At 36.8% G+C, this 60948-nt stretch overlaps 13 protein-coding genes across 13 annotated transcripts; 10 read left to right on the top strand and 3 right to left on the bottom strand.

Annotated features, from left to right (window-relative positions):
* Positions 1–5702: 5702 nt before the first annotated feature.
* LOC108862420 (prolyl 4-hydroxylase 2) lies at positions 5703–7962 on the bottom strand. Its single transcript, XM_018636541.2, has 7 exons — positions 7641–7962; positions 7482–7539; positions 7277–7381; positions 6754–6811; positions 6435–6610; positions 6258–6327; positions 5703–6178 (listed from the first exon to the last, which is right to left on the bottom strand). Exons 1-7 carry the CDS (start codon positions 7778–7780, stop codon positions 5883–5885), a joined length of 903 nt encoding a protein of 300 aa, XP_018492043.2. The 5' UTR covers positions 7781–7962; the 3' UTR covers positions 5703–5882.
* A 186-nt stretch (positions 7963–8148) lies between these two features.
* LOC108862417 (SAC3 family protein B) lies at positions 8149–15115 on the top strand. Its single transcript, XM_018636538.2, has 15 exons — positions 8149–8380; positions 8631–8795; positions 9072–9194; positions 9380–9583; positions 9930–10148; positions 10234–10454; positions 10624–10724; positions 10820–11035; positions 11122–11349; positions 11428–11519; positions 11595–11688; positions 11788–11880; positions 11982–12886; positions 12966–13083; positions 13177–15115. Exons 1-15 carry the CDS (start codon positions 8289–8291, stop codon positions 14779–14781), a joined length of 4476 nt encoding a protein of 1491 aa, XP_018492040.1. The 5' UTR covers positions 8149–8288; the 3' UTR covers positions 14782–15115.
* Positions 15116–16442: 1327 nt separating this feature from the next.
* Positions 16443–17704, top strand: LOC108862419 (probable galacturonosyltransferase-like 4). The gene has a single exon (XM_057010695.1). The coding sequence runs from the start codon at positions 16541–16543 to the stop codon at positions 17588–17590; it is 1050 nt and encodes a 349-aa protein (XP_056866675.1). The 5' UTR covers positions 16443–16540; the 3' UTR covers positions 17591–17704.
* Positions 17705–18476: 772 nt separating this feature from the next.
* On the bottom strand, positions 18477–21169 carry LOC108857918 (F-box/kelch-repeat protein At3g06240; the record flags this gene model as incomplete). The annotated part of the gene is given in 5 exon segments (XM_057010533.1): positions 18477–18507; positions 18509–18900; positions 18902–18989; positions 18991–19216; positions 20914–21169. Coding segments are annotated over 5 exon segments (993 nt in total), but the record flags the coding sequence as incomplete, so codon positions are not given.
* Positions 21170–22196: 1027 nt separating this feature from the next.
* LOC108833491 (uncharacterized) lies at positions 22197–24301 on the top strand. The gene is made up of 5 exons (XM_018606911.2): positions 22197–22442; positions 22643–22879; positions 23142–23253; positions 23361–23773; positions 23851–24301. Exons 1-5 carry the CDS (start codon positions 22268–22270, stop codon positions 24138–24140), a joined length of 1227 nt encoding a protein of 408 aa, XP_018462413.1. The 5' UTR covers positions 22197–22267; the 3' UTR covers positions 24141–24301.
* A 140-nt stretch (positions 24302–24441) lies between these two features.
* Positions 24442–26796, bottom strand: LOC108833494 (BTB/POZ and MATH domain-containing protein 2). The gene is made up of 4 exons (XM_018606914.2): positions 26098–26796; positions 25679–26027; positions 24976–25252; positions 24442–24881 (listed from the first exon to the last, which is right to left on the bottom strand). Exons 1-4 carry the CDS (start codon positions 26514–26516, stop codon positions 24697–24699), a joined length of 1230 nt encoding a protein of 409 aa, XP_018462416.1. The 5' UTR covers positions 26517–26796; the 3' UTR covers positions 24442–24696.
* A 108-nt stretch (positions 26797–26904) lies between these two features.
* On the top strand, positions 26905–28260 carry LOC108833495 (guanylate kinase 3, chloroplastic). Its single transcript, XM_018606915.2, has 2 exons — positions 26905–27895; positions 28000–28260. Exon 1 carries the CDS (start codon positions 27030–27032, stop codon positions 27873–27875), a length of 846 nt encoding a protein of 281 aa, XP_018462417.1. The 5' UTR covers positions 26905–27029; the 3' UTR covers positions 27876–27895; positions 28000–28260.
* Positions 28261–28916: 656 nt separating this feature from the next.
* LOC108833492 (F-box protein DOR-like) lies at positions 28917–29639 on the top strand. Its single transcript, XM_018606912.1, has 2 exons — positions 28917–29171; positions 29295–29639. Exons 1-2 carry the CDS (start codon positions 28917–28919, stop codon positions 29637–29639), a joined length of 600 nt encoding a protein of 199 aa, XP_018462414.1.
* Positions 29640–31226: 1587 nt separating this feature from the next.
* Positions 31227–37966, top strand: LOC108861668 (uncharacterized). Its single transcript, XM_057010227.1, has 5 exons — positions 31227–31380; positions 31934–32397; positions 35095–35712; positions 36155–37076; positions 37425–37966. Exons 1-5 carry the CDS (start codon positions 31333–31335, stop codon positions 37854–37856), a joined length of 2484 nt encoding a protein of 827 aa, XP_056866207.1. The 5' UTR covers positions 31227–31332; the 3' UTR covers positions 37857–37966.
* A 4342-nt stretch (positions 37967–42308) lies between these two features.
* LOC108861669 (uncharacterized) lies at positions 42309–44868 on the top strand. The gene is made up of 2 exons (XM_018635597.2): positions 42309–42603; positions 42831–44868. The coding sequence occupies exon 2, from the start codon at positions 42831–42833 to the stop codon at positions 44613–44615; it is 1785 nt and encodes a 594-aa protein (XP_018491099.2). The 5' UTR covers positions 42309–42603; the 3' UTR covers positions 44616–44868.
* Positions 44869–47234: 2366 nt separating this feature from the next.
* Positions 47235–47944, top strand: LOC108861674 (uncharacterized). Its single transcript, XM_018635600.2, has one exon. It carries the CDS (start codon positions 47281–47283, stop codon positions 47794–47796), a length of 516 nt encoding a protein of 171 aa, XP_018491102.1. The 5' UTR covers positions 47235–47280; the 3' UTR covers positions 47797–47944.
* A 2610-nt stretch (positions 47945–50554) lies between these two features.
* Positions 50555–52336, top strand: LOC108861673 (probable E3 ubiquitin-protein ligase LUL4). Its single transcript, XM_018635599.2, is given in 4 exon segments — positions 50555–51122; positions 51478–51860; positions 51863–51951; positions 52052–52336. Coding segments are annotated over 4 exon segments (1077 nt in total). The 5' UTR covers positions 50555–50646; the 3' UTR covers positions 52181–52336.
* Positions 52337–54184: 1848 nt separating this feature from the next.
* On the top strand, positions 54185–56673 carry LOC108861672 (heavy metal-associated isoprenylated plant protein 32). Its single transcript, XM_018635598.2, is given in 6 exon segments — positions 54185–54515; positions 54631–54783; positions 54872–54947; positions 55101–55936; positions 55938–56180; positions 56183–56673. Coding segments are annotated over 5 exon segments (1488 nt in total). The 5' UTR covers positions 54185–54515; positions 54631–54753; the 3' UTR covers positions 56486–56673.
* Positions 56674–60948: the final 4275 nt, after the last annotated feature.

Genomic DNA, 60948 nt, shown 5'->3' with positions numbered 1-60948 from the left:
TCAGATACACCCTCGAATTTAAAAGTTCTAGTTCTGCTTAATTTACTCTATAAATAAACCGAATAAATTCATCATATTACGACTCATAACCATAAAGAAAGACTTCTTGTTTTCACTAGAGGAAGAAACACAAGAATCCAATCCAATCAAAACACAAACGATTTGGCTCTTTTTCTTTAAGAAGAGATTCAACGTCTGAAGAGGAGAAATTAAGGATAAACCCAAAAAGGCAAACTCGATAACCATAAAGAAATTTACATTCGGATAAAGCCGAAAAATAAATTCAAAATAGAGTGGAACAATAACAAACTGAAATATCGGGTTCTCTCTCCTCTTTTAGAGAGAGGTTTTCTCTCTCGATTCTTCTGTATCTCTTACCAATCTTAAATTTTTCAGAGAGGGGAGATCGGTTGAGGATGAGAGAGTTCCTGGGTTTTGTACTCCGGCTAAGGTTTATCTGACCGGTAGCTGGTTCCGGCGTTCTCGTCTTCAATTCCGATGACGAACGACTGGCTTTTGTTTCTGGGTTGCGGCGGCTTCTTTACCGTCGCTTCGCCGGCTTCTGATTCCGTGTCATGCCTTCTCGGTTTTGATGGCGGTTTTGCGCCGGGTTTATCCCGGTTTTAGTGACTGACGTTTCGTTTCTTCCCCTTCGCAATTGACTCTCCTCCTTTGGTCTCGATTCTCGTTGTCTGAGGGATGATTGAAGATTGATTCTGCTGGAAACGTGGGTCTAGTGAGCGACGTGATTCCCGGATGAGATTCCGGTGAAAGTTTTGGTGATAAAGTGGGCGCAGTGATTTGTTGACGGCGTGCTCCGGCGAAACACTTGTCGTTTCGTTTTTCTCCGGCGAAGATCTCGGCTTTTGGTTGCTGATAGTGTAGATGGATGACACGTGGCTCGTGTGATCGGTGGTGGTTAGCACGTGGACGCGTGGGTGATGATATGTGGACGCGTGGCGTTTGGAAGACGTCGTGTGGTTTCGGGCTTCGGTGTTAGGCCCGTTTCAGATGCCCTTATGTCGGGTTTTCGGTTTCTTTGTAATTAGGCCGGTTTGGTCTTTTGTTTCGGTTTGGACTGGGCTCATTTCTGGGCCTTGTCCTATAATATAATAACAATAGACGGAAAAAAAAAATAACAAACTGAAATGGGATGGCGACCAACTACCAAAAAGCCACTGCATGTTTTTTTTTTGGTCACAAGCCACTGCATGTTATTGCTTCTAATTTCTAACTGCATCAGTATTTACCTTTTTTGTTTTTCTAACGATCTGCATCAGTATTTAGTATTTATACTTCTTTTGAAGACTATATTTAGTATTTACTACACTGTGAAAATAAATATAACCTAATTAATATCCAATTGCGAGTATTATCTATTAATGTTTTTAAAACAAAAACTATTATCCATTTGCTAAATATTTGTCTGTTGATATCCGTTTACTGAAAACTACTCATGTCTTATTCCATGCTTTGTGTCATGTATTTATAGCAACTGCAATAAAGTAAACCGAGGAAATGATCATGATTGCTTACTATATTATAACACATGGAATATGTTTTAAGGATTAACTAGATTTTGATCCGCGCTTTGAAAGCGCAGGTTTATTTTCTTTTATTTTTTTTTTAAATTGACAAATATTTAGTAAATATCATATTTTCATATATTTGTTTTTTTATAAAATACTTAAGCTTTTTATCTCTTTTTATCGTGTTTCATTTTAAATGAGTATAGATCTGAGCACAATATCCGGATCTGAAGAACCAACCCGAAACCGACCCAAAAATCACGGTCCCGAACCCGATCAGACCCATGATAAATATCTGAATGAGTTCTAAATTGCTATATCCAAAGAACAGGTCCCGAACCCGATCTAAAATTTTATAATACCTGAATGGGGTTTAATTTCAAAACCCGAAAAACTCGATACCCGAAAGAACCGATCCGTACCCGAAAGGGTACCCGAATGTCCAGGTCTAATGAGTATTTATGTTTAGAAAATTAAACTTTATTTTTAATGAATTAAGTTGGTATAACTCTAATAAATTCATTTTATTATGTGGTTAATTTTTTAAATAAAAAAATTATATACTTTTAGTAAAGATTTTTACTTTTCAACGAAAAAAATCAATTTTTTTTATGAATGCTTAAATTATATTAAAAACATAATAACTAAGTGATTATTTTTTTTACTACACAAAATATTAAGAATGGTTGAAAAGAAATTATTAGAACTTGGAGAAAAAAATAAGAATTGGATCTGATTTCTTAATCAGCCCAAATGGCCCAAGAGAGATTTGATGTGGACAGTGGGCTGGATCAAAAAAAATGACCCAATATGGATATGTTATTAATATTACTTGATTGCCCTTAATCAAATATGTAATGTTAGTAAAGAAGAGGATATTTTTAGTAAAAAATCCAATATGATCCTGCTTTAATAGTATAGACTAGATTTTGATCCGCGCTTTCAAAAGTGCGGGTTTATTTTCTTTTATTTTTTTTTAAATCGACAAATATTTTGTAAATATCATATTTTCATATATTTGTTTTTTTATAAAAGATTTAAGCTTTTTTTTTATCGTGTTTCATTTTAAATGAGTATAGACCTCAGCACAATATCCAGACCCGAAGAACCAACCCGAAAACCAGGGTTCCAAATCCGATCAGACTCGGGATAAATATTCGAAAGAGTTCTAAATTGCTATATCCGAAGAATCGGTCCTGAACCCGACCCGAACCGAGAACCGAATGAGTACCCAAAGATATCCGAAATGTGAATATATATCTAAAAATATATGTTATAATTATATTTATAATTATTTTAATATTTTAAATTAATATTATAAGTTAACTATAGTAGTTTTTTTCGATACTTTTAAGTATTTTTGGATAAAATATGATAGTTTGGATAAAAGTTTACCCAAAAAATTGTATAGAATGGATATTTCTGGTCACTTTTGGTTACTTTTGAGTAATTTGGATACAAAAATTTGAACCAAACAGGATACTTTGGTTACTTTGAGTACAAATAACCGAATCCGTTTTAGATACTTTGGTTATTTGGTTATTTTTCAGGTTTTCATGCATGAGAACCGAACCCACCCGATCCCGGAAAGACCCGACCCAAACCCGACCCAACATTTTATAATATTCGAATGGGGTTTAATTTCAAAACCCGAAAAACCCGATACTCGAAAGAACCGATCCGTACCCGAATGGGTACCCGAACATCCAGGTCTAATGAGTATTTATGTTTAGAAAATTAAACTTTATTTTAATGAATTAAGTTGGTATAACTCTATAAATTAATTTTATTATGTGGTTAATTTTTTAAATAAAAATTATATACTTTTAATAAAGATTTATACTTTTCAATGAAAAAATCAATTTTTTTATGAATGCTTAAATTATATTAAAAAAATATAATAATTAAGTGATTAATTTTTGTTCACTGCACAAAATATTAAGAATGGTTGAAAAGAAATTATTTGAACTTGGAGAAAAATTAAGAATTTGATCTGATTTCTTAATCGACCCAAATGATCCAAGAGAGATATGATGTGGACAGTGAGCTGGATAAAAGAAAGATCAAATATAGATGTGTTATTAATATTATTTGATTGTCTTTAATGAAATATGAAATGTTAGTTAGAAAATGGTATTTTTAGTAAAAAGCACAATAGAATTCTGCTTTAATAATATAGATATAGCAATCACTTGTCTTTTTTGACCATATAAAATAAACTATTCAAACACAATTATTTCCTATATAGTAAAGCACAAGTCACTTCAACAATTAAATTATAACACACGGTATATGTTTTGAAAAAATAATAATGTCAACAAATAATTTAGGATTCTATTGTTTTTCGACATCCGATAACTAAATCCTTAAAAAAAATCAGATTATCAACACCACGTTCAGAAAACCATCAACACCACGTTCAAGAATCAAGAGTAATGATCATGATTCAAAATTGTCGTATCTTCAATATTTCATCAGTTAATTTTATTCATTGTTTGATCTTCTTCTCTCTGCGTTTTCTCATAGCTTCATTTTTTTAAAGGCATTCATTCATGTATACAAAGATAAACGTCAAAAATACAGACTAAAAAGAAGAAGAGAACACATATACAGACACAGAAAGAGGGATGCTTGAAATAGAAAACCAGCCAAGGTAAAAGAGAAGATAGCAAGGTAATATGATATTCATCACATCGTATTCTTCGTTTTTTGGAATGAGATTTTTGATTCATGCAAAATAAAATTCCACACAAGTTTATGACCACTTTTAATTTTGATTCAGTTTCCTTCTATTCTTAATCAGTAATCTATTATTTTTTTTGTTTTTGCATATTCTAGATAAGAAATAGCCTCTGAGTGCTTTCATAACTTATTTCTTCAATAAAAGAATAGCAAATCAAAGTTTTGTCACTAGTGCAGATAACAAAATATATTTAAACTAAAATTATTTGATCCATATAGTGTATTGAGAAAAGAGAAGGAAGAATACAAATTTATGATTGGGTGGAACTTTTCGGCAAATGAAGGTTAGAAATCCAAGTTAGTAAAACTAATTTTTTTGAGGTTAGTGAAACTAAAAAGGGCCAAACTCTTCAATGCTCAAATATTCATCTTGTTAAATTTCTTTTTTAAAATAATTTTCTCTTCTAATAAACGTATTTCAAGTTTCTGCATAAACATGACGCTGAATTTTTTTTTTTTTTGACGAACATTTTTCAATTTAAAAGCAGGAGAATACAAAAAATACAGGCCATGGGCCTTAGTGTTTTGTTAGTTAGCCTACTAATTAGCCCCACATAATAGTTTAAACCCACATATTTGACAGAAGCCCAAATGCAATGGAGCCCAAAAAAGAGAGGCGAGACAAATCGAAACCGGTTAGTGAGGGGAGGAGAAGCGACATGCATAGTTTTCACCGATGAGCAGAGATGATCTTGGTAATCAGGGAGCAGTAGACAGCCAAGCTAGCATCATCTGAGAGCAGAGAGTAGGATTTGATTCACGAAGGGCCTGTAATCAGAGAGTAGGATTCTATGACGCTGAATTCTTTCTGTAGAATACCTTATATAGGCTGTTGTATTCTACATATAAGTCATATTTATGCTACCTTTCTGCTTCTACTTAAACACGGCATTGAATTCGTCACTGATCAGTATGTTGCTTGACTTGATGTATCTGTGAACTACTTTTGGCTCAATTGCTTCATGCAGATAAGCAAGACTACACAACAGTGATACACAGGATGAATAGTATGCATGGCCGAGCACAGCCCAATAAGATTACGGTTGTGTAAAGATAATTTCATTTTTCCAAATTACGTTTACCTACATCTTTAGATATTGAAAAACTTATATGGTCAAAAAAGAAATTGGTAATCTTTTAAAATTATTTATTTATTTATCTAAGATACAAATATCATTTACTTATTAAATGAAACATTTGGTCATTTTACTGTTTAAAAGCTATTTTGTGACTAAAAACTTGAAAATGGAAATTCTAAACATATTTCTCTACATTATATATATTTTAAAAATATATTCATAAAAAACAGCGTCCGTGAAACCAAGTCGTATTATATAATGGAAAATCCGATGATTAATGTAGTATTAGCTCTTTGAATAGCTTAACCAACACGCAAAAGACAGAAAACGATCACATTCACATTTGTAGACGTAACTGAAATAGAGAGTCCATTGATAAAGAAAATAGGTAACTGATTCAAGAACAAGAGGGGTCTCATCAAGGAACAAGTAGTTCACCAGAGACAAAAAAAAAAATTACAAAAAAAAGTTTGATCAATAAAGAAAACTTAAGGTTACAGTCATAAAGAGAGAGAACATAAATTTAAACTCTTTAACAAGCTTTACAGCTACGCCTGCAGTTTCCAGGGAGCTCTGGAGTTCCCACCATATACTCAGGGTTCTTTGCGCATTCTCCAAGCACTGCCCATCTTTCACAGCTCTCGTTTGCATCCGAACAGCTACCATCATGCGTCACAATCTTATCGAACGAGTCCACGTGAATCCACTTGGTCGCTGACCATTTCTCTCCTTCGATCACAGGACAGCCTCCGTGAAGGCTCAAGGTGTCTGGGGTTGCGTCTTGGTGGAGGTTGAAGAACAACAGTGCATCTCCTTTCTTTGGTTTCACTAAATAAGGTCACAAAAAAAAAATCAAAACATGTTTTTATAACAAGTTTACAGATGATAAGAAAGTTCCACCGCTCACCAGCAATTCCTTTCTTTGCACAATCAGAAAGGTCGTCTTTGTTTACAGAAAGCTTGAGGCGGGAAGACTCCTGAATACAAAGAATTTCATCAGACAGAACAGAGAAACAATACAGAGTGTCAATTGTATAGATGTAAGAAGTGGGGAAATGTGATGGGTTTAAGTATGAATACAAACCACTGCATCAGGGAAAACAGTTTCTCCACCCTTTGTGACATTGGAAAGATACATGAGAACGGTTGCTATACGGTGTCCACCGCGGGCGATGTTGACTTTGTCGTGGAAGTAGTCAAAGTGAGCGTCATATTTCTGACCGTGCTCATATCTCAGCACCTGAAGATCCTCCCCGTTTTCTGTCACCAGAGAATGTAAAAGACTCAGATAACAATTCTGTAAAGAAAGCGCTTTCAAGAAACTCGAGAAGAGTTGACACTTGATTTTCTGAAAAAGGAGATTGAATTCAATAATCAAACTATTCAGGAATGTCTCTGTTTACCTTTTGGGAGGAATGTCCATGTGGAGAGCTTGTCCTCTATACCAGAAACAATAGGATCCTGTGATAAAGCAAAGAAAGCTTCACATGAGCCATGAGGATAGTAATCCTTACCAATAAAAAACCACTTAAGTACCAGCCATAAGCCATGATTGATTATCATAGATACAACTTTGGTGACAAAAAACTAGCTCTAGTAGTAAGCACTAATTCAATACAGTTTTGGGTCAATCTACCAAGATCCAGGAGGCTTATTTAGAAAGATTCATAAAAACATGAACATTGTAACGCAAAATCAAATCCAATATGTGTCTGAACTCTTGGGTTGGATTAGAGATCTAATTCATCAGACTGTCTAATGTCTTCTGATTCAGAAGTGGTGAGGTTTTGAATTTTCAGATCCATTATTATCAGGATCAACATCAAAGCTTTAAAGTCGATTTTCATAAGAATATAAGAATCAAAAAGACCAATGCCCTATTGGAGAAAGACAAGTGAGATGAAAGAAAAAAGAACAAGTCAGCACCTTTCCTTTGGAGATAAACGTGCCGGAGCTGGTCCGAACGTCACTGACTTGACTCTCTCCATTGTCGTTATCAGCAACCGCAGATCTCTGTAGATTCTCTTTTGCCTTGTTTAAAAAAGAAAAAAAAAATCAAAATCAGAAACAACATTCAAAGGAGAAACTTTTCCAAAAATTGAGCTCAGATTTTGAATAGTGAGGCACTTACAAGGGAGATCAAATGATCACATTCCAGGTCCGTTAGAAAACCTTCATACACAAATGCCCTGAAGACAAAAAAACATCCAATGTTGTCCGAATTATATCAGAGAAGAAGACACAAAGTCAAAGTTTCCAAATTTGTTGAGGATTGAGGAAAAATCAAAACCTGGGTTTTGAAGAAACTTGTTTGACTTTAGAAGGGTTGATGATAGAGCTTGGAGAACTAATCAGAGCAGTTGATGACTGAATCAGGACAAGGAAGACTGCTACGAACATCAACAACAATCCGCGGCGAGACATCGTCATTAGCTCTTGGGTCCAAAAAGAAGCGTAGAGAGATCGAAAACTGGGAATGATTTCCTTTTTTTTTTTCAGGAAAATAATAAAGAAGGAAAATTTTAATTTTCTAGTCTCCAGAAAATGTCAACGGTCGTGAAGAGTTGATGGCTCTACTACCTAAAGAGATGGCGGCGACATGCGCACGTCGTTTTGCAATCATGTTCTTCAAAGGAACATTATTCATAAAAAAAAAGAAAAGAAAAATTCTTTTCTTGGCTGCTTTCCCGCGATAAAGCCCATTACAAATAAAAGAGTCAAGGCTTTTAATAGATTAAAGCCCATTTAATAAAAAGGCCAAATAGAAAATCTCGTTCGGTTAAATTCGAAACGTCTCGTATATGTAGAACGTAAATCATCATCGCCGGGAAGTCCCAACGGAGAAACAGAAACCTCGATTTGGTCTAGTTTTCGACTTTAGCCGGCGACGAATGTGAACGAAGCAGCTTCAAAATATCTCAAGGAAGTTTTTACAGAGATGTCATTTAGTCCTTTCGGAAAAGATGTAGGACCGGCGATGAGTTCCAAACCGTCGCCGTTCACAACGTTCGGAGCTTCTGATCCTCCCAGGTGGGTGTGTGTGTGTGTGTGTGTGTTCTTCGATTCCGTGTTGTTGATGTATGTACGTAGCTATGCCTCCTATCGTTGAGGTTTTAGATTTGTTGTTGGATCTAGTATGCTCGGTTCAATTAAAGTGGTTTAGGATCACGCGAAAAGTGACACGTATCTTTTTGAATTTTCTATTAAATTGTGCTCTAGTATCACTTAGGCAGCTCTAAACTTCGTGTTAGGGTTTTCAGAGTTTTTTTATTCCTCGCAGGCCTACTTTAAATCCTCAGTTTGGGCATGATGAATCAAGGAACTTCCTGAAGGACCATAGTGAACGTAGTCCAGCCACGTCTCCAGCTAGTACATCACACACTCTTTCCAGAAGTGGAACTGATGTTGTTGAGATCGGTCGATCACACGATTCAAAAAGGAAAAGGTTGTTTGTGCCATCTCCTTTAAGATGAAGATGGCTCTTTCTGCAATACATTCTGTCCGTTCTGTAGCACTATCATACCCTTGGCGTTCTTAAGATTTGTACGTTTGCGAGAGTTTGTTACACCTTTCTTTGTTGTGCGTTATGTATGGTTCTTTTCAGATTTTCAAAAGTTTTTGTGTGGTTATGGTGTTAGAAAACGATTTTTTTCATACGCATGGTTGTCATGATTTTTGATGTAACTAATTTCAATCTAACAATCCTCACTTTTAATTGCAGTCGTTCGGATCTTCTTCCTGATCGGAGTTTAGGGCTTTCTCGAAGAAACTATTCGCCAGGATCAGGTTTTGGGAATGGCAGCTTGGTAGATGATTTCCAGCAGCCATCTAGTCAAACTTGGATGTAAGCCTTTTATCCTCTTGTCAAGTGTCATAATTTTGGTCTATCCCTACCTTTTTGCTGTTGGAAAAAAAAAAGATAGTCATGTTATGTGTCTTTTCCTCCTTGATTTCTATACTGATTATAAGTTTGTCATCTCACTGACTTCTGGAAACTTGCGTTCTGGTACATTTTCTCATGTTTCGTAGACGCTCGCCATCTTCCGCGGACAGTAATCGGGTGAGGTCGAGGATCAGTCCCAAACGGTTGGAACAAAGCCCAAGCTCTCCATTTCCTTATGCACATGAAGCAGTTGAAATTCAGGAAGCTACAAAAAGAAACTCTTCGGCTCTAGCACATTCTCATAAACCTCTTCATGACAACCCTGTATTTCCTCAACATGATTCTCGAAGGTAGACAGCATGATAACTCACTATATGTTGTAAGCTTATTATTATTATTTTTACATCCTACGGGTACTTATGAATGGCAGGGGATTCACTATCACTATATAGAATAGAGTTGCAATCCTAATAAACTTTATATTTAGCAAGTTGGAGTATGAGCGTACTTACCTTAAGTTTAAAACTTTAAATGGTTGCCTGAAAAAAATTATACTGCTAGCCTGTGAAGTCATGCGTAATTGCTTACGTCTGTGGCAGCTTTATCTTTACTGCTCTTGCAATAAATCTGGTTTCCTCTTTCTGGCTGAATGTGCTTTAAACTTGCTCTTAGTTAAGCATGATGTTTGTATGATAGGTCACCAACAATTCCTCCTGCGTCAGGCACAAAGTCATTTATGCTTTCAAGAAGTTCAGATTCCCAATTTCCTGGGCAGCCATCCTCTGTTAATAATTCTAATAATGCGGTGAAGACAAGTGGTTCACCTGCAACGAAAAGGACGAGATCTCCACCTTTATATCCAGTGGAGGAGGATATCCAGGGAAACTCTTTTTCTTCTGTAAGCTGTACTGAAGGGTAAATTAAACCACACAGTACTGACTCTTTGTATTAATATATGAACCAGTTCCTAAGTTTTCTGAACTTTGTTCATTTTCTACAGAGAAGAGCAAGCCAGGGCAAAGAGACTGGCCCGCTTCAAGGGTGAACTGGACCCTGTTCCAGCCCGACCTGTAAATAGAACTGTGAAGCCTCTGGACAACAAACAAACATTCAATTCACATGAATCAAATAGGGATGATCTGAAGGAAGATGCTTTTTCTGATTATGAAACCTCGGAGCAGCCCTCTCTTATCGTTGGATTATGCCCTGACATGTGTCCTGGTAAGCATAAGCTTGAGACATGCTTATAAAACGACAACTCAGTGTATAGTATTTGGTTTCTTTAATCTGATTAAAAAAGAAATGAGTTACGAACAGTTGATGTCTAGTTCGAGTGAGTAATGTGATTGTAGAACAAATATAATGAGGAAATTTTTTTTCATCTTCCCAGAGTCAGAACGGGGGGAGCGTGAGAGGAAGGGTGACTTGGACCATTATGAGCGTGTAGATGGAGATAGGTATCAGACGAGCAAAGCCCTTGCTGTGAAGAAAGTAAGTTTACCTTATCCATTAAGTATCAGATTCTTTCTTAAGATTACATATGCTAGACCGCCCATTCACTGTTTTGTAAATCTGCCTTTGAGTAGTATACCAGGACGGCGGAGCGAGAAGCCATTTTGATACGACCCATGCCAATCCTGCAGAATACTATGGAATATTTGCTGAGTTTGCTAGACCGCCCTTACAATGAAAACTTTCTTGGCATGTATAATTTCTTATGGGATAGGATGAGAGCTATTCGAATGGATTTAAGAATGCAGCATATTTTCAACCGAGAAGCTATTACTTTACTGGAGCAAATGGTCTGCGTTTTCTGATCTTATGAATGATGATAAGCGATATTCTGCTTTTGAATGTGTGTTTCTTATTATTGATTTCCTTGTTACAGATAAGACTTCACATCATTGCAATGCATGAGTTATGTGAATTTACTAAAGGAGAGGGATTCTCTGAGGGGTTTGATGCACACCTGAATATTGAGCAGATGAACAAGACATCCGTTGAGTTGTTTCAAATGTATGATGATCACAGGAAGAGAGGAATCGCCATTCCCACAGAAAAAGAGTTCCGTGGCTATTATGCTCTTCTCAAACTCGACAAGCACCCTGGCTATAAGGTAAGTATTTCTTGGTGGAATTTGCGGTCAAAAAGTTTGTGCTAAGTTCTTATCCTGACTATAAATTCTTCTTGTTAGGTTGAACCGTCTGAGCTTTCTCTTGATCTTGCCAACATGACTCCAGAAATAAGGCAAACTTCAGAAGTTCTCTTTGCCCGCAGTGTAGCCAGGTACTTCCTTGAACTTTTTTGGGGTGTTAGTTTGTTAATGTGATCTACGTACTGAAACCATTTGTGCAATTACAGAGGTTGTAGAACTGGCAACTTCATTGCCTTCTTTCGCCTCGCACGGAAAGCAAGTTATCTTCAAGCATGTCTAATGCATGCTCACTTTTCGAAGGTCAGCCCTTATCTGTGGTGTCGGTTTAAAAGTTATCATTCTTACCGTGTTGGTGTGTGGTTAATTCCCCGAGATCTAAGCTTTATTATGTTTCATCAGCTAAGAACTCAGGCTCTTGCTTCCCTGCACGCGGGTATCCAAAATAATCAGGGTATTCCAGTTTCAGATGTGTCAAAGTGGATAGGGATGGAGGTAATTTTTCCATCGATTAGCTACTTGGTGTATCCCTGTCGTGGTCTATCACAGAGAAATTGCTAGAGGTCTTACATTTTTCTTCCGGTGATGGAATACAGGAAGAGGACATAGAAGCCCTGTTGGAGTACCATGGGTTTTCAATAAAAGAGTTTGAAGAGCCATACATGGTAAAGGAGGACCTGTTTCTCCATGCTGATATGGACTACAAAACAAAATGCTCAAAACTTGTTCACATGAAAAAGTCAAGAACCATTGTGGAAGATGTGTATGCTCTCTCGATGGAGGAAGATGTTTCTGCTCCCTCTCCGTTGTCATCCTTGCCGATAGAAGCAAATAAAGGATATCAACAGGAAAGGCCGCCTGCTCAAAGTCTTAAGAAACAAACATCAGTGCGTCTAGTTGATAAAGAAATGACCAATTCCAAGACTTCCCTCTTATTGGAGGAGGACCAGCCAGTGAGGATATCTGTTACAAATCCAGTGCGGCCGTCTGATGTAAAACCAGCAGTGGATCAACAGAAAGGAAACCACTCTACGCCGGCTGGTGAATTTCATTCTCCCCTGAATTTCTATTCTCCTGGATTTCCTCAAGCTAATTCCTCGAATTTGAAGAAACAACCTAACGACGGCCACACTAGTATATCTCCTGTGGAAATTAAATTTCCATGTGCAGAGCATATGCAAACGAATCTTGTGCCTGGACCTACTTTGCAACAAAGTCCATTTTCAGGGCATATGCAAACGAATCTTGTGCCTGGACCTACTTTGCAACAAAGTACAAAGTCCATGCCTATGGAGAGAGTGGCTGTAACTACCATTTCAGAGTCTCCAAGGAGTGTAGAAAACATATCTGCTTTGGAAGAAGCAGTACCTGAAGCTGCGATGACTGCTACCTTGGAAGAGAGCTTCCATGGCACTGAACAGGAAGACGAGGATGGACGTGAGGACATCACAAATCAGTATGATGAGGAAGTGGCGAAGGCCAAGCTCAAGTTGATCATAAGGTCTACCAGCTCATGCAAGTTGATAATTGGTTTAGGTTACTTTTTTTTTTTTTAACTTTTCTATTCTAAATCTTCACAGACTATGGAAGCGGTGGTCTTCACGTCAAAGTGAATTGCGGGAGCGTCAACAGTTAGCTGCAGCAGCTGCACTGAATTCTCTAACCCTGGGCACTCCTATCAGACTCAGCAAAACTCGTGTAAGTTTCAGTTTTCAAGGAAGCAATAAAAGTCTTTTAAGGCATTTACTATTGAGGTTGGTCGTCTAACTTCGGTTCTCGCTTCATACACAGCAATCGAAGACTTGTGGTGAGTTTGACATTGATCAAGCGATGAAGAGGAGATTTGAAGAACGTGAAAAATCATGGTCAAGGCTGAATATTTCAGATGTGGTAGCTGATATATTAGTCGAAAGGAATCCAGAATCCAAATGCATATGGTGGAAGGTCATCCTATGTACTCAATTAAAATCAGTTAAGGCATCAGGTCAGGATACACATGCAGAAGCCAGTCGATGGTTATCATCAAAGCTTATCCCTCACACAGAACATAGTATCTCGGATGATAATCTGGTGTTTTCAGCTCCGGGTGTGTCGGTATGGAATAAACGGGTTGCAAGTGGGTCTGATTCTGATTTTAGATGCTGTCTCTCAGTAGCTAGGGATGTGGAAGCTGATAATGATCTTCGTGAAAGCACACGTGGTGCAAGTGCAGTTATCTTCCTTGCATCTGAAGCCCTCCCTCTGAACCTCCAGAGAACACATCTTAACCAAATTCTTGGGTCAGTACCTAACGGTTCACTCCTTCCCCTTCTCGTTCTAATCAGCTCAAGCAATGGAGAAAGCTTGGACCCTGATACAAATCTCGTCTCTGAACTAGGCCTCCATGATATTGACAAATCAAAGATAGCAAGCTTCAACATCGTTTCTATTGCCAATAAGTCCCAGAAGGGACATGAAGTTCGTTTTTTCAGCGACTCACGGCTAAGGGACGGGCTTAAATGGCTTGCGGGCAATTCACCTCTGCAACCAAATCTTCATCACGTTAAACCGCGGGAACTTGTTCTGACGCATTTTAGTTTTTCACTGGAGGTTCTTAAGAAGATGCCAGATCATGAAGTTGATCCTAACATCTGCATATCAGCCTTCAACGACGCATTGGAAAGATTAAAAAGAAACATCACTTCTGCTGCTGAAGCTAATCCGATCGGTTGGCCTGGCCCTGAGACAATGTTGCTCGACGACGGTAATAGAAAAGAACATATAATGGTGAAGCGGTATCTACCCAACGTGGACTGGAGCAGTGCTGAGAGCATCGAACAACTCAACTCCGTGCTCGAGAACTGTAAGCTTCCATGTTTCGAAGATGATTTGACATGGTTAACACTAGGATGTGCTTCTGGTGCCGAGATAGAGGACTATACGGAACGGCTTGAGGGATGCTTAGTTGAGTATTTGACACAGACGAGCAGTCTCATGGGAGACTCATTAGCCAGCAAAGAAGCAAGAGTGATGCTACAAAGAAACACTAGACTCGAACTCCATAACTCAAGCTACTACCGTATCATCCCGAGATGGATCGGTGTCTTCCAGAGGATCATTAACTGGCGGATAATGGGTGTGCTAGATTCATCGTCTTCCTCAGCTTACGTACTGAACTCCGATCTCACCATGTCAGCTTCTTCAAGCTATTATGCTGATAAGTTCTCGTCTGAAGATGCATCATACCAATCCTCTCGTCCAAATCTTCCATTACTTCACGAAATGGTCCAAGTCAGTTGCACCCCCTCGAAGTCGTCTCCTCCTCCACGTAATCACAAATCCCAGAGAGATGTACAAGTAGAATCAGTTCAGATTGATGATAGAGACATAGATGAGTCGATGTTGGAGAAGAGCTGAGAAGCTTCGAGAAGGATTGATATGATGATTGCTGAGGGTGAGGAGTTAGCTGATGAAACAGAGAGCTCATGGAGGGGGAGTAAAGGAAAAGAAGTGACGGTGAAGGATAAGGAGAGTTATAGATTAAATGAATTGTTGGAGAAATGTAACTTGGTACAGAATAGCATAGCCGAGAAGCTCTGCATTTACTTTTGAACTTTTCTTTAGTTAGCTTTGCTATATATGATGAAATATGTGACAGAGAAAAAGTACAGAAGAAACAATCATCAATGTGATTATATCGTTTCCGTTAATAAACGGACTAATAGGCCTAATGCTCTATTGGGCCCTCCTTAACCGTAATTTTACTACTATCTAGATGATAATACACCTTTAATATACCCAAACGTAAGGAGGAATCGTTGGACCCAGTTAAAGAGAGTGGCCTCACATTGTGTCACACACTTCTTTGCGTGACAGCTACGTTTCTTTTGTTTCCATATACAGACAGTGTCATTGCTAAAAGAAACAAGTTGTCTTTCTTTTGCCGCCACTCGCCAGTAAGCACATGCACGCGCGAAATTCTTGCACTGCACTCAAAGACAAAGCGCATATTCTTTAGTCCTTTACTTTATGCTATTTTTCCCATCAACGAAATGCCATTTGGTTTTTTTTTTTATAACTCTGGTATCTGGGCAGCCACATTCCCAACTATCCCCCGAAGGGGGTCCAGCGCCCCAACGGAAGGGATGTTAAATCCGTTGTGGTCAAGGCTCGAACCCAGGTGGCGGGTAGTACAGCTGTACCTCCTTTACCACCAAGCTACGAGCACTCGGTTTGAAATGCCATTTGTTTACGTTATCTTTTTATATACATGTATTTTTTGAATAAAGCTAATCTTTTAGCATATTGATTCGTTCTCGATTCTCAGATTTTCTTCTTTGCAAATGTTTTTACTTGGTCAAAACCAAAGTTTGAACTTGAAAAATTTGCCACTAATAACTAGTCTTGTTGGTGTAAGCATGCATCTATGATCACGTTTTCGTTGCTGAAAAAACCAACAAGCTTTTAGTGTTTGAAACACTTCAGCAAATCCAGTTAAAGACTTTCAACAGATTTTTTTTCAATGAATAACAGCATGTTTATTTATATGTCTCGGTGGCATGCATGAAGATTGGAGTAACATACACATTTTTCTTAATACTTGAAATGTGGAGTGTGTATCACATACTTTCTTAACTAGTTCAGTTGGTATGATGATATTATCAAAATATGGTTACCAAATTAAATAAAGAGATGTGAAACATCTAGCTCTATTTTTAGATGGATTAACATAAGAAAATTTGTTTTTCTCTCGAACTACATGAAAACCATATGCTTTACATTTTTAGACGAAATTTGTTATTCTAATTTTAGAATTTTCTTTATAAAAAAAAACCGCCGGCACAATCAACTAAAAGAAACGACAGCAAAGCAAATTGATCAGCACAATCTAAAAACTCTCCCCAATTTAATTAGACAACAGGCTTCTCTTCTTCCCTATTTCACATGAAATAGATTTTTTTTAGACAAAGATTGTTTGGGGGAAACACTCCGAACTTCAATCTCTTCCTCACATTCCGACTGCTAATAAAACAAGCCTCTCCTCAAAACCCTTTATTCTAGCCCCTCCCTACCAATGGCTCTATTAACTATTCATCTTTTTAAATTGTAATAAACCTTTTTTTGTTAAAACCAAAAAAATAAAAATAAAAGACTTTACCTGAGAATTAGGTTCAGGATGGCCTCAAGGAGCCTCTCCTACACACAACTCCTAGGCCTCCTGTCCTTTATCTTCCTCTTGTTCACAACCTCCACAACCACGGTTCGTGTTGGAGTCATTCTCCATAAGCCTTCTGCTCCAACCCTTCCTGTATTCAGAGAAGCCCCAGCTTTTAGAAACGGTGATCAATGTGATGAGGCTGATAAGATTCATATAGCCATGACTCTAGACACAAACTACCTCCGTGGAACAATGGCTGCTGTCTTGTCTCTCCTACAACATTCAACCTGTCCTGAAAACCTCTCTTTTCATTTCCTCTCCCTTCCTCATTTCGAAAACGACCTCTTCTCCAGCATCAAATCAACCTTCCCTTACCTAAACTTCAAGATCTACACGTTCGATCCAAACCTAGTCCGCAGCAAAATCTCCAAGTCCATCAGGCAAGCCCTGGACCAGCCTCTAAACTACGCGAGAATCTACCTCGCGGATATCATTCCCACCAGCGTCGACCGGATCATATACCTAGACTCAGACCTCGTCGTGGTCGATGACATAGAGAAGCTATGGCATGTGGAGATGGAAGGTAAAGTCGTGGCAGCTCCCGAGTACTGCCACGCGAACTTCACCTACTATTTCACCAAAGCTTTCTGGTCGGACCCGGAACTAGTCAAAGTCCTCGAGGGAAAACGCCCATGTTATTTCAACACGGGCGTTATGGTCGTGGACGTTGGTAAATGGAGGAGAGGGATGTATACACAGAAGGTAGAAGAGTGGATGACCGTTCAGAAGCAGAAGAGGATATACCATTTGGGATCATTGCCTCCGTTTTTATTGATATTCGCCGGAGATATTAAAGCTGTTGATCATCGGTGGAACCAGCATGGTCTAGGAGGTGATAACTTCGAAGGGAAATGTAGAACGTTGCATCCGGGTCCGATAAGTCTTCTTCATTGGAGTGGGAAAGGGAAGCCGTGGTTGAGATTAGATTCAAGGAAGCCTTGTATTGTTGATCATCTTTGGGCTCCGTATGATTTGTACCGTTCATCAAGACATTCATTAGAAGAGTAGAGGCAAACAAAATATATATATAAGAAAATGGCACGTATATATACTAGGAGATGGAGAAGATCCAGGCAGGGTGCTATCGAAGAGAGCGAGAAAGAACCAAGTGTAGCACACACACACACACTAAAAAAAGAGAAACTAAAGAGAGAGTTAATTTTGTAACACACACTCTTAATACAAAAAAAAGAAAGACATGCATTGCGCTTGGTAGTATAAGACATGCATCATGCATCATCATTTTTTTTGTTCTCATTGGTTTCCTCTCTTTGCTTCGACGTGTAATATGTATATAGGGTAGTTTTACTGCAAAAAAAAAATGGAGGATTAAATTCATTCTTTATTGATTCAAATTCATTCATATATTAATCTGCCTCTCCTTACTGAAGTATATATTACCAGGATAAGAAAAGGTCATAAACGTCTGGTTTATGTGAATGTTATAAAATTCAATTTGGTTTATCCCGGTTAGTAAGTTAGTAACCAAGATTTTTATAGCGGCTTGATTGTAGTTTATTTCAACTCGCAGCCGTTTCTCCACCAGACGAAAGAGCCCGTCAAACAGCAGTGCAGAAGGCTGTACACGCTCACCGTCTTCAGGGTTTTCCAAGGAGAGCTCGCGCAGTCTTATAGCTACCTCGGGTTAAAGACATACGAGGAAGGTCATTGGCTTTAGTCCGTATGAGTAACAGTCCTATTTAACGCATTGAGTTCTTTTCAATTCTCATTAAATGTTTCATTAATACTAACATAGAGAATATACAACTTTTTTATTGTGATAAAAAAAAAAAATATACAACTTTTTATTTTGATTTTAGTTGTTACATAAGGTTGTGCATTATGTTAAATAACATGGATAGAAACATGATGGAGCCAACCAAAATGTTCTCGTTCAGTTCTCAACACCATACGAGTTTGGCGATGAGGCTCTCTACGTACGTACTGGTCTCGAACTTGTCACTAAGCTCTACCCCGCGAATCCCCAAATTCCACGACGCATTGGTCTCAAAATTGTACAAGACCAAGTTTCCATCAAGTTTCAGAAGAAACTCTTTATTCTTGTTAGTGGAACACAAGGGTTTCATCGACTTGTAGAACAAGCTGATCCGGATCTTGCTCCACGAACTCGCTACACCATACTCATTCATCACCCATATATCATTGTGAAAAATGTAGCAACTATTCACTACAGAGAGACACCCGTTGAGGATCCCGACCCCCAAATGTACGAAACCAAGAGGAAAATACTCAGCTTCATCAGGCAACGGCATCTCTCGAAACTCCTCGGTTTTAATATCAAATGCTAACACCATTCTTCTGGTAGTGATCACCGTCCTGAAGCGTAAACACCCAGTGGCACGCACCGTTGAGATTCACACCGGAGTAAAACCCATTCCCGATCCTTCAAATCACGTATTCATCTCCAAGAGTTTGCCTTCAAGGAGTAGACACTAGCGTTGACAACATGGGCACGAACATCAGGAACAAGCTTCACTACTTTGTAATCATCGGTCAGATCATCAAAGCCAAATCCACAAATTCGGAACTCTTCTTCATATCTACGAGGTATAGTCACAGGTAATCTCTTGGATTCTCCAGTGGTTGGATTATACAAGAACATAGTGCCTTCACCTTCACCTTCACCTGGAGATAGGTATGTTATAATGGTTCTGTTCGCGGACTTTTAACGATTTTAAAAAATAAATAATAAATTTAATTAATTATTTTTACGGGAAAATGTAATTGTGTAATTTTGATGAGAAAACTGGATTTTTCGGTTTAAACAGAAAAATTCTGATTTTGTAGTTTTGGCGAAAAAATTCTACTTTTACAATTTTGGCGAAAATACATTTTTTTTTGTTTTGACGGAAATTTTGATATTGCTGTTTTGGCAACCAAATTTGATTTTTTGGGTTTAGCAGAAAAACTTGATTGTACTGATAAAATTCGATTTTGCAATTTTGTCGGAAAAACTTGATTTTGCGGTTTTAATATGAAATATTGTTTTTTTGTGGTTTTAACATGAAAACTCGGTTCTAACGGAAAAACTGGATTTGCGTTAATATAATAAATAAATCAGTAAAAAAAATATTTGTTTAATTTAATTTTTGTTAAAATAATATAAAACTAAAAAGTTATCAGCAATAGTTTAAATGGGTTAGTGCAAAATTACTGGATCTAAATAGGTACCACTAATAAATCTATTTTTAAAAATAGTTAAAAATAGATTTAAACTAGGTGTTTTGCCCGCAGTTGCGGGCTTAATAATTTTACAAATTACTAAATAAATATATTATCAATTCGAGAACCATTAAAATAAATTATTTTCATGCTTTTGATATATTTAATAATTAAATAAATATTAATTTTATATACAATAAAGTTTATTTTAATAAAAAAATATTTATTATGTAAACAATTTGAAAATATTCATATATTCATAAAACTATATGCTGACAAAAAATTCATAAAACTATATATATGGATTTATATTTATTTTAAAAATATTTTAATGTAAATATTATTGGATCACATAATATATAATTTTGTAGATAATGATGAGAATCAAATTAATGAAATTCGTTTTAAATTTGTGAGTAATTATATATTAACAAATCTAATCTAATTATGTATTAAAGATAATGAAGATTTTAAACGCTATAACTTTTAACGTGAGAGAAAGAAAATCGCTTTGAATATAGTATTATAAACTAAATGTTCTCTTTTCAGTTATATAAAATTGATAATTTTCTTGATTAATCTTTAGTTATGTTTTTTTCTGTTTTATTTTAGTTTAATTTGTTATTAAAAGATAATTTCAGATAACAACACAATATATATGTGTTTATATCATATTTTATTTTTTAATATATATTAGGTTTCAGATAATTCTTCTTATTATTGTTATTATTATTTTTAATCATTTAAATTCGTTTTTGTTTTGGAGTTAATTTATATATTTTATTCATTAAGGGTATAAACGATATTAACCACTCTAACTTTTAACGTGAGAGCTCGAATCCAAAATTTTACATAACAACACAATATATATGTGTTTATATCATATTTTATTTTTTAATATATATTAGGTTTCAGATAATTCTTCTTATTATTGTTATTATTATTTTTAATCATTTAAATTCGTTTTTGTTTTGGAGTTAATTTATATATTTTATTCATTAAGGGTATAAACGATATTAACCATTCTAACTTTTAACGTGAGAGCTCGAATCCAAAATTTTACTTCGCAAATAATAGTATAGATGGGTATGTGTTTTTAATTAGGATGGTTTTTGAATAGGGTGGGTTTTACCGTTTTAACATCCAACCTGGAGAGATACACACTAAACCATTGCATGATCCGATGATCCTAACCCGATTTCTAGGATTCAATTTTGCAGTCTGCCGCTCAAGCATCACGCGAAGTTCATATTCGTTTACCCCATATCTCTTACCAAATTCGATGATACTACTCGGGGCGTCTTTGAGCGGATAATCGAGCTCAACAGCTATCAAATCTCTAGCTCCTCCTCCTCCTTCGCTTACGTCACCACCGATGGAGTCCAACTCTAATGCGTAGAGGTTTTTTTTGATGTATTAAAAGAAAACAATAATGACATATATATTATACTAATAAATTAAATTAAAAATAAATATTGATTAGTAATTTTAACTATATTATACTTTTAATGATTCTGAAGTTATTTTAATTTTAGATAATCACTAAAATATAATTAATTAAAAATATAAGTATACATTAAATATAATTATGATAAATAATATTTTCAGAAAATATTTTGGATTTTTAAATTAGTTTTTAGATTTTTATTACTATATAAATGATATTTTGAAAATGTATTTTATAATAAAAAGAAAATAATTTTTAATTAAAGAATAAATATAACTCAATTTTCTGTATAATAATGGATTTGAATAAATCTACAAATTTTTTTTTAATTTCCAATTAAATAACTAGGATAGACGTTTGGAGTCTCAATCGGATTTTAGTTTTATCTAATCGGGTTTCGGCTTTTTGGGTTTATCAAAATTAGCCTCACTCGGATTATTTAAGAATTCGGTTCGGGATCGATTCAGGTTCTATTGGGTGGATTATTAAATCTTCAAATAACTGTTATAATCCAATGTACTTTCAGATTCGGGTCCCAATCGATTTTTCGGTTTTAAAATGTCTGATTTGTACCTATTTTGCAATCAAAATATAAGTAAAATCGGTTCTTTGAGTTTAAAATAAATGTTTTGAACTTTTTGTAACCAAAACGTAAGTAAAATCGATTTAAAAATAATAAAAGAACGTCAACAGTGATCATTCAAAATCAAACGAAAGGAAAACATATTTTTTTATAACTTCAAGAAAAATATATTTATTGATAAAAAAAGGAAAACATACTTATTCATATACCAATTTCGTTAATTTCCGGGTTCTGGTCTGATCTCGGTTTTCTTAAACCGATTCAATCCTAATTTCCCGGTTAGTCAAACCGTGCATTAACGTATGTTTGAAGTTTATGGGAAATGGATTAAATTGACACTTTCATTTGTAAGTGTCTGATTATGTAATTTCCAGAAACTTTTCATCTCTTTCTTCCTTGTGCACACAAGCAACCAACAGAGGAAGATAATCAAATCACAAAAAAAAAACAAAAAAAAAACTCTGAAATCACTATGTCGTGCTTAGCTTGTTGCTGTGCGTCGGCGACGTGTGGGTTATGCTCGTCGGTGGCTTCCGGTATCTCGAGGAAATCGGCGAGGATCGCTTATTGTGGTCTCTTCGGCGCCTCCCTCGTCGTCTCTTGGGTTCTCCGCGAGACCGCTGCTCCGCTCCTGGAGAAATTCTCTTGTACGCTCTCTGATTGATCCTTTCAATTCTCCATCTGGGTTTGTAGAAAGTAGCCTCCTTTTAGCTTAAGAGAGACTTCCATGATTTTGGAATTGAAATTAGGGTTTCTCTGTTAGAAATTTCGTGTCTTTTGTAGATGAAACAAACAGATTGATAAGGAATCATCGTTCTAATGATGTGAATCTCTGTTTGACAAACAGGGATAAACACTTCGGATTCATATACTAAAGAATGGTATCAGCAGCAAGCTGTTCTTCGTGTGAGCTTTGGGAACTTTCTCTTCTTTGCCATCTACGCTTTGGTCATGATTGGTGTGAAAGACCAGAACGATAGGCGTGATTCGTGGCACCACGGTGGATGGCCTGTGAAGATGATTGTTTGGTTTCTGCTTGTTGTCCTCATGTTCTTTGTTCCAAATGTTATCGTCTCAGTCTATGGTAAAGTCTTTTTGCTTTTATATCATCAAACTTTAGTTTATGAGCTTGAGAATTAAACAGTATGTGTGATTATATATTATGCTTGGGTATAGCTTCAAATAGCACACAGAAGTTGATGAATATTTTCCATTTATTGTAATTATTTAATAAAAGATTGAGAATTGAAGTAAAAAACCATCACTTGATTCGCTTTTCTTTATGTATAGAGAGAAAAAGGCCATGTATGCGGTTAATCTCAGTGCTTACACATAAATTGTTACAGGAATTTTATCAAAGTTTGGTGCCGGAGCATTTCTGTTGGTTCAAGTGGTCTTGTTGTTAGATGCTACACATAACTGGAATGATTCTTGGGTCGAGAAAGATGAAAGGAAGTGGTATCTTCAACCTGCCCTGTGTTTATAACCATTATTACCCTTTTTATTTGCTCCTTTTTGAAGTTTCATCAAGGACAATTTTCTGACATTATTATTTCTCTATATAGGTACATCGCTCTGCTTGTCATATCTGTCGTGTGTTACCTTGCCACATACGCCTTCTCAGGAGTTCTGTTCATGTGGTTCAACCCGTCAGGCCATGATTGTGGACTAAATGTTTTCTTCATCGTCATGACGATGATCCTTGCCTTTGTTTTTGCCATTGTTGCCTTACATCCTGCGGTCAATGGCAGCCTTTTACCAGCATCGGTTATATCGGTTTACTGTGCGTATGTCTGTTACACGGGTCTCTCCAGCGAACCACACGACTACGTGTGCAATGGGCTTAACAGATCAAAGGCAGTGACCGCTAGTACTCTAACGCTCGGAATGCTCACTACAGTTCTCTCTGTTCTCTATTCCGCCCTCCGAGCTGGCTCCTCCACAACATTCCTCTCACCACCATCCTCTCCCAGAGCAGGTACTTCTAAGAGCATTAGTCTTTTGTCTGGTTGTGTGAATAGGAAGTCTGAAGTAGATTTAAACGTTGTGTTTCAGGTGGTAAGGAGGCATTGTTAGAAGACCCTGAGGATGGGAAGAAAGGTGGTGAAGCAGAGGCACGTCCTGTGAGTTACTCATACTCTTTCTTCCATATAATCTTTGCGCTGGCGAGCATGTACGCGGCAATGCTTCTCTCGGGATGGACTGACTCGTCAGAGAGTGCTTCTCTGATCGATGTGGGATGGACCTCTGTTTGGGTCAAGATTTGCACCGGTTGGGTCACAGCTGCACTCTACATCTGGACACTCATCGCACCGCACATCCTTCCTGATCGCGAGTTCTACTAAATGGCACTTATATGTTCCGGTGAATATGTTTATATATTAGCGACTTAAAGACTGGGTATGGTCATGTAATGGTAATGAATGTAGCTCTTATCATATTCTATATATACTTGTAATTAAAACATGAACTAAAAGACTTGAATGTTGGGAGTGTTCTTGGATCCTTTCTCGGTTCTGTTTTATGATTGTTTTAGTATTTAATGTATAACAGCTTTTGAGATGAAACTATGTGAATCTTTTCTTTGTTGGTAAGATAACCAGACTCCAGTTATTTGCTATTGTCTGGGACTTCAGGAGAGGGCTATTCAAATTCAAACAGCTCTTGATTCATCACTGAATTTGCATGTAACTTTTCCTTGAGAGAGGCGGTTTTTACAGAGGGTGAAAGAAAAAAAAAAGTTACAAAGAGAAACATCTCACTCTACTTGCTGGACAAACACGTACATACATAACCAATCACTAATCCTTTTACAGATGACAAATTCACAAATCTCGACTCTTCTAGAATCCTGTTTTTACCAAATGGGGCTCCAACATCATCAGTCTCTCTATCTCTCTCTCAGTGTAACCGCTGCTTCACGCGTCTTCCATTCACGTCACAGCCATCAGGATAAAACTCCTTCCTATTATTCCCCGTTAATGCTAAAGAATGCTCACTCAGCCTAGCAACAGACTCCAGAAGCTCACTTAGTAAGCCCGGACAGCTTTCCTTCAGATAATCAAACCCATCCGTTTCTATCACAGCTAAAAGAAATAAAACAGACAAAGGGCGGTTACAGCAGACTTCAATGATGATCTGATCGAAGTGATTATTGAAGCAAGAATGTTTTGTTTTTACCTTTCAGGTTTTCTGGCAAAGCTATGAATTTGAGGCATGCAGTTTTCAGCTGGAAACAATGATGCTGCTCTGCCAAAGCCAAGGTGGTCGCAACCGTGTTTATACTGATTCCTTCACACAGTTTTGACTCGCAGATTGTTCTAAGCCGCTCAAGAGCATAACGGTCTGCAGCCGCAAGCAGATGCTGAGCCACAAGTGTCGATGCCCATTTCAAGTCTGTGCCCATCAAGTCTTCCATATCAGGCAATTCGTCCCAGTAGATAAAATGGAGTAACATCTGCAAAACAAATCAAAAGCAACATAACCCAGTAGATTTTTGTATCAGTATCAGCAAACCTTAAACTCTCACATACACTAACGAAACAATGCAAATCAGAATAAAGGTTCATACTTGGCATTATTACATTACTTCTTTTTTTTAACATTGCAGCAATGAATAAGAAACAGAGAGATGATTCATGCAACCAGAAGAGAAGCAGAAAGATTAAACCTTATCCCGGGTGAGTTATATATGAGCAGCGCCCCCCAGGAGAAGATCCCGGGTTGTACAACTCGCAAACAGAATCTCCTGTATCACCATCACAGTCACTCACCCGAGAAAAAGGCAAGGAACCAAGCAAAAAGCTATCTCTTCTCTTCCTATAACAACCTTATAATTCTACTAAGACACATACTAAGGAACAGACAGAACTAAACCAAGGACCTTGAAAACGGGGGCTTCAACATCTTCTATGTTTATGCGTTTGGTATCACGGTTTCTCAACGGTCCAAAAAGCTGCGCCCTGAAAACAGGAGAACGAGCTGCAAGAACCACTCTATGAGCAAGGAACCTTTCTCCATCAACATGGAGAGTAACATCAGCTCCTCTCCCACTCTCCAAAAGCTTCCCAAACTGATAACCCAAGTCAGAAACCGGCACCGGGATATTATAACTCCTCGGCCCCTCCGTGCTCGACTTCACCACGCCAACACAGCACCGAACCAAGAGACAATTATCCTTCAGATAGTCAGACGACTCAAGCAGCGTCCTCTTGAAAAACCGTTTGTAACCCCTAAACCAAGTAACCACCAATTAAACACTGAACAAAACATTAAAAAAGGTAGAGAATTTATACTACTCACCACATACTCCCTCGGTACTTGAGAGTATAAGGACCACTCTCGAGAGACCTCCCGAAATGGCTATGAACCTTATCCCTCCCGTTACCGCTCTGATCAACGAGCGTCAGCTCAAACAAAGCCCTGACGTCAGCTCCTTCGCTCGCGAGCGCTATGAAGAGAGACACGTAAGCAGAGTTATCCTCGGGGCTCTTCCCGTCCGGGTAGAAGTAGATCGCCCACGAGTGTCCACCGACCACGAAGGTCTCGGAGGCCACGTATTTGCCTATCCCCATCCCTTTGGCCAGAGAGTATCCGCTGATCTTGAATTCGTGCGAGCCGTTGATTGTCTCCGTGCGAGAGGTAGACTCCGTGAGAGACGAACCGGTCGGTTTCGATGGTCCGGGAACCTCCGCGCAAACCCTAATCGCGTCTGCGACCATCGAATCCGAAAAAAAAAAATTACAAAAATTGAACCTTTCCTCGATCTTCTTCGCCGGAGTAAGTGTCCCTGCAGGACCCAAGTCTTCGAATTTCGGAAGAAGCAGATAATCGGAGATGATCAGGGTCTCGAATTAGAGAATTTGAGAGCGAAGATGAGAAACGAAATGGGAGATTTAACGGTAACGGGACTCAAAACCGTTAATCGCCGGTAATCGGAGCTGAATCGTGACGGTGACGGTGACGGCGAAGACGTTGGGCCGAAAACGAGAGGAAGAGAACCAAAAAAAAAAGAACTTTCGATTATCGTGTTGAACTTTACTACACAACCATTTGGTAGGTTCCGTAGTAGATATATAAAAAAATGAATTAAAGTTTTTTTTTTTAATTATAAAGGAGAGACATTAGATTGAACGAGTAAAATAAAAACCCTAATTGTGCTAAAGAGAAGAAGAATCGAGAAGATAAACCCCTAAAAGTTTTCTCCTTTAATCAATCAAATCCAATCCACACAGATGTTTCACCGGCTCTGTTCCTCTCTCTCTCGCTCCTCCTCCATCATCACCACCTTCCCCAAATCCATAAAGTCTCCTCCTTTTCCTTTCCCTCGCTCCCTCCGTCGCGCTGCTCCCACTACTCTCTCCTTCTCCTCCTTCAAAATGTCCGACAACCAACCACCAATCCCATCTCCGACAAAACAAGAAACCCTCCGCTCTCTCGAGTTCCACCTCGGCTCCCCCTTCACACCCGACCCCATCGTCCCTCCTCCTAATCAACTCATCATCGTCATCTCCGGGCCAAGCGGAGTCGGCAAAGACGCGGTGATCAACAAGCTCCGAGAATCCCGCGAACGCCTCCATTTCGTCGTCACAGCCACCACCCGACCAATGCGCCCCGGGGAAGTCGACGGGAAAGACTACTTCTTCGTCACCAGAGAGAGCTTCTTATCAATGGCCGAGAACGACGAGCTTCTCGAGTACGCTCTGGTCTACGGAGAGTACAAAGGGATCCCCAAGAAGCAGATCCGGGAGTCAATGTCCGGAGGGGAAGACGTCGTGCTCAGAGTCGACATTCAGGGAGCTCAGACGCTGAGGAGGATACTCGGTAACTCAGCTGTGTTTGTTTTCCTCGTGGCGGAGAGCGAGGCCGCGATGGTTGAGAGGTTGGTCGATAGGAAGACGGAGAGCCAGGAGGAGTTGCTTGTGAGAGTGGCGACGGCGAGGGAAGAGGTTAGGCATTTGAAGAGCTTTGATTACGTCGTGGTGAATGCCCAAGGGAGGCTTGATGAGGCGGTGAGGCGCGTGGAAGCTATTATCGACGCGGAGAAGTCGAGAGTTCACCAGAGGGTTGTCAGGATTTGATGGTGTGTGTGTGTGCGAAGGTACAGTATCTTAGGAACCTATGTTGTCGGAATTGCGACGAGATTATTACACATGCTTTTATGTACTGTTTTAACGTTTTTTTTTTCATGATGGTTTATTGCAGGTATCGATTCCCTGTGGCACATCTCGCTCGTTGTCTTCTGATACGGTTTCATCACAGTAACAATCAATTTTGGGTATCTGAATGCGCATTTCATTCTAAGGCAAATGAAAATTCTGGTGAATCCTCTGCTGTGTTTACAAAGGATTGTTTTTTTTTTTTTGCTTAATTTATGGTATTTTTTACACTTTTTACATGGATAGATTATGTTAATGATAATCCTCACAATTTGGTTACATCATGTTACTTAAATGTTCTTGATCATTGTGGAGAATAGTAGTACCAATAAGTATTTGGTAGTACCAAGAATATGGGGACATGTTAATTTGTATACTTGATATCTTCAAGGTTCAAAGTAGTTAGCAATGAGTAATTATTTGGTGTACAATTAGTTAATAAACATTATTCTAGCTGCGTACGTGTCAACTCTTTGAATCCAATTATTCATGTCTTATCTTATCTGAACATATTGTAGTGTATTATATCCATTTTGTTACAATAGTTGGGATTATACGCATGTCAAGCAACATTTTTGACTCTAGAGATTCATCCTTACTGACTCATCTGAAAAGAGTAAAGCCAATCAATGTAAGCTTATACCAAAGAGAAAAAAAGAACTTAACATGAAGTTCATAATACGCTTTCTGAGGATGACACATCTTCCAAATTATTCCAAAACCATATTAAATACATTTTTAACTGTGTGAGCATTTTCATAGGCAAACTCAAAAAAAGAAAAAAAAAATCCTCAAATTTTGAAGTAAAAAACGCTGCACCGTTTTATAAATTGACAAACGACACGCAAACTGATCTCATATGTGTCGTTTCAATCAAACGCAAACGGCACGAAGTGTACCTATCACATTATTTAAAGTCGGATGGGTTAATTAAAATCACACTATCAAACGTCTCCCTCCGCAATGAAATCACGACTTGATGCTGAAGAGTTCTCGTCGATGATCCCAATCGAACTAATTACCATAGAGATATTTTCGAGGTTGCCACTAAAGTCTATTGCTAGATGTCGTTGTGTATCGAAGCGGTGGGCTTCGATACTTGGCCGTCAAGACTTCACGGACTTGTTCTTCACCAAATCGTTGGCTCGACCAAAGTTATTGTTCGCCTCACATAAAGGGAGTGAGATTCTCTTCTTCTCCTCACCTCAGCTCAGCCTCGTGAGAATGCGTATCTTATAACCGCCGATCATCACGTGAGTTTCCCCGTCGAACAACGCGTCCATCATATATATAGTCCTCTCAATGGATTTTTATGTATAAGCTATGATCGGATTTTAAAAGGGAAGTGAAACCGTTACCGTTACAAGTACAAGTTTTGAGATGTGGATTCTAGTAGACCCTGAGAAACATGAATGGTCCAAACGTTTTTTCAATTTACCTCCTATGTGGATAGACCCAGCTGCAGAGGAGTTCATACGTTTTGTTGGAGTGACTGCTACAAATGAATTTGTTTTCTTATCCTCCTTCACATTCGCCCCTTTCTATGCTTACTACTACAATTTCGCCAAGGAAGATATAACAGGATTTGAAATCCAAGGAATGGGAGCGTTTGAGAGGGGTTTTCCAATTCTCATCGGTCTAAACCATGTGGAGGACGTGAAGCTTATGGCGGGTGCTAGCTCTTGAGTTCTTGTCTTGTTGATCATGTGGTCTTAGTTAGAGCCCTTATCTTTCAACTGCTTTTGTGTGTTTGCTATAACCTTTTCTGTTCTCGGAATGAATATTTTTCAGTTGTCTACCATGGTTTTCATCTTTTCCAGATACGTGCCATCTATGCTCTTGTTTCAGTGGTTATGGAGCAATGATTGTTCTAGATTATGTCTTTTGAATCTGTTGTCTACTGTTATTTGGTGATCCACTGATTATACTTTCCGACTATAGCTACAAATTGTTTTACTTTCGATATTGGACTTAGCTATGTACACTGGCGCATCGTAATTGGAATCTATCTGCCTTGTTGTCCTTTGTTAATCTGATTTCTGGTTTACATGTATGATTGTGAGATTGGCTGTATAGGCTTGTTTTGAAAATAGTGATGTTACTATGCTGAAGGAGGCCTGAGGATGTCTTGTATTCATTCACGGAGTCCTAGGGACTCGATTCCTGGTTATTCATCGAAGTTCCTAGTTAAAGACTATTCAATTCATTTGCTTGTGGTTTGGGTCATGGTGTGGCTCATGCTGTCTTTTTTCTTTTAGCTTTTAAGAACATATATTTTAGCTTTTTGACTTATTTTATTGAGTCTCGAGTGGTTTGGTTTTTCATATTGATTGAGTGAACAGTGTACTGGTTTGGTGGAATAAAATGTGAAAAAGAAGAATCAAGAAGATGGTTCAACGAGGTTTTGCCTGCCATGGGTTGTCTTCTTCTGAGTTTGCCATCTTTCTTGGGAGTTACACTAATCTAAATTCAGAGAATCTCATCAATGGAGTTGAAACTGGTCTTCGTGTCTTAGGCTCCAACAAGGCCGGCATTGTGTTCCTCAGCAAGGTATACGTTGATTTAACCTTGGATTTACAAGATGGCCAGTGACAGGCTGAGTTCCAAAAGTTTCTGAACATGTTAGGTTCGAAATTTGTCATAATTTATTGTGGTAAGGATGCTGATGACCTAATTTAAAAGTCTTTGAGCTTGCTGTGCTGGAATCTGGACTTGCCAAGTCACCGCCCAATAAACCATAATAAAAAAATCAAAATACTTAGCAAATAATGGTTTGGTTACGATTAGTTTAGTAAACATTATTCTAGACGTCAACTCTTTGAATCTCCAATTATTCATGGCTTAAAAAAGAATATACATATTAAATATCTATTTTGTAACAATTTTGTTAAATATAGGACCCCCATATCCAACTTTTAGATTTATAAACTACAAAAATATAAAATTGTTTTTGATGGCTTGTTTAGGACAATCGAGTTAAGGATTGGTTTGAAAGTGACAGAAAACATTAAAGGGCTTCGAGGCGGCTTTGATAAGAGATAAGTCAAAGCAACATACTCTTAAAATCTTCTTCTTCATGTAATGATTGGAGAAACAAAGCTTAGAAACATTTTTCTCATTAATTTATCAAAGAAAGTGACAGAAAATAAAACACCAATGTTAAGTTACACTTTCTTGTACACTTCCTTTTCAGTTTTTTTGTCTCATTGGTAACTTCATCTCCACTCTTTGCCTTTTCTTCGTCATAATCTCTCTTTCACACAAACAAACATGTACAATATATATAGTCCTGCCTTTTCTCATGTGTATGCATTATCAACTAATCATAAAATAAAAAAGGTATATAGAAAACAGTCAAACGGATAGGAAACATTGTCTAATGGGTTCCGAGAAATTTGGAGACGATGATCGGAGCATCCATTTGCAGGTTTATATTTTTCTTATTTATTACAAATAAAAGTCTTGTCCTTCATACTTTTTCTTATACCGTTTATCATTTTCTAGAAATCCGACTCGATTAGCTGCTAGCAAATTTTAATATATTGATGATCATGTAGATTTGATCTTTGTATATTCGAGAGAACATAACTTGGTTTCCCTTGTGTAGTAGCACTTATGGATATTGTGGAATTTGTAAAAGAAATGAGAATTTCGCGTATGTTAGAAATTTCAATATAAATCATAAATAAGTTTTCACTTCTTTTTTTTTTTTTTGAACAACTAAGTTTTCACTTCAAAATATGTTTTTTCACCAAAAAAAAATCATAAAGAAGTAGAATAAAAGCTGAATATAATCCAGAAATGCAGCAAACTACGGATGGCTTTTAAATTTAAAATCCTTTAATTCTTAAATAACCAAAAGTGTGTAATTCAATCGTTAACATGTGCATGTTTCTGTGTAATATACGTAGTTTAAAGAAAACTTTCATAATTAACGTAAAAGAAAAGTTTTAAAACCTAAACCACTGTAAATTAAACAGGTATTGGAGCTCCAAAAGCTGGAGGAAGCTCGAGGCTCAAGCGACACCGTTTTGGATTTCAGAAACAGCGTCGAGAAAGGAGACAGCGGCGAAACCGCAGACGCTACCTCCGCTTCTTCCGCGATCGCGTTTCACAGATCATCATCCCCGGCGCCGGAGCAAAAGCTCACACTATTCGCTCTCCGCCTCGCGATCATCGAGAAAATCGCTACATGCCTCGGAACGCTAGGTTTCATCTGGGCCACGGTGGTTCTTCTCGGCGGCTTCGCCGTCACCCTCGAGAAATCCGATTTCTGGTTCATCACCGTCATCCTCCTCATCGAAGGCACTCGAATCTTCAGCAGAAGCCACGAGCTCGAGTGGCAGCATCAGGCCACGTGGACTGTTGCTGGCGTCGGAATCAGTAGCTTCCGTGCGCTACAAGCAACCTCGGTTTCGCTTCTCAGGAATTTAAAACGAATCAGGTTTGTTGCTTAACCGAACTTAAACCGACTCCAATTTACGGTTAACCAATATCTATTCTATTAATTCTTCAACATGTTCAATTGATATGAAGTTTGGTCCAAACAATTTGTATATATATGTAACTACTTTGAGTCGTAAAGTATACCTATAACTACTTTTGCTTTAGTGGATTCCTTTATAGTAACCGTTTGATATTATCAACGGATCATATTTTCTTTTGTGAAATTTCCCATGTAAATTTTTAATCATTCGTGCTTTTACCTCCGACCATATATTAAACGTGTCCAAATTATGTTCACCATTGTGTTTTTGGTAACAGAGTGGATTTTAATAGAAATAAATATTTATACAAATTTATTTAGTTTAACAGATTTAAAATAGGTTATTTGATTAATAAATATTTATTATATTAAAAAAAATTCAAAAAAATTCAAAAAACTGGTCGATTTTCGGTGCGGGTTGGTTTTGATATTAGTTTTTGGATGTAACAATTTAAGAACCGTTTGAGTATATAAGCCATGTCTAGAATATAAAAATTTGATTTTCAAGTCAATTCCAAGTCAGATTTTAGAAATTATATCACAATTGACTACTAAGAAAATATAATATATCGCAAACTTTATGAATAAGGCTTAAAAATAATTTCTAAAATGTATATGGTACAATTGTATAGTTATGGAACTTGATATATTTAATATATTTACCCAAATTATATTAAATATTAAAAAAAAATGTTTACAAAAAATAACATAAATATAAAAATAAAGTTTCTTAAAAAAGTTAAAACAAAAATATACCCGTCCTTTGATCCACGATGTAATTTCATGAAAACAATCAGTTATGTTTTCCGGGTACATAGATATGTCTTGGTTTTTAAACTGCCTTTATTAACCGTTTGTTATCACTTATTGCATCACATTAAAAAAAAGGAATTTACTGTGTCAGTGTGTTGTATTATACTATCTATTAATCAAAACTTAACTAAACAAAAACCAGCCATCAATGTATAGTAACATCGATCACCGAAACGAATGCAATAATGGCCACGATATTAATATAGTCACCCGTTCCATTCTTCTAACCAAATTAACTCAGATCCAAAATGAATATGAACCATAATATTCGATAGTACTGTTAGAACATTTTAATGTATTGTCTAACAACTGAAATACTTACATTAAACATCAGAAATATTTTATACAATATAAACCATTAATTTAAATAGTATAGTTATTTTATATATTTAATCAAGGGGTAAAAATTATTCATTTATTCATTATTATATTTAATCAATGTACATTTATTATATAATATGATTATGTAACATACTTCTATATAATCATATTATTCATTATTCATTTTCTTTTTGATAAAAATCATTATTCATTATTCATGCTACAATATAATAAGTAGCACTATAAAGATAAGAATTTTTCACCCAACTATCAAATTTCAGTTTCATTCCGAACATCTAAACATTTAATAATTAGTGAAATAAGTACATTTTTGCAGCTATATTTATAGGTTCAAAAATGTGGAAGAAAAATTAGATATTCAGAGATATATTTGGTTACAACCTGGATTTTATAAAAATTATATTTTTTCAAAAAATATAAAACAAAAAATATATCCGTTATTTTAAGAGTGGATCATAAATTTGGTTCAATTATTTGAAAAAATCGATTTGCGGATGTGGGTTATGAGTATTTTATTCGAGGTGGGTGCGGGTTGGTAGATTTTGGATTGCGGGTACCCGCCGATCCGAAAAGTATTTAAAAATAAAAATAAAAAGAAAAGTAAACACTTTTGAAAAAACATGGTAACAAAAAAAATTTAAAGTTTTTAAAATATATAATTCTATTATAAATATAGTTTTATATTTTTTATATTTTTATAATAATTAAATTAAATAATTATTTTTAAAAAATTTATAACCCGTGGATATCCGTAAAATTAAATGGTGAAGGTGCGGTATAAATTATTTGTTTGCTGGTTGTGCGGATAATATTTTTGACCAAACAAAATTGAAATCCGCGGGTTGGCGGGTTCGAGCGGAAATATACCAGAACAATTTTTAAATTTCTACTATTTAATAAAATATATTTTAATTGAGATTTATACACAAATATGATTATAAAAAAATATAAATATAATCACAAAAATATGAGAATTAAATTAAAACAAAAATATATCCGCCCTTTAAAGGGCGGGTCAGAATCTAGTTCTACATAAACCTCTATCACCCTGTTGATATGCTGATATGCTTAAACATGGCATAGAGATACATATATTTTTACAGAAAATCTAAATATAAAACTAATATATATACAGTACATTAGTTTTAGAAAACTGAATATGAAATATACTTCAAATATAATTTTATGTACAAAAATATAATTTAACAAATATCAATAGTTTCAAACTATAAAAGTTTTAAAATATGTTTAAATAAATAAGAATGATAAATTTTTAATTTAATATTATTTTAAACAATTAAATAATATAAATAAGGTTTCAAAAAAAAAAAATATAATGTCCGTCTAAAAATTATTATGCAAATTATAAATTTAATAAAATGTTATATAACATGAAAACGTTGACAAAAAAAAGAGATATATTTTCATATTGTTGACTCATTTTAAAACATTCGGTTTAACATTTTGATTCTGAGTCAAGATTGTTGTTTTACCCTGCAGTGGAGGAGTCTTGAAGCCAATCCTCGAAAGCAGATTGAGTCAAGAAACTCCTCGGACATGGAAAAACTCAGAGGTTCCTCTGCTACCCTACGCCAAATGGCTCTACATCTCAAGCTACGTGAGCCGTCTTCTCTACTGGCTCCAGCTCCTCTCAGCCACCGCCTGCGTGGCTCTATCTTCATACAAGCTCGTCAGACACAACTACGGAGAGGTTCATGACGGAGAGCTGGACAAAAGGAATAGACAAGCCTCTCTTAGCATCTTCTACTCGCTGGCTCTAGCCGAGGCGTTGTTGTTTCTTGCGGAGAAAGCTTACTGGGAGTGGCAGGTCAGTGTGTGTAACTTGCTTGAGAATGTGACTAGAGAGTGTGGCTTCGGTGTAACTGGCATCGTCTCTGTAAAGAGATTCTTCTATGATGCTTATTCAAAATCTGTGAATGGGAGTATCTTTGATGGTGTGAAGATGGATATGGTCAGCTTTGCTATGGAACTGTTGGGCTCTAGCTGCTCAGATGAACAGCTCATAGGTGCAAGAATTCTCAGGCAGTTTGCTGTGAATGAGCGGTTTGCAGAGGATACGCTTGAGAAGATTGGAATCAACTTGCCTGTCACTGAAAGGTTTGACCTGAACCATGTTAAGATTGCTTGCATTGTGTTACATACTTAAAATTAGGCATGAAAACATTTTTCTGGAACAGAAGAACAAGTTTCGGTCCAGATTTGGATACTTGAATGAATCCTATATCTCTAAACCCAATTGAAATTAAACCGAGAACCGAATAAATATCTGAATTTCTATAATATAGGGTATATACTTATACATATTAATTATATTTAAATTTAAAATAATCAAATATTTTTAAAATAGTATAAGCTGAATTACCAAAAAAATCTGAGTTTTTATTAATCCAAAATATTTAAAATTATCTAATATTTTTATCTGAAAACCTGAGATATCTGATATTTTGACTTGAAACCTCGAGTTATCCAATTTTTAAACCAAAAATTAATCGAAAAAATCAAAACCGAACTGGGACTAAGTTTGAGCTTTCTTGTCTAGGTTGGTGGAGATGCTGAACTGGAAAGACATGCAAGAAGAAGAGATTAGGAGATCAGCAGCTGAGATACTATCAAAGCTAGCTGGCAAGAAACAGAACTCTCTAAGAGTAGCTGGAATCTCTGGTGCCATGGAGTCTATTTCATCACTGTTACAGAAAACAAGATCTATAGGTGAAGCTCCAGACGAGATTGGAGAGAAGAAAATCTTCCACGAACATCATCTACAGTACGATTACTGGAGGTTCAACAACTTAGGACTCTTGATTCTAAAGAAACTATCAAGAGATCATGACAACTGTGGAAAGATCGGTAACACGAGAGGACTTCTTCCAAAGATTATTGATTTCATGCACACAGATGCAACACTCTTGAAAGATGAGAACGCAGAGATGGTTCTGTCACGAGTCTCGACAGTGAAACGGTCTCTGCAGCTAGTTAAAATGTTAGTAAGCATGAGTGGGAACAGTGGGAGGTGTCTAAGGAGAGAGATCTCGGAGATCGTTTTCACAGTCAGTAACTTGAGAGATGTACTGCGTTATGGAGTGAGATACCCGAAACTTCAGAAGCTTGGGATTGAGATCTTGAGCTTCCTGGCCCTTGAGACAGAGGCAAGGGAAAGAATCGGTGTGACTGGAGGTGTCTTGAAAGAGCTGTTCAACATTTTCTTGAACAGCAAGACACGTGGGGATGTGAATGAGAGCAGGGTTAGAATCGCTGCAGGGGAAGCTATAGCTATGCTTGCTTTGGAAAGTAGAAGCAACTGCGTCCACATTTTAAAGCTTGGAGTCTTGGCAAAAGTCGTGGATGCACTTGAAGCTCCTCTGGTACGTGTCAATGCAGCGAGAGTGTTGAGAAACTTGTGCATGTACTCTGCACATGAATGCTTTCCCGAGATGATGTGCATTAAAGCAGCAGCTCCCACGGTGAGTATGTGACTAATGTGGGTATAACTCATTTTTTGTTTCCGTTGCGGGGGGGGGGGAGGCTGTTTCTGCGGTTTTGACGAGTAAATTTGTTTTAAGATTTTGGTGAGAGAACAAAAGTTTACGGTTTTTACAGATAAATTCGATTTTGTATTTTTGGTCGGAAAATTCATTTTGTGGTTTTGACAGAAATTTCGATTTTGCAGTTTTGAGGAAAAAAATTGATTTTTGCAGTTTTGTCGATTTTGTTGAAAAAACTTATTTCTATTTTGGTGGAAAAACTCTTTGATTTTGGTGGAAAATTTTAATATTGCTAAAATCTCACAAAAAGGTTTTGTTTTCTTGCAGGTGTTGAAATCTATAATATCAGGAGACAACAAGTTACAGGAAGTGATGCTAGGGTTAGCAACACAAGTGTTCAAGTTCATGAGTTCAGAAGAAGCACTTGTTGCTCTGATGGATTCAGGGATCAAGAAGCAAGAACTAGCAAACTCGCTTGTTGCCACTCTGAGAAAGCATGACAAGCCAGCGATCAAAGTTCCAAGAATCAGAAGATTTGTGATTGAGCTGGCGATATTGATGATGGAATATAATGTGGAGAACGTTGTGATGTTCAGAGATTTGAGTATGGAGAAGGAGCTCGAGAAAGTTCTTGAAAATACAGCTGAGCTCGAGAACTTCGATGTTTTCTCGGGCACGGTTGGTCTGAGCCGATATAGCAGAACGGTTCATTGGTTGGCTGAGTTGGCTTTAACATTGCTCAAGGAAGATCAACCATAAGTATCACATCTTCCTCTTAGGAAACTCTCTGGATCAAATGACTGTAACTATTACATATATATGTAATAAGAAGAAAAAACGATAAATATGAAATATATTCATTTAATTTATTTGCTTTTGCATGATTATTCTTATTTCTTCATATACTCGTGTATTATTCTATTTATAATTTTCGCATAAATAAATTTGTATAATGATATTATTTGCATATTTATATTTTAAGAACTCCATTAAGAATCCACACCCTTTTGAAACTGATCAATCCATACTTTTAATTACAAACAAGATTTTTGTTTGTGCCAAAAACATTTGAAAAAAAACTTGTCCACAGATTCTCTAATATTAAAGCTTTAAATTGTTAGGATAATACAGCATCTATATCTTTATAGTTAAATGGAAATAGAACTCTTGAGTCAAAAAAAAAAGAAAATAGAACTCAAAAAAAAAACTTGACATCTTTTTTTCAAAGCTTTTCTAATAACTTGACATCTTTTTCGTGTTTTTCTTAGATTTTTGAAAATACAAAATTTTGGAAAATATTTATAATTATAAAAACCTATAATTAAAATGAATCGTAAATCAAATATGAATCTAGTAAAATGTAATAAAACGATTATGTAAGGATAACACTGAAAATCTAAACTAAATAACAAAAATCACAAAGAAAAGAAAACTTATTTTGTTTATATACAATTAGTTAAGAACCACTCTCTGGTACATTGTCTCCACTCACTAAAAAGCCCTAGCCTCTCGAAGATCAAACCTTCGACAACAGGAACACCTACGATGGCTTTGGTTAGAAATAATCGATTCATGAATCTCAAGTTTTCTCTTCCACAAGCTCCTACTACTTCCCTCCCCTGCTTCATCCCAATCTCAACAGCCTCCACAACAGTTACTTCCCCCCACAAGCAACACCGTCTGCTTCTGATTTCGTGTATAAACGGTGCGTAGTTCGTTTGAAGTTTTGGTGTTTTATTAAAGAGAATTCGATAGATTCTTAGTGAATCAGAGAGATCAAAGATACACTATGTTTTGGTGTTACTCTTGTAAATAAGATGTATATTATTAAGGTGTCCACATTGGAGATCTGCACTTGTTTGAAGTCTTTGTATATTTTAGGTTTCCTCAAAGCTTTATTTCAAAAACATGATACCAAACGAAAAAGACAACAATGGTCTTTATTGAATGAGTTTTTTTCTCGGATTCATATAGATTCATCCTAACAATGCAAACACTAGTTAAGGTCTGTACAGCCTGTGAACAAAAACTGTTTCTCAGTTTTGTCTTTTTCGGTGACAAGCTTATTCAGTAATTAGGGATGTCAATTGGGCTATCCGGACGGAAGTTGACATGTCCAGATGAACTTTTTTTTTTTTGGGCGTTTTTGGTCTTGATGTCCAAATAGGTTCATGTCCAAATAGTCCATGTCCAAATAGAACCATGTCCAAATAGGATCATGCCCAGTTGGACTGTCCATAGAGTCCAGTTCGTCCACTTGATGTAAAAAGATATACAGATTCTAAATTTTATATATAACAACAGATATTTAGATTAAAACTACATGTTTGAGCTCGAGATCGAGAGAGATTGAGTCATGGAGAGCTTGAGATCGAGAGATATGAGATAGAGAGATAAGAGTGACGACCAAATGAAAAAAAAAAATTTCCCCAATTAAAAACCCTAGACATTTTAATAATTTGGACGGCCCATGTCCATCTGGTCTTGTCCATTGGTCTTTGGGCGTATTTGGGCGTTATCCAGCTGGACAACAAAATATTTTGAACGGATTTGAACATGTCCATATTAGTCCATATTAATTTGGACATGGACGTCCATGGACAGAATGTCCAATTGACATCCCTATCAGTAGTACTGCCTTTTTTGTATGGTTCCCGATATTACTATGTTTTCAATTTGCAATGTTACAACTATGTTAGTTTCATTATTATGCTACTAAAATCTCTTGCGATAACCCAACATACTGAATGTTCTTAGAATATATGTGAAATTACCCTTTGAATGCTAACACATTGCCAAGGTTACGAATGATTTTGTTCTCTTGGGGATGACTTCTTAGCTCAAGATGCCATGCAAATTCGTTTATTATTTACAATTGTTTTATATATTGCTATAATTATTCCTGCAGGGAATGATTACACAAAAGTCTCTGTAAACCAGCCAAAAGGTATCTTTAGTAAAAAAAAATTTCATGAATCAATCTCAGAAAATAAATCCCAGATAATATACCTTTTACCAATACTAATCAAAGATAAGGAAAACATTTTTTAAAATTATCATATCTAAAATAGTTAGGCAATACCGTAATTGTGTAATCCTAGATCACCTACTGTTTTTAGTACCTTCCCGAGAATTATAACATCATGCTTCAATCTTTTATCTAAATTGGATTTGTCAAGATAATTACTGTTTTATTTTATTTTATTTTTGGAAGTAATTGATTTTCTTTTACCCAATCTCCTCTTATTTACTTATGTTCCCAAATTATTTAAGATATAAACAATTATTAGTAAAAGTTTCTCTCTCTAACCAAATCGCTCTGCCTTCTCTCTAAACACAACCACCGTGATTTCTGATTCCGGCCGGCGGCGTGGACTCCCACAGCCACCGCCGGTCCGGTTTTGAATTTTCCCTTTCTCTTTCTCAGCTTTTCTGTTTTATAGATACTTGTTTGTTTAGTTTTTTTTTCTTCAAATTCCGATATCGCACCTCCGTTCGGTGGATGATCGGTTTTGACTCTGGGCCGTGCCGCCTCCTTTGGCGCTGGTCGCCGGCTTTGTTTCCGGGAATGAAGGCTTCCCTAGTTTCGCGTCTCCGGCGGTTTTGTTTCTCCCAAGGTGGATAATCACGGGACCTATGGTTGCTAAATCTCCGGTGGTTTGGAAAAGTTATCAAAGTTGTCGATTAAAAGATATTCGACGGGTGGAGATCGTTTTAGCAAAAGAGTGGTTCGTGATGTGGTGATTCGCGGATGAGATCTCGTTCGACGATGGAAGCTCTCCGGCGAAGGGTTTGGTGATAATATGGGTGCGATATTTGTTGACGGTGTGCTCCGGCGAAACATCAGTCGTTTTGTTTTTTTCTGGCGAAAATCTCGACTCAGGATGACGACATTGTGAATGGCTGACGCGTGGTTCGTGCAAACGGTGGGTTTGGCGCGTGGACGGTCAGGAGAAGAAACTGAGACGTGTGGCAATGAGGCGACGAGTGGGTTTAGTGTTGGGCTTTAGGCCCGTTTAGATCGCCCTTCATGCCGGGCTTGTGTTTGGTTGTAATCGGGCCGGTATGGCCATATGTTTTCGGTTTGGGCTGGGTTCCTTAGTGGACCTTGATCTTTTATAAAAATATTATAGGCGGGAAAAAAAAAATATTCCCAAATTATTTTTTATAGAATTTTATAATAAGGCACCCCTCCTGCAGATAAATTGGAGCGACGGTGCGGCCAATGACAAAACAAAACATAAGCATGTGACGCCAATCACCACCATACATCACAAATTAAATATCAAACTGAAGTGACAAAAACACCCCTAACACCACACCGACGCGACTAGGGCTGGGCGTTCGGGTACCCATTCGGGTTTCGGTTCAGTCCATTCGGGTTTCGGGTTTTCGGGGTCAAAGATTTCAGCCCCATTCGGATATTTCTAAATTTCGGTTCGGGTTCGGTTCGGATCTTTGCGGGTTCGGTTCGGGTTCGGATAACCCATTTAAAATGTTTTTAAATTTTCAGAATTCATTATATACTTTAAATTTTCATAATCTATAAGAAAGATAATATATTACATATAAATTTTCATAACATATATGTAAAAATACCTTAATTTAACATATAAATTGGTTTTCTTTGAATATTTGGATAAAGAATCAATAGATATTTAACTATTTTGGTGTTTTCAGTATACTTTAACTATTTTAAACATTTACTTTTGACTATTGGCATATATTTTCCGAGTATTTTGGAAAACTTAAGGTATCTTATATATTTTTAATATTTTTAATATACATTATATATAAAAATAATGTATATATTTAAGTATATAAATTTATTTCGGATACATTCGGGTACCCAAAATATTTCGGTTCGGATCGGGTTCGGTTTCGGTTCTTTAAATACCGAAATTTTGAACCCGTTCGGATATTTAATCAATTTCGGTTCGGGTTCGGTGCTACTTTTTCGGATCGGATTCGGTTCGGTTTTTCGGGTTCGGATTTTTTGCCCAGCCCTAGACGCGACTTCTGAAAACGCTTGGTTGTCCACATGTCGCTGCCTCGCTGGTCCATTATCTAGCGCGTTCACCGGCCTGTGGTCATGGTAAATCCACTGGAACAACGAGGGTACAATCGTCCAGACATAAAGATTGTCTTTTTCTCCCCTCTCCACCTCCATTAAAATTCTTTTTTGGCTGCACTTGTCATGTCCTAAATTTTCCTGGAGATCAAACTTTTAGCTGTCCAATATTCAATTTTCCTCATTTATTTCCCTTTTAATTTATACGATATATGATATGTTTAGATGAGAATTTAACACTTTTAAAGAGGATTTAGAAGCTCTCTTCTTCTTCTCTCTCCTGATACTGGGAGGATTTGCAGTTCTTGGTGAATCTAGAGGAATTAAAAATCTACAAAACCTAGGACAGTTTTGTTATTTTCCTGGATTGCGTGAATCATTTCATCATCTTCTACTTGTCCGGAAGAGAAAGTAGCCATCATTGAAGCATTTAGAGTAAGTTTTAATCTTATTATTATAAAGTGAGGGGTTTTTGACTTTTAATGTTTTCTAGTTATGGAGAATCTAGAAGCGTAAGCTTTACTAAACAAAAAAAAAACCTCACATTGGAACTTCCCTTTGTCGTTGAACTGATTTGTAGTTTGGTCGGTTTTTTTTTTGTTCTTTCTCAGATTTATCTTAATACTTTGAATTGTTGTTGTTTTTTGGTCGGATCTTTTCAGATGCCGGAGAAAGGAGCGATTCTATCTCCGGTTCAGAGCCAGTTACTGACACTACGGCCGAGTCCTCTGCTTCGATGGCGTCTCGGTGCTTTCACGACACTCGTCTTCTTCCTCATGTTAGTCGTCTGGAGCATCGACGGTTGCTCCATCCAAACCTTCGTGCAGCCGTGGAGACTCAACGCCTACTCCCTCCGAGTAACTACTACCTCTCCCTCTCCTTCCCCTTCGCCGTCACTAAAACCTCATCTTCTAGATTCCGACAAACCCCACCGACAGAATCTCACGACGGTTAATCCGAACGTGAAGAAGACGAATCTCACTACGAACTCGACACGTGTCCAACTCCGGTGGATAACCGCCGAGCCGGAGAAGAATTTCACGGCGAATCTCATGAGAAACTGGCTGGCTCCGGGAGGAGAACCTTGCAGGGAGGCGAAGACCGTCGAGATCTCCCTCCCCGGCGTCGACGGTGTTGATTCGTTAGAGCTAACCGCCGGGGAGATCCACGTGTTCACGTTCCAAGCGTTAGACGAATCCAAAGCCCCAGTCTGCGTCGGCGGGGACTACTTCGAGACCGACTTATCCGGGGAGAACTGGAAATCGAGACCGCCGGTGAAAGACTTCGGCAACGGAACGTACTCGATGTCGCTGCAGGTTCATCCCGAGTTCGCCGGAGAGTTCAACCTCACCGTGATTCTACTCTTCCGTCATTACGAGGGACTCAAGTTCAGCACATCGCGTCTAGGCTTCGACCGGAAGCTCCGCGACAACGTCCGGTTACGTTTCGTCAAGAAGCATGACGTTTCTCTCCCAGAGCTCCGGTCGTGTAAGAGATCCGACTTTACGAGGGACGCGTGGTCAGGGAGATGGATAAGGCTGGGGAAGAACGATAGCTGCCAGATCAGCAACGACGGGCGTTACCGCTGTCTCCCCGCGGGTTTCCCCTGTCGGAAACCGTGGTGCGAGGGGGCGGTTGGAGGTATAGAGAGCAATGGGTGGGTTTATTCCACCCATTGCTCTTTCAAGCTGTTCTCGGGAGAGACGGCTTGGGGTTGCTTGAAGAACAAGTGGCTCTTCTTCTGGGGGGATTCGAATCATGTTGATTCGATTAGAAACATGCTGAACTTTGTCTTGGGTCATCCGGAGATCCCCGCTGTGCCGAGGAGGTTCGACATGAAGTTCTCCAACCCGAAGAACTCGTCGGAGACGGTGAGGATCACGAGTATCTTCAACGGTCACTGGAACGAGACGCAGAACTACCAAGGCCTAGACTCGCTCAGAGACAAAGACTTTAGAGAGCTGCTCAAGAAGTACTTCTCGGAGAAAGACCGTGTTCCGGACGCTATGTTTGTGAACTCTGGTCTGCACGATGGGATTCACTGGCATAGTATCAGAGCCTTTGAGAAAGGTGCCGAGACGGCGGCTGCGTTCTGGAGAGACGTTTTCGACGGGGTCAAAGCCAGGGGACTGAAGCCGCCTGAAGTGATTTTCAGGAACACGATCGCGACGGGTGGTTACGCTAGGTTGCTAGCGTTTAATCCGAGCAAAATGGAGGCGTTTAACGGTGTGTTTCTTGAGAAGATGAGGGATGCGGGGTTGGTCACGAGCGTGGTTGATAACTTTGATATGACGTATCCGTGGCATTATGATAATCGGTGTAACGATGGAGTTCATTACGGGAGAACTCCTGCGAAAATGCGGTGGAGGGATGGTGAGATTGGGCATCAGTACTTTGTGGATGTGATGCTTGTTCACGTGTTGCTGAATGCATTGTGTGTGAGCTAATAGTGGTGATCGATGTTTGGCTTTAGGAGTCACGGATTCTTTATTTATGTGTAAACTTTTTCATATTAATTTTTTTGGAGTATAGATCAATTATTATTTGGAATAACTCAACTGAAGCTTGAGTTTCTATTCTTGTAATGTATAAATGGCGAGAGTGTGGAACAACAAATGTTTGGTAAATCATTTTCCTGATTTTATTAGTGGAACAAGTCTTCAACATTGTCCAACTTTAAACTGACTTTTTAAGTTGGAAGTAGCTTTTGTCTGTCTTTCATTACTCTGTACATTGTCCAACTTTAAACTGACTTTTTAAGTTGGAAGTAGCTTTTGTCTGTCTTTCATTACTCTCTTTTTTTTATGCATGAATTGGTCTTGGCTTAGAGAGTAGTTTACCTAGTGACAACTAATTTGTAGGTTGATTAGGTTGATTAAAAACTCCAATGGTGTTGTCTTGCTAAACTGAAGGATAACACTACTTTAATCATTGCATTGAAATGAATTTGATTGAGGTTAATCTTACGTGCTAACTAAACCTACAAAAATTGAAATCTAGAGTTTTTTTTTTTCTGATTTAACCATCCTCTCATCCCTCTTATCTATAAAACCGATCGATACTTGGACTACTCTTGGTTGCGTATATGATGGTAATCTATTTAGCAGTGTCTCTATCCATTAACTGCTTTCTTTAAATTAGAAAAAATAAATAATAATCAAAAGAGCTTAAAATGGTCACTGGTTGCAGCCAATGCTTGGATTAGTGATGTTTGGAACATATGCTCCTTCCTAGTACTGATCATCAGGGAAACGATAGTGTCATCATATTATTGTTAACTTCATTGTTTATAAAAAGTCTAAAACAGAAAAATTGTAATAAGTGTTCGGGTTATTGGTTTGTATAAACTATAGAAAAGGGAGTTAAAACAAAATAAAATCATTCTTTCTTACATATAATAATATTCTCCAGGGTTAGAGGCAATACTATATGGACGAAAAAGGAAAAAGGGGAAAAGAATGAGCCGAAAAATCAGGGACTGGTCAAACAAAATTAAGCAGGGAATGAATCATTTCAATTTGGGTCAGGTCAGATGAACAATCATATTTCATAGAATGAGAAGGAATTAATTAAAAACCAAAAGGGAGATTAAAGTTTCTTTGCTTCATAATGGTGTGTAGGCTTGGGCATAAAATCCGGAACCCGAAATCCGAACCGAATCCGGACCGAAAAATCCGACCCGTTATCCGACCCGAAATGTAAAAATACCCGAACGGATCTTGTAGGGTGGTATAAAAAATATCTGAACCCAAAGTATTATTAACCGAACCCGAACGGATAACCCGAAAAACCCGAAACTAATAGTTAATATAAATATTTTGAAATATATATAAGTATTTTGGTTATTAAATTTAATATTCATGGTAATATGATATATAATAATAAATATTAACAATATTAAAAATATTTTAAGTACACAATTAGTTATAAATAAGTAGTTTATAATTTGTTCATTGAAATAACAAGTCTACTCTCTATAATAATGTATATTGTTTACAAATATTATTTGTTTTCATTCTTGATTTAACATTTTATTGTTATTTTAGCAATTTTATGTATGATAGGTTAAATTTTAATAATTTAGTTGTTTTTAAATGTTTTTCTTTAAGGTTTTGTTTTTTTTTTACTTTGGTTATATCCGAACCGAACCGATATAACCCGAACCCGAATGATATATGGTTACTTTATGGGTTTTATGATGCAATATAATTTTTAACCGAACCCGAAATGTTATTATCCGAATCCGACCCGTACTAATGAAATTTTACTATGGGACCTAAGAGCGTAAACCCAAAAACCCGAAAATCCGAAAAACCCGACCCGAACGCCAACGGGTACCCGAACGCCCAGGCCTAATGGTGTGTATGGTTGGTTGTATAGAAAAAGATATATATTGTTTTCTTTTGCATAAGGAGGAAGCGAGGTATATCAACTTGTTAAAGAGAAACAACGAAGTATTTGTCGCCCGTCCTTTGATTCTTGGCTGGCGACCCACACAATTTCCTTCACCACATGAATATAGATCGGTTTCCAAATCTTTGCGATAAGCATTTTTAGATTTTATGGCTTAAGTTGTGACGCACCTTTTTCAGATAAACGTCGCTGAAACTTATATTAAAATTGTATTTTAATGTTTTTCGTTATCTGAAATTTGGGATATGAGACTTGAGAATTAAGATATGGTTTAAAACAAGAATGGACATTCCACTATATATCCAGTTTAATATGGTTTAGGATACGTTGACTCTTTCCTTTTAGAAAATTTATAACCAAACTGAAATGTATCGGTTTCAATTTGATTTGGCTTTTCTGTTGGTTCGGCTTAGTTTTGGATTTGCTGAAAAATAACTCAAAAGTGTAAATTTTATCATAGCATTTCAGAGTTTTGACTGAAATAGTAATGGTTCGATAGAAGTTCGACTTGTTCAACTTAAATTTCTTGACACCACTCAATTATTAACAATCAATTCAATAGTAAACAATATGTTATTTTTTCTAATAATTCAAATATTAACACAATGATGATATTCCTCTTGCATTTACTATTTGCCACACACATATATATCACACTATAAAATCCAACATCCCATAAAAGAAAGAAGAGAGAAAAAAATGGATACGATGAAAACAACAAAAGTGAAGTTCACAAAAGAGATGCTAGAGTCTATCAAAGGCAAGCTCCCAAGGCTCAGCTTTCTCCTCCTCTTCCTCCGACAATGCTACGGCGGTTGTGGAGACCGGACCCACTTACTCCCTTGTTCAATCACCACTTCATCCACCCGCTTCTGGAACCTCTCTGATCGTCCCGTGGAGCTTCAGATTCGAGTCGGGTCGATCCTTAAACGCGTCCACACTCTCAAACCGGGACGTTCCAAAAAGCTCAGACACAGTAACCTCCACAGAGCCTACGTTCCTGACCAGGAAGGACGTCGATGGTTGTACTACGATGACACGTGTTTGCCGTACGTATGGGTTCACGAGACGGGTACAGACTTGTCGAAGATGGTGAAGCAACAGTACGTGAGTCTTGATGATCTGAGAGATTGCTCGGAGATTAGGATTTTTAAGGATTTACAGAGAGGTTGTGTCTCTGTTGAGAAGAGAGACAGAGCTTCTGCTTTGTGTTGATTGTGAAATTTTTCCTTATTGATTACTTCATCTATATAATTATGAGTACTACATATAAGCTAAATATGCATTTCATTGTTTGAAACATGATGCCTGTATCCATTTATATGCAACTCCATCTCCAGTAATGACTCTTGTTGATCTTGGACTTATTGGATTACACAATGCCATCACTAACTAATTTCTTACTAAAAGAGGTAACTACATCTACTTAGCTGGAATGTGTAGTAGTTGAGGAATATATATATATATATATATATATATATATATATATATATATATATACAGTGAAATAAAAACATTAACAAAGCTATGTCATCAAGTTAACACAACTTGGTTAATAGTTAAATAGTATAAGTGTTACTGATATATTCACACGAATGGTCCATGAATAATCTTTGAAGTTTAAACTATGTTAAAAAAATTCCACACAAATGATCTATGAAGGGTTCATAATCCAAATTTCAAGAAAGTTTCTTTGAAGTTCCTAATAGTGATGAAATAGTGAAGACTATTCCTCTAGGTGTCTTTGGTCTTCTTTCTTGTTGAAAAACAATCAATATTTAGAGAGATCTTATCTTTACACATTTCTCGATGATATCAATAATGCGTTGTGTTATTTTTTGTTTTCTCGTTTGAGAAAGGCAACAAAACTCAGTGATGAGGTGCTTTGATGGCAGGCAAAATAATGACCTTCCTCAGATCCTCTCCACTTTGGTAGAGCACTAATAAATTAATTCAATCGTGCCATGTTGTGTATCATCGGATGTCCAATATTTGATGCACTGAACTTTCGGTTAAACCTCAATAAAGGATCAGTGCAGCTTGTATACATGATGGCTGATGAGACTTAAATATTTAAAGTTCATACAAAATCAATTTTCCGCATTAGATGTAAGCTAAGACTTGGGAAAACATAACTCTAGTATAGTATCTAGCTATACAAATTCTCATGTGTTCAAAAAAAAAAAGCTATACAAATTCTCCAAGTTGTAGAGTTGACTTTTGAGTAGCATCAACACGATAGTTAGTGAGAGATTAGGTGGAAAAATTTACAAAGTCAAAGTTACCAAGAAATTAAAAACCTAACCACTTCTGTTTGAAAGCTCCTCCATTGCATTATTAGCAGTACTAACCAAAACAAAGAATATCTGTTATTCAGTGTCTACATCATCTCCCACAGGAACATCTTTTTGGTTATAACTATACAGTAGACAATGTATTCCAATACAACTGTAAATACTGATTGTTGCACATTTGAATCTCACCACAATGAACAAAGCAACAATGAAACACCATTACCATTGGAAAGTCCGGTGAAAGTTTTGGCTACCAAAATACATTGCCGTATAAACAGAAACCTATGATTGGTTCAGTCTTAGTCGTCATGTTATCTTTAGAATCCTAAGAAAATCATTACATGAGATCAAACCATATCATTATTGGAATACATGTTATGAATAAAGAACCAATTCCACATGAAAGTGGAATTTCTGCTTGTAGCGTGTGTATGTTCTCCAGCCCTATATACAGTTTTTCTTTGAAAGCTTCTTCATTGCATTAGTAGCAGACTAGCAGTACTAACCAAAATAACAAAAAAAAAAAACAACAACTAAGAATGTTTGTTACTAAGTGGTAGACACGAGATCCATATCAGCTCCCACATTTCTTTGTTTATAGTTTTACTTTATACAATGTATTCCGGCACAACTGTAAATATGAATTGTTGCACATTTGAATCTCACCATAATCTCATTTGAATCTCACCACAATCTAAGATTGTAATTTAATTTCATCGTAGTTGTCTATAAAGCAAGCAATAAAACACCATCAACAGTGGGAAGTCTCGTTAAAGTTTTGGCTACCAAAACACATTGCTGGTAGGAAAAGAAAACTAAGAATTAGAGCACCCACAATAACCAAAGAGAAAATTTGGAATATTTTACTATTTTTTTTCGTTCGAATTAAAAAAAAAAGCTGACAAATCGTAGGCCGCCACATATAGCGGAGCCCACGAACAGTGACGAATTCACAGAAGGATCAATCCTTATTTACGGTGTTCGACAGACTTTAGCGGACACAAAAACCTAAAAACTAAGTATTATAATATTTTTTTTCTAAGAAACATTGTTAAAAACTACCGTTGAACGTGCTCTTAGATCATTGTAAAAATATTACAGATTTTTTTTTTTCCTCAAAACATATTTTCATTAGAACACAAAACCATTACACAACAGGAGATTAACACAATCCCGATCAACTGAAGCCGGCGGACGACATGAATGTCCCCGGAAATTAAGCCCACACATGGGAAACTAACCGAAACAACAAACAACAATTCTAAGATAGTGGCTAAACTTATAAGATCAAACAGACCAAGAACTTGATAAAACCACAAAAGACAGAGTAAAAAGTTGAAACCGAACTTCTCACTTCACCCTCACACCAGCTATGTCATTGTGCTCTCGAAGCCATGAGTTCCTCCGGTACAACTAAAACCCGCTTAACCAGAGCTGCCGTAGACATCCTTAGGCCAGCTACTAAAATATTACAGATTAAGTTAGTAAAAATAACAAAAATACAAATGAAATTATGACAATGAATGATATCTACCCTTTCATAAACCAAAACCAATCAAACAAACCAAATAAAATAAAACAAACCGAACAGAACACATGTTTCATCCCCTCGGTTTAAAAGAAAGAAAAAAAGACAAAAGTAAAAGAAAAAACACAAAGAAGTCAAAAAGCATCAACACTTCAACTACACACCTGTCTGTCTGACTTCCAAAATCTTCTTCTTCAGTCTCCTTCTCTCCTGCTTTTACTTTCCTTGTAACTCTTATCACCGATGGGGATCTCCTTTAGCACCAACAGAAGACGACAGAACAACCGCCGTCACCTCCTCCTCCACCACCACCACCATCCTCCACCGCCTTACTATTATCTCGATCCTCCTCCTCCTCCACCGCCGCAGCCATTTCAACCGCATTATGACTACAACTACTCAACTTACCACATACAACCACCACCCCCGCCACAGATCAACACTTGTTCCTACGGCCATCCTTACCATTACTACCCTCAACATCCTCAGTATCTCACCACCGCACAGCCCAATTGGTGGGGTCCAACGATGAGACCTGGATTTGTCTGCCCGCAAACGCCAATGCAGCCTCTTCCACCACCTTACGTGGAGAATCAGAACGCCAAGAAGGTGAGGAACGATGTCAATGTGCATAGAGATACGTTGAGGCTCCAAGTAGACGAGTCTGTCCCTGCCCACCATCTAGTCTCATTCGTCTTCGATGCCATCTTCCACGGCAGGTATATAATATATTCACTGATCTAGCTTTATTAGAGGTGATCCATAACAATTAGGGGTTAGAGCCACAATTAGGACTAAATTAGCAAGTTTAGGCTCATGAAACTCGAAATTAGCAAGTTTAGGCTCATGGAACTATTAAAAGGAAAGATCTTTACACATGGAAACCCTTTCTGATAGAAAAGGTTCAACCTTTGCATGATATGCTTGATGGGTATGTGTATAATGACCCCAAGGTTCAAGCTTTTGCATAATATGTTTGATGGGTATGTGTATAATGATCCCAAGGTTCAAGCTTTTGCATGATATGTTTGATGGGGATGTGTATTCTCATTTCATTTTCATTTTCATTTTCAGTTTCACTATCACCTTCTTTGCAGAGGAGGAACCAAACTGCACGTTCGTCCCGCAGTTTCCAGAGGTGTATCCACCGACAAGGTTCTCTTTCCAGAAAGGTCCTGGACAGAGGTTTCTACAGCCTTCAGGGACAGGAACCGACCTGAGCTTCTTCGCTCTTGACGATCTGTCAAAACCCTTAGAAGAAGACGTGTACCCGCTCGTTATATCAGCTGAGACGGTGATCTCTCCATCATCATCAGTTCATAAGCAAGTCACGCAGGCGGTTCTTGAGAGAGACAGCGATGGATCTTTCCAGGTGAAAGTTATGAAGCAGATTCTTTGGATCGAAGGAGTTCGATATGAACTGCGTGAGTTGTATGGATCGACCACTCAAGGTGCATCCTCGGGTTAGAGGACAGTGGTTCGGGTAAAGAATGTGTGATCTGTATGACTGAGGCTAAGGACACCGCTGTGCTGCCTTGTAGACATTTGGTAACTAAAGCTTTTATTACAATCAAGTTTCAAGAGAAGTGCTTTTTGAGTTTGCTTTGTTCTTACGTCTAATAGTTGTCTTTATGTTCTGTCTTTGCAGTGCATGTGTAGCGACTGTGCTAAAGAATTGAGGCTTCAGTCGAATAAATGTCCGATTTGTAGACACCCTATCGAGGAGCTCTTAGAGATCAACGTGAACAGTAGTAGGGATGAACAGCATTTTACTTGAAGAAGAAGGTTCTCCTTTTCTTTTATTGGAAGTCTTCCATGTCCGAATATGTATTTTTGGATCATTGTTGTGTAACTTCATGCCGCATGTATATTTGTTTTTGTTAAAACTTTGTATGTGGAAGATACAAGTAGTAGTCTATGTATATTCCTCACACTCAACAACCCACTCCATGTTTTCAATGCTTATGTTGAGTTACTTGGCTATAATTCTACAAGTCTTTTTAAAAAAAAATTCTATAAGGTTAGTTCTACAAGAATTAGTTATAATTATATACTTGCATTTGTTTTGTTATTTAACCCTTTTCTCGAGGAAGTCAAAGATTATTAGAGAACATAAAATACTTTGGTCTTTGCATAAACTCAAAAGAAGAGAGATTAAAACATAGCTGAAGTTGAAGAGGAAGAAACTTTTCTGCTTTTAGCCTATTAAGCTACAAATTTAAAACACCACTGAAGAAAAGCTGCCGGAGGAAAAAGAATGTTTCCCACTGAGATTATGCTTAAAAGTTAAAAAGGGTCCTTTTAAATAAATAAAAATTACAGTTCCATTCTTTTAAGAGAATGTTCAAACTTTTGAAATGAGAAAAGTCTTCATTTTGATTTGTTATCTGTTGGTATTAGGAAGTCTGATCTGAAATATATATAGATAATAATTATATTTACTGACAGTCAATTGGGTGTGATCTAATTTTTTTTAATGAGAAAGTTCATGTATTAATTTTAATCTAAATATGTAAATAGTTTTGTCTCCATATTATTGACTAAAATGAATTATTATCGAGGGTGACGTCGATGAGAAATACTACCTTTTAGAGTCCCAAACGTACAATAATTCACTTTCCCAATATGTGAGATTGAAAACGAATCCAAAGGAAAAGAGTGTAGCACGAGAAGAGAATCGGACAAAAGCTTCAAGAGAATATAATGTCATTTTGTGAATAAGAAGAAGAAGAGCCATGTCATGTGCAGAGACACTCATGTGATCAACAGCTATTTAGATTAGGCAAAACTTCAAACGACAAAAGCCCATTATTAATCTCAACCATGCCAGTTTTTTTAACCCAATGTTTTTGGAACTTTCCGAATGTGCATATTATGTTTCGTATAGTTTCATTTTTCTATCAATAATGAAGAACCATCATATCAAACAAGGGTTAGAGATCGTAATCTTAAAATTTTATATTATTTGATCAGGGTTAGTCAAAAAACGTGATAGTAATAAAATTAAATAAATACAAGTACATTTTACCTAGAAAACGATTCCATTCTTCTTTTCTCCTAAGGAAAATATCATTATATTTATTAGATGACCAACTTTATTTTAGGTCACTTTAAATGCTCATCTATATGAAAAATGTGAATTCTTAAATAGTAGTATTATTTTAAGACAAAAGGAAAGAAAAGATAGGCAAGAGAGTTGTGTTTCATGTTATGTTTAGGCTTTAACAACAACAAGGAGCAATGATAGTAGTAAATGCGTCGAAGAAAAGTATCTGAAAATAAAAGTTTATATCATAGCTAGAAAAATGAATATTATATACTGTATTAAAAAGTAATTGAGATGTACATTTTAAAATAAGAGAAACCTATTGAGATCTGGCAGAAAACGTGATTATGTCTACTATAGTATATGAAATACGAGGCCTTCATCATAACCCAGACCCACTCTCCGTTTTCTATTATTATCTAGTTATATTATCGCTTAATTTTATATAACCAAATTTGTTTTTCAATGTAGACTTCTATTTATCCCTTAATTTATATAATGTTTTTTACGTTATAACTAATATTTTATAATGTACTCAGCTTATACTAGTTACCAAAATAATTGCGATATTTGTTGTGTTTGGTATATTTTAACTAATTTTATATCTTGTCATTCGTTTTTAGGTTTCCAACCTATAGTTGCGGCTATATATATAAAAATTGGAAAATTAGAAAACATAACACATTGCTAATTTGCTTAAGATTTGAGCTTATAAATCATCGAGAAAAGCTTTGTGAAATATTATTCTGTACATTTCATTTTCTCTTATCCGTCTCAACTTAAATAATGAGGGACTATATCGCGTGAAATATTTTTTTTGTCTAAGCTTAGGCTAACAAAATAAAATACATAAGATAATAAAAACTATTGCTCACTCCTTTCTTCTATTAAATTGAAGCAGAGACTTGCTCCTCTCTCTCTCTGACTCTGAAAAAGATGAAGTGGAGAAGTTAATGTTCACCAACTTGCTGTAAAGTCTGAAACTTTCTTCCTACTGTCAAGCTCGTCTCGCATTCTCCTTCTTCTCTGTTTATTTCTCTCTCAGCCTCTTTGTTAAGAAAGAAAGGTATCTTCCTCAGACGTCACATATCTGAATATTTTTGTATATGCAGTGATGTGTTCTCTTTGTTGTGTCCTTTAGAATGTGTTAAAATAACATTTTCTTGCTTTATGTTGTCCAGATTTTAGTTGGAAGTACAAGGAGTAGTCTTCTCAGATCTGGTAATAAAGAGAGAGAGAGAGAGAAAGAGATTTGAGTTTCTACTAATCTTTTTTTTTTCATTTCACCATACTGTTGAGAAAAAATGAGTAAAGAGGAGTTGATGAAGATCCAGGTTCGTTTACCGATTCTGATATTCCTTATGAATATTTTTATTTTCAACAAAATAATCTTCTCTTGAATATGTGAATTTTCATTTGTAGACCTGTGTTCTTAAAGTGAACATACACTGTGATGGATGTAAGCAGAAAGTCAAGAAAATCTTGCAGAAAATAGAAGGTAAAGAACAAAAAAAAAAATCAAACTCAAATAATCTCTTTTGACTTTCTTAAGATTTTGTCAAGATTGTTGACCAAAGTCTTGAAACTCATGTTGTGTGTTTTGTCTGAAACAATAAACTCATTTTGTGTTTTGTCTGAAAAAAAAACTCAGGTGTTTTCACGACCAAGATTGATTCAGACCAAGGGAAAGTGACGGTCTCTGGGAACGTAGATCCTTCTGTTCTCATCAAGAAGCTCGCAAAATCTGGTAAACATGCTGAAATCTGGGGAGCTCCAAAGGGTAACAACAACAACAATCAGAATCAATCACAGTTGGCCAATCAGATGAAAGGGATGCAGATAGACAATGGAAAAGGTGTCGGTGGAAAGAACAATAACAACAACAAAGGTCCAAAGAATGGCGGTGGAGGTGGCGGTGGAGGTGGGGGTGGAGGAGGCGGCGGAGGTAACAGTAATGGGCCGAAGATGGGTCAACAGCTGAGTCCACAGCAGATTCAGCAGCTTCAACAGATTCAGAAGATGAAAGGGTTTCAAGATCTGAAGCTTCCTCCACAGTTGAAGGATTCTAAGGGCTCTGTTGCTCCTCCTCCTGCGAACAAGAACCAGAACCAGAAAGGAGTGAAGTTCGATGTTCCTGAGGATGACGAGGATGATGATGAGTTCACTGATGACGATGAGTTTGATGATGAGTTTACTGATGACGACGAGTTTGATGATGACGAGTTCGGTGATCTCCCTCCTCCGTCTAATAAGATGAAGCCTAACATGATGATGCCTAACGCTCAGCAGATGATGATGATGAACGCTCAAAAGAACGCTATTCTTGGCGGTAAAGGAGCTCCTGGCGGTGGAAACGGCGGCGGCGGTGGTGGCGGCGGTGGTGGTAAAGGTGGTCCCGGCGGCGGTGGCGGTGGAAAAGGTGGTCCTGCTGGTGGCGGTGGGAACCAAAACCAGGGTGGAGGCAAGAACGGTGGTAAAAAACGGTGGTGGTGGTGGTGGACAACCACAAGATGGTAAAAGCGGCGGTGGAGGCGGTGGTCCAAACGCCGGAAAGAAGGGTAACGGTGGTGGTGGTGGTGGTGGGCCCATGGCTGGAGGACTGCCAGCAGGTTTCCGTCCAATGGGAGGCGGAGGACCACAAAACATGAACATGCCTATGGGTGGTCCAATGGGTATGGGTGGTCCAATGGGAAATATTCCGGCGGTTCAAGGATTACCGGCAACCGGCCAGGAGGTGGTGTACCACCTGGTTATTTCCAAGGAGCCGGGCCAGACCCGATGCAAATGCAGCAGCAGCAACAACAACAACAGTATTTAGCAGCGGTTATGAACCAGCAACGTGCCATGGGAAACGAACGGTTCCAACCAATGATGTACGCAAGGCCACCACCGGCAGTTAACTACATGCCACCACACCCGCATCAATATCCAAGCCCGTATCCGTACCCGTACCCGTATCCATATCCACCTCATGGGAATGATCAATACTCTCACGCCTTTAGCGATGAGAACACGTCAAGCTGCGATATTATGTGATTTAAAAATATCGAAAAAATAAAACTTGTGTATCCTTTCTTTTTTCTTTTGTATTCGACGGATAAAAAATCCTAAGTTCTTTTAGGTTGTTTGTGTTTCCAAGTTTGTGATAGTTTCACTAGTTTTTGTAGAATTCTAATATAAGATTTGGACGTTCGTTCGTCTATATATTAAGTTATATTGAAGTATTGTTTTTCTCCTTTCACTAATCTTTTTATTTGCTGATCAATAAATTAACGAACATACGATATTGCTGTGAGCAGATTCGGTAGATACCAAATCATGATTAGATATGAATATTCATACGTTTGGTATATAGTATTTTATTAACATATTTTTATATTTGACAAAAGTCGTATATAATAAGAAGATACGGAGTCATAATGGAATTGGAGTTGTGTCCCACGGACTGGACTATATAATAAAGATCCTTTTCCTCCACTATATATGGATCTTGCTTTAATTTCTTGTTGTTATTCTTAGTTCTGAATTAAATTAACAGAAAATAATACTATTTTTCTGCTGCCTGGTTTAAGGTAAAAAAAAAAAGGTGATGAAGAAAAGTCACCCTATTGGATTTATAATTCGAAAGTTAAAATGAAAACTCTTAAAGGTAGAAAAACTAGGTAAATAATAATCTGAATATAACGACATATAACTAATTTTGTGAATAATAATAACAAGAACTGGGTCGTGATCACGTTACATTTGTCTACCTAGTACATAAAAACTGGTCATCTATCTCTATCACCATTTCACGTCCGACGTAACCGTATCCACTCTCGTTTACACTATTGGACGGTATGGTTTTTGGTTATCAATCACTATTGCGCAACCAAATCAATTACATCCAATTTAACATTTTACCCACAAAAAAATCAATTACATTCATGACATGACTTTAATCCACAAAATATTTAGAATTATGTGGTATCACTAATGCCCATACGATGTCGAGTGATTAGTCTTTGATCCATATAGTATTCAAACTATGATAGATGAAGTGAGATATCATTTTCATCATGCATGGACATGATGGATTATCTATCATGCATGATGTCACATTGATGATGGTGGGACCGGCCTAGAGAACAAGTTGAAAGAGTTAAATGAAAGGCTATGTGGCAGCTAAGTGTAGCGTCAGTAGAGTTGTTCAGAAGTGCGTACGTCTTATCTTCTCCATGCTTCGTTTACATAACATACAATGATACAAACTTACCGATGCAGAATTTTTTTTTGGATTCGCCTTAGATTCTGCTTATTACGTTAACAGTTTTCCTTTTTGGCTGACATATTTTATCTTATATAGATCTATTTTCTCATGCTGATATAAGAAATCGTGAAATACATACACGCAGGATGATGTATAAAACATAATATACATATGCCGACAGAAGCAAATTGAAGTAAAAAAATATATATTTAGCAAAAAAAAAAAAAGTAAAAAATATATATTCAAGTATACTGGGGCTATAAAAAAACTACTACTGATCTGATCCAATAAATATATTTTAACCGATATATTTTCCAGGATGTATTTTATTATATTGAAATTTCTGTTTCCAAAGATAAGAAAATATATATAAATACATGGAAATGAATGAAGATTTATATGATCAAATGTAACTTTTAAACTTGACTGTTTCTTTTCTTACAAGGTTGTCTTGTTACAAAAACTATTGAAATTTATTTATTGTTTTTAGTATTGTATACTCCGTAAAGAGTGTTCAGGGTTCCTACACCTTTTCTGTATTATGCATTGATTAGATCCCCCGAAATTGAGCTTTTAGAGTTGAAAAGTGAAGACAAGTAATAAAAGTGAGCGACAAAGTGTGCGAGCAGCTCGAGATTCGACATTTGTTCATCTGTTGTTTGGTTACACCTCTAACTCTATCCTTCAGTTACTCCGTTTCCAGTCAAAACTCTGTACAGGTATTTGACAAAAACTACCCATCGTTTTCTCCTTTTCCTCTTTTGGGACCAATAGTTTCGAATTTACCTTTTTAATTATTTACCTTTTTCCAAAGAGATAGCTAGGCCCTCCTCCTTTTTTATCAACATCTCACTGAAATTATTTAGCCAATAATATCATTAATGTGTTGTCAGCTCAGCATTGTGACTGAATTGTTTACTCATCCGTCCAATTAACACACTAATTATCAGAACCAGGCTCAACTAGAGTCTAAATATGATTCTTTTGTTTACCAAATACTCCCTCTGTTCCTAATTAGTTGATGTTTTAAGACAAAACACACAGATTAAGGAAAATATTATTTTATTCTAAACACTTGATTAAAGAAAAAAAAGTAAAGCTACTCCTAGACTGAACACAAAGAGTCGCACGATATCTTTTTAACTTGGAGCCAAATTTTACATACATGACTTCGTGAACTGTATCTAAATATTGGAAAGAACAATTAATTAATTTAAAAATTAATCAGTAGAATATTTTATTAGTTTTTACCTTAAAAGTCTCAAAACATCAACTAAATTGAAACAAAATTTCCTTCCTAAAACATCAACTAATTAGGAACAGAGGGAGTATGATTCTTTTGTTTACCATCTTTCAATCATTACACAGCGTAATATACAAATTCCATTCCGCTATTGTATAAATTCACCACGTTGACAAATTTAAAAAGAAAAGATGCGTTTGTGAATATCAATCACTATTTAAGGAATATAAAAAGTTATGTAGAAAGATGCTTTACAAAAGTAAGTTACTGGTCCTAATTTGAAATCTTCTTATCTCTCCTCTTGCCTACTTTTGCTTGACATTCACTGTGTTTGTCAATATCCTCGATTTATTCCCAAACTGATATATGCATACATATATATGAATATATCCTTGGTTTTTAGAAACTTGATTAACATCAAAGTTGATGAAAAATAAGATTGAATGGCTCAAGTGAAGGTAGCATCAGAAGCAAGCAAATACCACTTTAACTATCCACATTCCACACAAAGGAATTGATGGTCTACTAATAGTCTAATATTAACCCTGGTGTCAAATCAATAATTGGACCACACACCTTCTCACATAGTCACATGCATGTTAGTTATCTAAATATATAATCCTGATTAACGTAGTCGAAAATTCAACAACCTAACAATTTTCACTTCACTAAATTTATCAAAGGCTTTCCTGCGTAAACTTAAAATACCCTGTTAACTGTTCACTTGATTATGCAGATTGCAGTTGGACACCGACACTAAAATCCAAGAAGAATGTGGGTATATTCAAGAAGAATCTACACCTATAAAAGCTCGTACACGTTTTTTATATACAAGCTAATTAGTAGTGGTCGAAAAGAAATTCAATGTACAAGCTAATTAGTAATGGCCAAAAAGTTAAGGGAGGAGTGGGTGCTAATATCATTTTCGTTTATATCCACTCAAATTTATACTCATTATTAAACGAGATCTGAGAGAGAGAAAATCAACAGAAGGACGACCGCGGTCACGAGCACAACAGGTAAACATACATAAAAAGAGAGTTTAGAACATGAGTTTAATAATGAGAGGAACTGAGATTTTTTGTTGGGTCAATACTGATTGATGTAAAGCATATAAATAACATATGTTTAACAACTCGAACTGTGCCACATTTTGGGATAATGATCGTTTGTACATACATTATGCTCTTTTTGCATTAAAATAATACATGTTTATGTTCATGCGTCAATTATTATGTATCTTACTATTGTACTAAACCTAATATTATATGATCCAAAAGACATGTCTTTGTAATGTGTATGATTGACTCAGTAATGCGTCCAATAATAAGTTGACGCATGTATATCTACCATGTTTATGCGTCAATTATTACATATGTATTATATTAGTAATACTAGCTAAGTAATACTATTATTAAAAAAACCTTAATTATGCCCTCTCATTTGCTTTTTTCCTTTTTGTTTTATAATTCAACAACGATTATTTCATCACTGACTCTTCTTTTAAATCAATACTCTCTGGTCATTTTAAAAAGCAAAATCCTAGATAAGGATGTTTGATGTGGATACAAAAATATAATTGATTTCTGTTGAATGAGAAAGAGATAAACATCATATACAATATATTTCCATAGATTAATTACAGTACTAATCTATTTAGCATATAACACACAATGTAGTAATGTTAACATCGTTTGTATACTCCGGAATTTATTTAGATATTAAAGGGGTTCACGTGCATTTACACGAAGAAAGAGATCTCTATATTTAGTTTATTATAATATTTAACATGTCATCATACTATTATTGTGGATGTATGTTTATCTTCGTACCCACGATTCCATTGTTTGGGTCAAGAAATGCATATTATAGCTCAAGTACTTGGAACAGAGTAAGAAGGAGGGATATGAAGTGCATCGTCTGACAAAGAGTTGGCTAAACGAGGAATAAAAATGAAAAGAGATCAAGGGAAAGCTTGACTATCCCGGGGAATGTCGTCGAAACTCA

This window comes from Raphanus sativus, chromosome 5 (genome assembly GCF_000801105.2).
Source record: "Raphanus sativus cultivar WK10039 chromosome 5, ASM80110v3, whole genome shotgun sequence".
Classification (NCBI taxonomy): domain Eukaryota; kingdom Viridiplantae; phylum Streptophyta; class Magnoliopsida; order Brassicales; family Brassicaceae; genus Raphanus; species Raphanus sativus.
The sequence above is the reverse complement of the archived record's forward strand: the minus strand, read 5'-3'. Positions and strand labels throughout refer to the sequence as shown.

Excerpts from the sequence above, each read along its gene's own strand:
- LOC108862420 (XM_018636541.2), bottom strand. The coding sequence starts at position 7,780 with ATGACGATGTCTCGCCGCGGATTGTTGTTGATGTTCGTAGCAGTCTTC. Across the intron at positions 7,382-7,481 it reads GTGATCATTTGATCTCCCTT|GCAAAAGAGAATCTACAGAG; the intron begins GTAAGTGCCTCA and ends TTTTTAAACAAG. Across the intron at positions 6,812-7,276 it reads CGTTTATCTCCAAAGGAAAG|GATCCTATTGTTTCTGGTAT; the intron begins GTGCTGACTTGT and ends GCTTTATCACAG.
- LOC108862417 (XM_018636538.2), top strand. The coding sequence starts at position 8,289 with ATGTCATTTAGTCCTTTCGGAAAAGATGTAGGACCGGCGATGAGTTCC. Across the intron at positions 8,381-8,630 it reads GGAGCTTCTGATCCTCCCAG|GCCTACTTTAAATCCTCAGT; the intron begins GTGGGTGTGTGT and ends TATTCCTCGCAG. Across the intron at positions 10,455-10,623 it reads ATGCCCTGACATGTGTCCTG|AGTCAGAACGGGGGGAGCGT; the intron begins GTAAGCATAAGC and ends TCATCTTCCCAG.
- LOC108862419 (XM_057010695.1), top strand. The coding sequence starts at position 16,541 with ATGGCCTCAAGGAGCCTCTCCTACACACAACTCCTAGGCCTCCTGTCC.
- LOC108833491 (XM_018606911.2), top strand. The coding sequence starts at position 22,268 with ATGTCGTGCTTAGCTTGTTGCTGTGCGTCGGCGACGTGTGGGTTATGC. Across the intron at positions 22,880-23,141 it reads TGTTATCGTCTCAGTCTATG|GAATTTTATCAAAGTTTGGT; the intron begins GTAAAGTCTTTT and ends AAATTGTTACAG. Across the intron at positions 23,254-23,360 it reads GAGAAAGATGAAAGGAAGTG|GTACATCGCTCTGCTTGTCA; the intron begins GTATCTTCAACC and ends TTCTCTATATAG.
- LOC108833494 (XM_018606914.2), bottom strand. The coding sequence starts at position 26,516 with ATGGTCGCAGACGCGATTAGGGTTTGCGCGGAGGTTCCCGGACCATCG. Across the intron at positions 26,028-26,097 it reads AAGTACCGAGGGAGTATGTG|GGGTTACAAACGGTTTTTCA; the intron begins GTGAGTAGTATA and ends TACTTGGTTTAG. Across the intron at positions 25,253-25,678 it reads TTGAAGCCCCCGTTTTCAAG|ATGTTACTCCATTTTATCTA; the intron begins GTCCTTGGTTTA and ends TTTGTTTTGCAG.
- LOC108833495 (XM_018606915.2), top strand. The coding sequence starts at position 27,030 with ATGTTTCACCGGCTCTGTTCCTCTCTCTCTCGCTCCTCCTCCATCATC.
- LOC108833492 (XM_018606912.1), top strand. The coding sequence starts at position 28,917 with ATGAAATCACGACTTGATGCTGAAGAGTTCTCGTCGATGATCCCAATC. Across the intron at positions 29,172-29,294 it reads CCTCACCTCAGCTCAGCCTC|GGAAGTGAAACCGTTACCGT; the intron begins GTGAGAATGCGT and ends GGATTTTAAAAG.
- LOC108861668 (XM_057010227.1), top strand. The coding sequence starts at position 31,333 with ATGGGTTCCGAGAAATTTGGAGACGATGATCGGAGCATCCATTTGCAG. Across the intron at positions 32,398-35,094 it reads AGGAATTTAAAACGAATCAG|TGGAGGAGTCTTGAAGCCAA; the intron begins GTTTGTTGCTTA and ends TTTACCCTGCAG. Across the intron at positions 35,713-36,154 it reads AACTTGCCTGTCACTGAAAG|GTTGGTGGAGATGCTGAACT; the intron begins GTTTGACCTGAA and ends TTTCTTGTCTAG.
- LOC108861669 (XM_018635597.2), top strand. The coding sequence starts at position 42,831 with ATGCCGGAGAAAGGAGCGATTCTATCTCCGGTTCAGAGCCAGTTACTG.
- LOC108861674 (XM_018635600.2), top strand. The coding sequence starts at position 47,281 with ATGGATACGATGAAAACAACAAAAGTGAAGTTCACAAAAGAGATGCTA.